The sequence below is a fragment of the Mytilus californianus genome, unplaced genomic scaffold (assembly GCF_021869535.1).
Source record: "Mytilus californianus isolate M0D057914Y unplaced genomic scaffold, xbMytCali1.0.p SCAF_10, whole genome shotgun sequence".
NCBI classification, from domain to species: Eukaryota; Metazoa; Mollusca; class Bivalvia; order Mytilida; family Mytilidae; genus Mytilus; species Mytilus californianus.
The window spans coordinates 60,088,874-60,160,962 of NW_026262582.1; the positions used below are offsets into that span (position 1 = coordinate 60,088,874).

General features: G+C 32.5%; 1 protein-coding gene and 1 long non-coding RNA gene across 3 annotated transcripts; both read right to left on the bottom strand.

Moving 5' to 3' along the window:
* Nucleotides 1–4,243: 4,243 nt before the first annotated feature.
* Nucleotides 4,244–59,584, bottom strand: LOC127718309 (uncharacterized). 2 transcript variants are annotated; one of them, XM_052224307.1, is made up of 6 exons: nt 59,555–59,584; nt 13,396–13,565; nt 11,474–11,625; nt 9,630–9,755; nt 8,435–8,528; nt 4,244–5,862 (listed from the first exon to the last, which is right to left on the bottom strand). In XM_052224307.1, the coding sequence occupies exons 1-6, from the start codon at nt 59,572–59,574 to the stop codon at nt 5,789–5,791; spliced, it is 636 nt and encodes a 211-aa protein (XP_052080267.1). In that variant the 5' UTR covers nt 59,575–59,584; the 3' UTR covers nt 4,244–5,788. The 2 variants fall into 2 exon arrangements, with proteins under 2 accessions (XP_052080267.1, XP_052080266.1); XM_052224306.1 differs by lacking the exon at nt 59,555–59,584 and adding an exon at nt 14,525–14,602.
* Nucleotides 33,729–47,687, bottom strand: LOC127718310 (uncharacterized). Its single transcript, XR_007989726.1, has 5 exons — nt 46,096–47,687; nt 42,862–42,970; nt 40,006–40,123; nt 37,019–37,158; nt 33,729–33,929 (listed from the first exon to the last, which is right to left on the bottom strand). It is a non-coding gene; the product is annotated as an uncharacterized LOC127718310 (long non-coding RNA).
* Nucleotides 59,585–72,089: the final 12,505 nt, after the last annotated feature.

Here is a 72,089-nt window from a genome sequence, read left to right on the forward strand (position 1 = left end):
CAGAAAGACTCAGGGCAAATTTGTGAATTAGTATAGATCTTATCAGGAACTCTTAACGTGTCTATTTATTAAAAGCAAATTGTTGGGTTTTCCTGCCATTAATATATGCATGTATGAGAATCTCTCTGAAATCTTTAATTTCCAAATATCTGGAATCCACATAATGTATGGATTCTTACAATATAAAAATAAGAAGATGTGGCATGATTGTCAACGAGACAACTCCCCACCAGAGACCAAATGACGAAGAAGTTAACATCTATAGGTCAACGTATGAGTAAAACCCATACCGCACAGCAAGCTACAAAAGGCCCCGAAATGACAAATGTAAAACAATTCAAACGAGAAAGCTAACGGACTCACTTAGTTTACCTTTTTCATGACATTGTATATCACGGTTTTGTGACGTCAAACTCATTGACATTTTGCTCTCCCACTCGAAGAAAATCTTCATATTGACTAACAGCTGACATTTTACAGTATCAATGAATAACACCTGTTAATTAATGCAATTTGGTACCTCTCATGCCGAGCTTTAACGTTTTTTCACTGCACTTAAGCAGACAGTAAAAGTGATATGACATTGAAATGCAACGTGTTGTATACATGAATAAGTTCATAAGGTATGATTATCAAAAAGAAAGCTATTATTATACATTAAAGACTAAAAGCAATTGCAGGTCAACGTACGGTATTCAACAATGAGCAACACCCTTAACGTATAGTAGATCATAAAAAAACATGAACGACCAACATGACCAAATGTGAAACAATTAAAAAAGAAAAACAAACGGTGTGACTTATACTATAACATTTAACTAAAATGTGTTGTGGCAGACAGCAACCATGCAACGAGAAGCAACACTGGATTACAAACTCCTGTGTTTAGGACATGAGCATACAGCAACTGACGGTGTTTGCAATGGTCAATGTTTGAAAGTTAAGACATTTTCAAAATGTAGTATGTCAAACTTGGAATACTAAATCAATAACTAAATATAAATCACACAACAGAATGGACTAGCAATAACTTAAGAAAAGAGATTATAAGCCTAACGCATTACGAAAACACAAATTTATACCTTCCAGTTCATACTATGATGGAAAACATCTGTAAGTCCATTCTGTACACAAATTAACAAGTTCAACTTACGTTAGCAGTTTTCATTGTAATAAACATCCCACATGTTGTATTATTTGAAGTAGATGTAAACAGTTTATATTAAGAATGACCAAAGTCTAGTCCCCAAAATTACCTTAATTGCATATAACTATGTAAGTTTAGAGAGAGGGCATTTCTTCAGTTCTGTCAACATTTTGTTAATTTAATCTATAAACAAGTCGGATTGGATATATTGTAAATGTAGTTTGTTCATTTTGAATTCTACAAATCCTTAAGGATTGTTAGAGTATGTAGCCTACAAACAAAGTTAGTCTTCTCATAAAATAGCATAACATAGAATATTTGAAACGAAGTCCTTCACATGTTTTCTTCATTCTAAGATTTAAGACAATTTCAAATGTTAGAAAATTAGTTCTAGACATAATTTCATAGAAATTGATCCACTATACACCCATTTTGGTGCGATCTCGGGTACTCTGGAAGGGTAATCAGATCATGCTCCACATGTGGCTTCCGTCGTAACTTTTTCCGAGTCCAGTCCTGCGATGGCTGAAATGTCTTAATGTAACGTTGCATGTTCCTGCTGTTAACAATACGTGTATCATCTGTTATGTAATGGTTCAAGTATGCACTAGCAAACAGTAGCCGGAATACTTTTTTTTTAAATCGCCGCATCACGAATTATCTTAAACAAGGAGGATTGGGACGGGAAGGATGCCCATACTAAAAGCGCCCATAAAAAAGGGACTAGATACAATACACAAATTTTAATTCATGATCCGCAAAATTCAGACGATTTTTGGTAAACAAAAACTGCAGGTTTGTGTAATGTCAATAAAAAACGTCCATAGATGGACATTTTTTGTTCACCTAATAAGAACCTTCCCTTTATTTTGTCAATTTGTCGTGGATCTGTTGTTAAACATGATGCTATAGGAACTCCTTATCTCAGAATCTTGGATCGTTTAGAAGTCGGTGTCATCCCATTTTTCTATAATTCAGTATGGATTCAAAACTACATTTGTGAACTATAAAATAAATACGGATACATTTACAAAATAAACACAGAATGAAAACTGTTGACTGTTTCTTAATTAACGTAGATGAAAAAACTGTCAATATAGGTGCAATTTGGGTACCCTCACGTTAAACAAATTTAGCAGTTTGTCAAGGTAACAAAATCCATCAATTTATCGGCGGTTAAAGGAGTAGGTACTATGGCGGTTTTATACGTAAACAGTTTATATAAAGGGGTATGTACTACGGCATTACTATACGCAAACAGCTTATATAAAAGCGTAGGTACTATGGCGGTTTTATACGTAAACAGTTTATATAAAGGAGTAGGTACTACGGCGGTTCTAAACGTAAACAATTTATATAAAGAAGTAGGTACTACGGCATTACTAGGGGGGGGGGGGGGGGGGGGGGGAGTGGGGGGGAAGATCTCGGGTACTCTGGAAGGGTAAGCAGATCATGCTCCACATGTGGCTTCCGTCGTAACTTTTTCCGAGTCCAGTCCTGCGATGGCTGAAATGTCTTAATGTAACGTTGCATGTTCCTGCTGTTTTAAAACATACATGAATGAAAAGTTCAAATTTCAGTAAAGAAAGATTTGACCAATTAAATAAAGTTCTTATCGGACCTTTGACTTTGTCAATGTAATGGACATGAAGGGATGTGCCATTAAAACGTTTAAACCCGCTGCATTTGTTAGCACCTGTCCTAAGTCAAAAATCTGATGTTCAGTAGTTGTCGTTTATTGATGTGGTTCATAAGTGTTTCTCGTTTCTCGTTTTTTATATAGATTAGACCGTTGGTTTTTCCGTTTGAATGGTTTTACACTAGTAATTTTTGGGGCCCTTTATAGCTTACTGTTCGATGTGAGCCAAGGCTCCGTGTTGAGGACCGTACTGTGACCTATAATGGTTTACTTGTAAAAAAAAAGACTTGGATGGAGAGTTGTCTCATTGGCACTCATACCACATCTTCTTATATCTATATATGGTGTATTTTTTTCATGACAAAACATTCCTTTCACAGAACTATACATATTTACTATAATCTAAATGAGGAGATGAAGTATGATGGCTTATCAGACAACTATTCACCATAGACCACAGGAACTGGTTTTAAGCATCTAAAACGTCACCGTGTGACCGTCAACAATGAGCAAACTCATTCCGTATAGTCTTGGCAGCTATAAAAGGCTCCAATATAAAAAAAAGGTGAACCAATTCAAACAAGATTGCTATAGCGTAGTAAAATTTTCAGCGCGCTGTATAAATAAGGAATAAAATGGTGTGTGTCAATTTTTCATTCTGGTACGATATTCAAAGTATTGTTAACGTCCCATACCCCCTGTACAAATGATTAAATCAGAATGGTGGTACAATATCAACTACACATGGGGACAAACAATAGTACTGAGTATCTGAGCTTCTGTCAAATGGTATAGGAGGTGTTGTTTTCACAAACTCTGGTGTTAGTGCCACAATATTCCAAAATAGAGTCAATATCTCACAACTCCCGTAAAAATGCTCAAATCAAAATGACGGTATAATATTTTCAAACCACATGATCCCAAACAATCCTACCAAGTGTAACAGCGTTCTGTTAAACGAACCCAGATGAATTGCGTTCACTAGGTGTCATTGTTACAGGACTAAAAAAAATTCAAAGTCCAAAAACTCCAGTAAACATTATAAAATCAAACTGACGACAGAGCACGCTCAAAAGATTTTTTTTGTGATGACAAATAATCCTATCAAGTACGAAAGCATTACTATTATTAAACGGTCGCAGGATATTGGTGTGTTTCTGACGGACGAACGGACTGACGGAATCCTTTACCATATACCCCGTGGCGCGATGTGCAGGGGACAAAAAAAAAAAACAACAAAAAAACCAACAAAACAACCTGATCTATTTCAAAACAATCATCGAAAAACATATATAACAGACAACAATAAACAACAACCAATGAGTAACAGGCTACTAACTTAGTACAACACATACAGAATTTACCAAATTCAAATCTCAAAGATAACCATGCTTTTCGTCCAAAAGCACCCGACTTATCGATCTGATTTTAGCTGTATGTTAAATGAATACCAAATATTAAAATACTTGTGATGTTTTAATATTTATTGCTTTACAATTCTAATTAAAACTGAACACATGACATCTCTTTAACAGAATATAATCTCCGACAATGGTCTTCATGCTATGTTCTGTTTTAAGAATATTAAAAAATATATACATACGTAATGTAAATGAACTACATAAAATTACTTAAAAAACAAAAATGCAAAAGAAAACTTACATAATATTTTTATTAAATAAAAACGTTTCGAAAAACATACCAGTAAACATGTTTAATCTTGCAAAACTACCAAAACTACGCACAAAGACAAATGACTCCGGGTATGATATGTACGGTATGGGAATAAAAAAGTCAAGTCCGGTAAAAATCGTTATTTCTATCGTTCGAAATGCCCTATTATATCGTTGACATGACCGTAAATGAACGGACAATACTGGCCAATAGGTAAAACATAAAATCAAAAGAAAAAAAGCACAGAAAAACGAAACAATATGTAAAAATGTCAGTTTCTAAATTCCTTTGTTTAACATACAGGTATTTTTTTTTTATAGGAAAAGCAATTTAGTATAATCATGTACAATTGAACAAAAGGTCAGAATCAGAGACAAGAAAAGCTTGAAAATAAAAAAAAATAAAAATTAATCTCGAATTGGTTTAGCCCTAGAAATAACGATTTTTATACAGAAAAAAGTATTTAGACAAGGATACTATTAAATTTTAGAACAATCGTATTTGGTGTAAGGCCTAGCCACTTGTTCAAAGCAGGAATACACATTTTAAGGAAAGAAGATTCTGAACCGTTTTAAAGAGTTCCTATGCGGGTTTTCATGACGCGTAATTTAGTTTCATTTGATATTTTTCTTTAAATAAGATAAAATAATAAAATGTTCTTGTTATATTAATCATTGTGCAATCTCTTTCAAGGAAAAAAATCGTCTTCACTCTACTGACAGTATATAAGTTCTTAATAAAATCAAATATTTCGCTGTCTTGGTGAACAAAATGAACTGAAACGTAAATCTTACATATGCATTAAATTAATATAATTTTGTTGCAGATAAACTGAATATAGTTCGCAACCATCAAATTTAAAAAAACAAAAAATTACCATTAAGATTGGAGACCTTCAAGCTTCGCTCATGCATATAAGTGTTGCAGTGCAATATCAAAATAACAAACCTATCTAATTCGGTTTAGGGTAAATTCGCTCATAAAATGTGGTAGGTAATGAAACAACTACACCGAGTTGAAAATAAACACTGATCATTCACTTGTTCCAAAAGTTAACATAGTCGAGTTTTTGTTGTCGCAATCTTTCGGTGGACTATGTAAAACATTTGATGATCAATCATAGATAATACATACTCGCTCAATCCAATCTTGAACACGAGTAGCCAAGCTGTACAAACAAGTTACATTTAATTTTGATAAGAAAACACACTTTCATTTGCATTTTTAAACCCACTGTAACAATGTTATGGCACAAAGTATGTTTTCGAGAAATAATCTCCTCTTTTAATATCTTCGTTGATGATGACATCATCCATGCAGAGAAAAGATTACGTTAATTTGATACTGTTGTCGTTGTCATGTGAATCTGGTACGTCTCCATCTGCATTTACTATCTTCCGCACTAAAAGTAGTAAAACAATGAACTTTATTTAACTTTATATATTACATATAGATTTCATCACTGCAACAAGTGTGTTACGATATTTCTCCACTTGAGACAGTTAAATTTTAATATTTAAAGCGCGAGGCTTGCCGAGCTTTTTAAATAATCAAAATTTAAATGTTGAGAGTGGAGAAATATCGTAATACACGAGTTATATTGGTGGAATCTGTTTCTCTAATTATTTTTATCCTTCCTTTTCAAAGATTTGCAGAAAGTTGTGATCTTTATATGTGACGTCATCAGGCATGGTCGCCTTTTTTCATGATGACACAATAGGAAATTCAGAAGAAACCAAGAAAATTTGACGTCATAATTAAATTTCGACCAATAATTTGCCGAGAACAGATATTTCACTAGTGAGGAGAACTATTTTTCTCACACCGATCAAGAAATGTGAAAAAAGCGCAAAAAATAGAGACATTTATATTCTATACTGTTGGACACATATTTCTTTGATTTATTTTTACTCAATGGGTAGCTTAGGGTATATACATTTACAAGTGTCCATGGATATACATTTACTTATTGTTTTAGAGAGAAAAATCGTATTCATAGCGTTAACTATGGAATAAGTTTAAACATGCCTCGCGCTTTGCATGTTGGGTGACCTGCGCAACATATAATCGGTCTGTGAAGGCCATTGTTGTTAGGCTTAATTTTTCACATCCTTGATTGTAATGAAAATGATAAAAATCGCTATTGAAATTCCCCTCTTTTACCGGGCAACCTTCATTCTGTTCCCCCAAAAAGATAACATTTATATCGTCTTGAAATCAATTGTTATACTTGCCACTGGACGTTTTCTTTTAAATACTATGAATATCTTATAAACTCTTGAGGAATGAGGATACTGACATATCATAGAATCCCTAAACATACCAGCGATTACACATAATCCTTGAAATTTTCAGGGATAGTACATAATCCCTTATTATACAAACTTACTGTAAAATATATATTAAAATGCGCATTTTTCTAATTTCCTTCTCAGCATTTTGTGTTAGATTAACAATAACTTTACTTATTTGAATATAGTTTCGCGACAGGGGTCACTAGTGGAGTAGGCTCAGTGATTGCTAACCCTCAAGAAATGTGAGATCATTGGTTAAATCAAAGTTTAGGAACTATGCGAGGAGATACATACATATGCAGTACATATACATGTTTCAAAAATTATCCATTGGATAAAATAGCATACAGAATGTTATTGTTATGTTTCTTACAGTATAATGTATCCTCAAAGTATAATTCAATAAATCTATTGGCTAATAAAAGATCACGCGGGTGAGAATTAATTCGAATATTTTTGTCCAAATCGGCCGGAAAGTAACCCCGAGAGAATTTGTACCGTTTTTTCCACAGGCAAAATATAAGTATTTCGGTATAATAAAACAGTTACGGCCCTATGAGTCGAGAGAAAGCTAAAGCCCCCGGAGAATAACCCTTAGCAGCATTGACAATTTTGGATATCCCCCTCCTCAGAGGGCTGTAATTGTATAATGTACAACGAGATAACAAACACAATAATATATTTAAATTCAATGAATCAATGAACATCGGAGACGCGAATACCGTTTTCAATTTGAGGCTATGTGTCGTCTTCATAGGAATGAGGTCTTTTCTATCATTGTTTCAAATACATATATATATATAAACAAGTCTAAATTGAAAACAACGTTCAAAAGTATATTTTAACAAAACGCATTTGACTAGCAGGTCGAACAACGGATGTTCTTAAACCCTGCTGACTGCCAGTGGCGATTGCCAAATAAACGGATCACCAGATGTAACAAAATGGATCTTAACTATTAATTTAATACCAAACAGAAAACAATAAACTTGCGGAAAAGATGGTATACCGAAAACAAAAGGTGCAAAAATTAGTACACCATATCCGGATTGACAATTAATGTCTCTTCAGTGATGTTAGGAATCGAAACGGTATTTGGAAGGCCATATATATATATAACTGTATTTCTTAATCAAGGTGCAAATTAAAGGGCAGACTAATTAAAATGCAACTATTCACAACGTAATACACAAACTAGAAAATAAAGTATTAAGACAAAAATGGTTCAATAGTTTACTATTGAGAGTATAAACATTCAAACATAATTATAAAAAATAGAAATGTCTGTAATAATTTAGTAAGTATAGATGATATTTATTTGGACAAAGATAGACAACTCCATCATACTCAGATTCTGGTTTGAATCACGGTTTTCTATTAGTTATGATATCATATCTGATATCAGACGAATTAGTAACTTCTAAGATGAGAAAACAACAATCAAATAAATTCCTTTCACGTATCGTTGTCCCTGTTGTATCCTAATTTGGAATATTCCCTCATTCTTATTCATGCACACATTATGTTGTATTACTGTGTCAATACACCAATCACTTCATTATAAATGTTTGTTAAGTATTTATTTCTTTTCTTATCCTTTTTTTTATATTTCAATTCTTTTTCAATATAATGTATGATGTTTATGTAATTATACATGTAGTTTATGAGTTAATAAATTACCCAATTGTTTGAACAAGCCATCTATGTTTTCTGCAGTCTTTGCTGAAGTCTCAACAAACAAGTATCCATTCTTCTCAGCAAAGGACTTACCCTCCTATAACAAATATTTAACGACTCAATTAGATTGCTTGCTTGCTTGTTGTTTACCCATCGACCAGTGGCAAATACATATGCAACCTTATGATATATAATAAGTTCATCCCCGGTTTTTTGTGGGGTTCTTGTTACTCGACCTTTAGTTTCTATGTTAGTTTAGTGTTTTGTGGGGTTCGTGTTACTCGACCTTTAGTTTTCTATGTTAGTGTAGTGTTTTGTGGGGTTCTTGTTACTCGACCTTTAGTTTTCTATGTTAGTGTAGTGTTTTGTGGGGTTCTTGTTACTCGACCTTTAGTTTTCTATGTTAGTGTAGTGTTTTGTGGGGTTCTTGTTACTCGACCTTTAGTTTTCTATGTTAGTGTAGTTTTATGTGGGGTTCTTGTTACTCGACCTTTAGTTTTCTATGTTAGTGTAGTTTTATGTGGGGTTCTTGTTACTCGACCTTTAGTTTTCTATGTTAGTGTAGTTTTTTGTGGGGTTCTTGTTACTCGACCTTTAGTTTTCTATGTTAGTGTAGTTTTATGTGGGGTTCTTGTTACTCGACCTTTAGTTTTCTATGTTAGTGTAGTTTTTTGTGGGGTTCTTGTTACTCGACCTTTAGTTTTCTATGTTAGTGTAGTGTTTTGTGGGGTTCTTGTTACTCGACCTTTAGTTTTCTATGTTAGTGTAGTGTTTTGTAGACTTGTTCGTCTTTTCTTCGTTCATTGTTTTTTGCAAATGCATTGTCAGAATGTCCCCTTGGTATTTTACGTCTTCTTTTTTTTTACAAATTAACTAATAAATCAATAAGTAAGTACCGCAACATTAGTGGACTGGGATGGAGGTTGTCTCTTGATAATGAGGTAACTCACTCGCTCCTATAATAGATCGTGCAAGGGTTTTTTTATATTAAGAGAGGGATTCTTTCTGAACAAAAGCTATCGGATTTAATTTCCTTATATCAACCGGAAATACTAACCAATGTTTGTGCAACTATAATGATTTGTAACTAGGTGGTTATAACGATAAAACTGTAACTCTGTGTATTTAGCTGAAATTATTTTATTCTACATAACTGAGTTATGGTACAAACTTATCGTGATATTAAAATCGTCCATACCTCTACGGAAACTGCTCTTCTCGAGTCTGCTAAATCTAACTTATTACCAACAAGGCATATCTCTACTGGATTGTTGGAATTCTGTAAAATTTGTTTAATCCAAGTTTGGGCCCCAAGGAAAGATTCCTGTAATCAAGTTGATAATTTAAATTAAAACAAGCCGTCGGGGCAAATGCCACTGAAACAGCTACCCAACCAACATTGAAAAGACACAATTTAACTTTTATGATCATGACGAAGCATATCATGCATGCAGATATTTCTAGCGTCATTGAATAACCGTTTTGGGTCCCATGCACTTACATACGCAATTTTGTGCTGGTAATATCTCGCTAAAAATAAAATGTTAAATAACTATTTGATTAACTATAGTACAAAGGCATGTTTCACTTAACTGACTGAAGAGTACGAGAGACGCGTTCTTATTTTATTTTCATGGCTTATTTGATGAGTTTGTATATTTGAAGTAATGAAAAATTTCAACTACTGTAAACCAACTAATTTTCGCGAGCGATTTATTTTCGCGACTTTCGCGAGTAGAAAAAGAACGCGAATATAAATCGTCGCGAATATGTAAAACTTGAATCTTTCTTAATTCAAATACATCAAGAAAATTTGAAAATCGCCAACTTTAATCGCCGCGAAGTAGGCTAGAAAGAGCGAAACGCGAAATAAAGTATCCGCGAAAATAAGTTGGTTTACGGTATTGCAAGATTGTCCTATTTGATTCGTTTGCAAAATACACCATCAGTTAATCAATTAACTTGCATGGTCACAAAATCGCCCGAAAAAAACAAGTATATCTCTAGCTCTGACAATATTACACGAAAGTATACACACATTCATTTCTTATGGGAAACTTTAATGGTTAAGAATTTTTTAATTTGATGTCTTAACTAGATTAAATTGTCGCAGGATTTTTGTTGTTACTAGAACACACCTGCGACATCGCGGGTTCGTGACTGAATTAAAAGTACCAACGCCTATTTTTTAGTCTGGATTTTTAGTGTGCGTATTGTCATCTGATAAAGTCATGTTGATTATAAGGTGCACAGTTTTCTCTACCTTCATTTTTTTTTCTTTTTATCCCGTCCTGGTTTTCTTACTACAACGTTATTCCTTATTTTGTTTATAATAGTTTCTATATTTTTCAATTTTTATATTTTGAGGATGAGCGAATAATAAGGCGAAAGTATGTTCATATGTTTTATTGCATTGTTTTTGGGGAAGGTTAACTTTCTGGTAGTTATACCCGTCAAGGCCAGGCTAGGAAACTGGGAAAATGCCCACATTAAATCTGTACCGAAACAGCGTGTTAAATGTCCTCCTTTGTCCATTGTCCTATATTAGTTATATAAAGTTGAATTCTTTGGTTCGTCGTTTTTACGTCATGCCGGCTAAGAAATTGGACTTCGTTATATTAGTATTATAGATTCTTGAATTGAAAAAAAAAACAACAAGTGTTTCTATAAAGACGGCGAGAACATATCGACGAGCATCTTGTATTTAGCGCATCTGACGGTGTCGCAGATCTAGATACACACTTATTTTACATAACTGCATTTATATCTTGTGTTACAAACGTACTTGCCTAACTGCCAATCTATAACAATGATAAAACTGTGTCTCCAGAAGTGGTAAACAATAAATTTGACATTACATGAAGTTAAAATGAAATACAGACAGGCATCGAAATAGAAAAAAAAGCATATTGTATACATTCTTGTATATCCTCATACTTATTAACATGTGTATACAGACCCTGCAACTGTTTTCTTCATAACATGTCCAGCAAGCGTTAACCCCCAAATACAATGTAGTCAATGCAATGTAAAATATCTTACTCTATCTGTGATGTCATACACTACGATTGCTCCTGCTGCGCCTCGGTAGAACATTGCTGCTACACACCGGAATCTATCCTGACCTGCTGTGTCCCATATATCTAGCTTGATGCTTTTACCATTTACCAATAACGTTTTGTAGAAATACGCCGCTTTAATGAAAGACGGACAAAACATTTATTTAAACTATTTCATTGTTTAAAAGGAAGATTTCAAAAAAGTACTACACGTTTTATCCATATGTAATGTTTTACAAATGATCTTATCATCAACGTCAACACTAAACCCGTAAAATTTGTTCGTTTTGCAAAAATGAATTTAAGTAAACAATGGTTTACCCTGCAATTCGGGATTCCTTCAAGTGAGTACACATTTGATGATAGTCAGCACTTGTATCTAATTGTCACTCTAGAAGGAGATAAGTGCCGATGATACTTTTTAATTTATGTCATCATAACAATGATATTACAATTGTCTATTTTGTATATATATATAGTAGTTCTTGGTATGAATGAGGCAATGCATGTAGTAGTTTGGAACATTCCCATGTAACTTCGCCATTCACTCGTCTCGCCATTGCTAAGCACATACGGTGACTTGAATTGAACAATGAATTCAACAACATATTTTAGCACGCCTTCGTCCCTGCATGCGAACGTGTCATATTGTTTGCATAATTTGTTCTTGTATTGTGCCGTTGCACCACTGTCCAAGGTTACAGGGGGAGGGTTGACGCCTTCAAACATGTTTAACCCCACCACATTCTGTATGTGCCTGTCCCAATTCAGAAGCCTGTATTCTAGTGGTTATTGGTGCACGTCTGTTATATTTCTTTTTCGTAACTTGTATTGTAAACATTAATTTAGGCCGTTAGTTTTCTCAATTGAATTGTTTCATATTTTTCATGTCGGGGCCTTTTCTAGCCGACAATAAGGTATTGGTTTTGATCATTGTTGAAGGCTGTATGATTGCCTATAATTGCTTACATTCACTTCATTTGAACTTTGGTGGACAGTTGTCTCATTGGCAATCATACCAGATCTCCTTATGTTTATACAAATGAAAACAACACTAAATTACTAAGTAAGTTCGTGCCTCTAAACCGTTTTTCTGGATTTACCTTCATCAGGAACGATCAGTCCAAAACATTTGTAAGACAGGGTCTACATGTATATCATATGACCATTTGGAAATGACAAGTATAACCGGCTTGATGTAAGATCAACTGTGTCTGAGAGAGTTGGAACCTTAGCAATTATTTAATAATTTCTATATTAATTATCAACGAGGAAATTTGGCATTCTAATTTGGACAGATACCGAGAAAACGTAACCGTCATCGATTTGGATGTTATCCTTCTTAAAGTTGATACAAATGTATATATGCGATTATAGAACAATGATAAATATCGTCGGATTATTGGGACACTTCACATTATTTTGAACATCTTTTTTTAAGGAAGAGGCCTTGCTTGAACAGTATATAGATATTATCTCTCATACAATGAAAATTTTCTGAAAAAGGTGTTTGATTTAAATCGTTCGTAATTTAGTCCTAAGTTTGTTTTAGAATATACAATATGTACAATGTAAAGTTCATTATATCAAAGAAACATTTTACATATGCATGTGTTAGCACATTGCAACTGAATTGTTTGCTTCATTTTTCGTAATCATTTTTTTTTGTTCTTCCATTTTTGTCAAACGGATAGTCTCTCCTGACTGAGAAAATAAAGGTCAAGATGCAATTACAAAACGGTGAACTTTCAATGGTATCATTAAGCACCGTGTAGCTATAGTATTATTTTCTTTAACATTATTTTCCAAAATACTTTCTTTGTGATTTTGCAAAGATGTATCCCCATTTGGGGTAGGGCAGTGTCAAAAAGAATTATGCATCTGAGAAATTGCAATTTTACGTGCCTCCAATTGTCATATCAATGTATTCATTGAATTGTCCTTTCACATATTGTAATGTTATACTAGACTTGCCAACACCTCCTTGTCCTACCAGAACTATTTTCAGCTGATTTGACGTCACATTATGTTTGCTTCTCGTGAGCGAATCGGTTGTATTGTAACACGGCTTGTCCCTGATCAAAATAAAAAAAGAGACTTATTATCACTAGGAGATTTTTTTCATTAAGGAAACAATTTTAACCCGTGAAGTGTTTCCCATACAAAAAAAAAAAAAAAAAAAACTGTTTTAACGAAGACATTGTTGACGTTTTGTTTTATGTTCGGGCAAAGAGATCAAAATGTTAGCGTAGGTCTAGAATCAAATATCGTGTTCATTATTAATTTGTCTTACATTTTTGTTTGATTTTTTTTTTTCGTTAAAGGTGCTCACAAATGATATTCCACTCGAACGATGAAAAATAAACAATATTAAGAAGAAACTAATAATATACAATTATAATCTGCATCAAAATGCTATATTCAAAATTATTAAACCAATAAAAGGTCTTTCATTCGAGGTCTCCAAGAAAGAAGGAAAATAACTCTTTTTGAGGTTTAATAATTTTGGTATTATCTTTTGACCAAGGCCATCATGTATTATTATTACAGAGAAATAAATGTAATGCATGTTTTAAGAGTCTTTACGTTGTTGAATATTTTCTATGTCTAAGTCAGAACTGCAACCACATCTCGTTGCTGCCGCCATTTTCATCCGATGACAGATCGTTGTTTTTTCGACGTGAAAAAGCAAGCAAAATTTAAAAGAGATATTAGTACTACGTGTTTTTTCCCAAACAGTAATGTATTTGCTGTTTCCGGCGGGAAAAAGGGAGTTAATTTGAAGTAAGTGCACATTCCACATACAATTAATTTACCTCCACACAGTTTTCCGCAGGGAAAGTGGTTAATTTTTGGTGTATAAATTTATTGTATAAGAAGTTACTATAATAATGATGAAAATAAAAAATAATGATGATTATAATGGTACGTATATATACTGCTAACGACAATAATTAAAAAAGAAAAGAAGACGATCGAAGAAACAATAATTAAAAAAACAATAAAATGATAATGAAAAAGAAAAAGAACAAACCTGCTACCACAGCATGCCATTATATTAATTAGTTTTTAAGTTACGTCAAAGTTTCATGAAATATTATGCCTTTTAAAAATCGATTGAATATTTTTTCTTTAAATAGATATTTACTAATGATCATCCGGTAGTGAATATATTTTTAGATTTTACGCATACCTAATGTTTAAATGAAAATACATGTATTTGTTGAACTGTCCAATGGACATTTTGACTTATTAGTAACTATTATAAAAAAAAAAGATACCCGTACACAATGGTACAGTGTCCGGTTTAATAACTGACAAACAGATAAATAAAATTGATATTTGCATGACGTATACTTCCCTATTACCGTTAAACAAATACTTATAAATATAATCTATCTTACCTTAATAACATCATTAACAAACAACACTTGTACCGCTTTCCATTTTATCTTTAATAAATGAATTCATTTACATTTTTTTTTATCTTTATTTGTTTTCATTTCTTTAGAAAAAATATGATTAAACTCCTTATAAGAGGATTTGAAAGTAATTAGATTAATCAATAATAAAAAAATACTTGTAACTCGTCCAAGGAAAAGTCATCATGTTTCATTATCAAACATTTTCGTGTGTAAATCGCGGGCATATAACAAAACAAAATATGATTAATTGACTGATTTCTGATTGCATAACGGCCAGGGGTAAATAGTTCATGGATATAGACGAAAATGAAAGATCAATCTAGAAATTTACTAACGTAGGTAACAAGGGGAATTGCAGTCAGATATTTTGCCTATTAACGACTGATTTCCTCTCGAAAATGTACTGCAGTTTTAACAAATTAATAAAAACCTTTATTTTATATTTTCCGGTGATTGGCATAGTTTTCCTTCAGTCACTTTTTTTCTCTCATAAAGATACCTTCACAATCCATTTTAATACACAAAAAAAGTAGATATGGGGTATACGTCATAAAAAAATACAAAATTAACAAAAATACAACTAGAGGGCACAGGGTTAATTGGCAAAATATTACTAAGGCGGAATAACAATGGACAGGAAATACTCCCAGAAATGGGTAATGCTTGGCAATACTGGGCAATATGATTTGTTCAGCTTATTTTTACACATATCTCGAATAGAAAAGAAATGACTGTATGACCGGATAAGACTAGTGGAAAAACTAGTGTGAAGCTAGACGGCGTTAATATTCATGAGGCTAGCCGTCAATAATATTCATGAGATGAGACCGCGTTCGATGAAGTAGTGTGGGTAATTAATAGATTGTGACAATAAAATAACTTTTTACTGTAAATATCCAATATGACTCTGCTATTTATAGCAATATAAAATCTTTTATCAATAGGTGTCTTCTGCAAGGTCGGCGTCTTTTAACACCATTTAAAATGAAAGTAAATAAAAAGGTCAATACCTCAATACACATAAAACCAAGAAACGATTCATTGAATTCTGTGATTAGTGAAATAATGTAAACTGAAACTACAATAAATAAAAAGATGTTTAAATAGAGAAATTTAGCGATTACTGTAAATAAAGAAATTGAACAAAAGCGATGACATATGCATATATGCTTCTTCAAAATGGGAAATACACTCAAACAATCCATATAAATACGAGTCTAATAAATAATGATCATCTTTGACTTCTCGAAGTGTTAAATATTTGACTTTAGTGATTTAACAAATATAATTTACACGTACACTGAAAGGAATTAAAGGGAATTAATTGTCATATGCAAATATTGTCCCATCTCAAAAGTACTACATGCCATAGATACGATCATATATCTTCCATTTTAAACAGATCAGACAAACAAGAAAATTTACAGTTAATGAAAAAAAAAACATCAAACAAATAAACAGAAAAATAAAAACTAGTTACTATTTCAATGACATATCATTTTTCAAAACTACGGATCTAGGGCATAAGTGCTATAGGCTAGAGTCTTTAATCTCAGCATTATCAAGCCATTCCATTCAGAGGTAGGCATGCATCTGAGAGGCCCTATACCCGTACGAGTTTGTCAGCATAAGGGGGGATACCCAGAATGTCACATAGTCATACTTGACTATTGCCGGCTGGCCAAACTAATAGATTCTTCACGTGGGCAATGATACAAGAGGTAGAGGTAGGCAAGGCCTCTAAATTGGCCTATAGCACTTATGCCCTAGACCCGTACGAGTTTGTCAGCATAGAATTGGGGGGGGGGGGGGGGGGGTACCTCAGTATATCACATAGTCTAAAATTAAGTATTGCCGGCTGGCCAAACTAGGAGATTCTCCACCTGGGCCATTATACAAGAGGTAGAGGTAGACATGACGTCTAAAATGGCCCATATCACTTATGCCCTAGACCTGTACGAGTTTGTCAGCAAAGGGTAGGGGGAATACCCTGGTATATCACACAGTCAAAATTAACTATTGCCGGCTGGTCAAACTAAGAGATTCTCCACGTGGGCAATGATACCAGAGGTAGAGGTAGGCATGACGTCTAAAATGACCCATAGCACTTATGCCCTAGACCTGTACGAGTTTGTCAGCAAAGGGTAGGGGGAGTACCCTGGTATATCACAAAGTCAAAATTAACTATTGCCGGCTGGTCAAACTAAGAGATTATCCACGTGGCAATGATACCAGAGGTAGAGGTACATATGTAGGCATTGCCTTTAAAATGGTCTGTAGCACTTATGCCCTAGACCCGTGCAATGCCTACTTCTTGTATAATTGCATGTCCTCATGGAGAATCTCTTAGTTTGGCCAGCCGGCAGAAGTAAATTTGGACTATATGCGACATACCGGGTACCCTCTCACCCTATTCTGACAAACTCATACGGGTTTAGGGCATAAGTGCTATGGCCCATTTTAGAGGCCATGACTACCCCTGAATGGCTATTGCCTGATAATGTTGAGTTTGAAGACTCTGATTGATCTCCGTAGTTTTGAAAACTGATATGTTATCGAAATAGTAACTGATAGTTTTTATTTTCTATCTTTTTATCTTTTTCATTTACTGTTAATCTTATTTGTCTGATCTGTATAAAATGGAAGATATATGATCGTATTTACGGAATGTTGTACTTTTGAGATGAGACTATATTTGTAAATTGCGGACACATAACAAAACAAAATATGAATAATTGATCGATTCGTGGTTGCATAACGTCCAGGAGCAAATAGTTCATGTACATGTATATATATAAAGATGATAAATCAATCTAGAAATTTACTAGCGTAGGTAACATGGGAAATTTTAGTCAGATATTTTGCCTTTTAACGACTTATTTACTCTCGAAAATGTACTGCAAGTTTAACAAAAAAATAATAAAATCCTTTATTTCATCTTTTCCGATGTATGGCATAGTTTTCCTACAGTAATATAAAAAATAGGAGATGTGGTATAATTGCCAATGAGACACATACATACCAAAGTTCAAATGAAATGTATGTAAGCAACTATAGGCAATGGTACGGCCTTCAACAATGAGAAAAAACCGGCATACCGTATAGTAGGCTATAAAAGGCCCCGATATGAAAAATATAAAACAATTCAATTGAGAAAACTAACGGCCTAATTTATAACAAAACAATTTACGAAAAAACAAATATGACAACGACAACCACTGAACTACAGGCTCCTGACTTGGGGCAGGCACATAAAGAATGTGGCGGGGTTAAACATGTTTGTGAGCACTCAAGCCTTCCCTAACCAGGGACAGTGGTGTAATAGTACAACAAAAGAACAAACTATAAATATCAGATGAATAAGGCTTAACTCATCAGATCGATAAAAAGAAAAATATCAAACAAAAACACAGACAGGACGTGGCAGGGTATATATATCCCTCATCCATAACAACAAAAAATAAACTAAGTGCAGATCTGAGAGTACTCGCAGTTACTGACGGCTAGTTCAAAGCCAATAACAACTAATGAAAAAATCATGTATCTAAGGCTAAAAGTAACTTTTTTCTATCATCAATATACCTTCAAAATCCATTTTAATACTAAAAAAGTAGATATGGGTGTACGTCACCAAAAAATCCAAAATTAACAAAAATACACCTAGAGGACACAGGGTTGGCAAAATATTACCAAGGCGGAAAAACAATGGCAGGCAATACTCCCAGAAATGGGTAATGATATACGACTACGTATATAAACAATTCAATGTTAATGTTACATGACGACACATTTTGATAACCTCATTTTTATGATAAGTCAAGACATATTGGGCGAAGCATAAAAGAAAAAAGAAAAAAGATGGAGAATTGCGATATTTTTACTTATTCAGGGTAAAAAATTTTCTCATATAAAAATTAAAACAATTTATACATTGTACATATACATTTGTACAACAAGATAATAATGAATAAAAAACGATAATACATTAATACAGAATACAACAGTATGGCCTAGGAAGGGGTCAACTAAGCCACCAGGAAAGATGTAATGAAATAAATCTTTCCTACCCCACAAAATTCAAACACTTGGCAAAAAATATAAAATATTTAGTTTAATGCATACTCATATGGTGAACGATAGTCATATAAAGAGATTTGGTATGATAGCAAACTTTTCCACCAAAGTTCAAATGTAGTGGATATAATTAATTACAGACCACCGTACAGCCTTCAAAAAAGAGAAAACCCCATACCGTATAATCGGCTATAGAAGACCTCGACAAGATAAACGGGAAACAATTCAAACGAGAAAATAAAACGGCCTAATTTTTAACAAATCAATTCACGAAAAACAAATATGGCAGACATGAACCAACGACAAACACTGAACTACAGGCTCCTGAATTTGGACAGGCACACTAAGACTGTAGCGGGTTTATAAAAACAAAATAAACGATCAACTCACCACTAACCTTTGACAGTGGTTTTTAAACATCTTATCTCACTTGGTGAACTGTTCCATACTTGACATTCAGTAAACATAAATGTTGTCTTAAAAATGTTTTCAGATATCAAAGATTAATGTTAATTTGAATGATTATGTTTATCTGAATTCGTGTCCCCCCGCCCCCAACCCCCCAAAATCAAATAATCGTCCCCTAAAGACACATATTTCTGGTAAACTTCACGTAAACACAACAATAAGTTGTTGAACGTTTTTGTGTTGACATAGGGTAATCAAGTATTATAATTTGGACATTTCAATTTTGAGATGTTTCTTTTTTTTTAATATTTGCAAGCCTTTTATACGCAAATATCATAGTAAGAAGATGTGTTACTATACGAAACTCGTGGCATTCTTCTTTGTGTATTATAATGCAGGAGACTGCAATTCTACGGATGTCGATTGCAGTCTACTATCATATACCGAGTCATTACACGCCACATGTTAGTGATTTTCTCATAGTTGTAGGCCGCATGGTGACTTGCGATTGTTTATTTCCTTGATTTTTTTTATTTATTGTATCATCAACAAGTATATTACATATTCTTATCGTAATATCATTTTGTCTTTCTTGCAACTTTAACTATAGTAATACAAGATATGTTAAAATGTTGTGTCATCTGTACTATTATTTGTCGGTTTGTCTTTTTATTTTTGGCCATGGCGTTGTCAGTTTGTTTTCGATCAATGAGTTTGACTGTTCCTCTGGTATCTTTCGTCCCTCTTTTTTAAAAGAGTTTATTGATATATAAACTCGATTGACTCACAGACCGACAGACATTGTATTTCCGAACTTCCGATAGCGTAAAACGTAGAACATGTTGTTCGTTAAAATTTGTTATCGTCATGTGAGGTACCACATTACCACCCGCGCAAAAGCACATTCATAAGAACATCAACACTGTAGATTCCTAGTGGTAAAGTTCAAATCATCCCTTCGAAGTTGCTACAGACACCAAAGTGAAATGGATAATTTGTGTCACTAGTGACCACAAACCCTCAAGTCCAATGGCTCATCAGTCCGACGACAACGGAACACAGTAAGATAGAGTGTCTGGATAGGGTTTGCAAAATAGAGGCTAATTAGCAAAAAGTGCTTAATAAAAGGCAAACAATAAATAATAGAGAAATATAAGCCAAAAAAAAAAAAAATAAATAAAGAAAAATGGGAAAAATAAATAAAGACAAATTGTAGTAAGAATTCATGAATGAAGAAATGAAGAAACCCTTAAACAGACCGCAAGATTGAAGACATGTTTGACATGTTTGATGTAGCATGAGATTAATTTGTTATACATGTCATCGAACATGAGTGAAATGAATAAAGATCAATTTGGTTTAGAAATTGTTTATCATTTCATTTAAACATGATTTTGTTCTGTTAACTAATCGGAATGCGTACACATTCTCTTGTATTTGTTAAGATCTATGTTCTAAATAGACAGCGCTGAATTGCATCCATTATTCATTTTTTCAAAATTCAAAATTCAATAATGAATAATGAAAGAGTTCATTATTCATTATTCAACGTTTAGAAATTTATCCACATCATTCATTAACTTCTATCCTAATGATCTTCAAAATTGAAAACAAAATTGTTGTTTTGTTGTTGTTGCTTTTGTAGTTGTTGTTATTGTTGTTCTTCTTCTTCTTTGAAAACCCGATTTCACAAGTTTTACTTATATACAAGAAGATGTATTCTTTGTTTTTTGGATATTAGTATTTCATAGTTTTCTTCTGTAAAGATTCATGTTGCATTTTACCTGCATTAAATCAGGTATTTGGAAAGCCATCATGAAAAGGGGTAATACAGTTTAGGGATCTAAAAGGTGTAATTGACATTTTATACCCTCTTTTGTTGACCTTTTGTATTCTCTTTTATTTAGGTAAGATAACAAAAATACCAAACTCCAAGGAAAATTCAAAACGCGAAGTCCCTTATCAAATTGCAAATAAAAGCTCAAACACATCAAAGGATTGGAAAACACCTGTCATAATCAAGACTTGGTACAGGCATTTCCTTGTGTAGAAAATGGTGGATGAAGTGGAACCGATTAATTTAAAAGCTCCTCAAAAAAGATACCTCATATTAACTGATATCGATCTGTGTGTATCTTCCATTAAAAAGAAAGTCATTGGAGAGCCTCCAATCACCAGATACGTGTTGACTCTCTCTGCATATGCAAGGCAGTTAATAAATACTGACATCTGATATTTAAATATCTTTAGAATGGATATTGTACACACATGCGCAAAAAAACGTCTAGTGACAAATATGTCATCAAATTGAGAATGGAAATGAGGAATGTGTCAAAGAGACAACAACCCTACCAAAGAGCAGAAAACAGCCCAAGGCCACCAATGGGTCTTCAACACAGCGAGAAAATCCCGCACCCGGAGGCGGGCTTCAGCTGGCCTCTAAACAAAAATGTGTACTAGTTCAGTGAAAATGGACGTCACACTAAACTCTGAAACATATACATGTAAAGGAACTAAAATTAAAAAAAAAAAAACGTACAAGACTAACAAAGTCCAGAGGCTCCTGACTTGGAACAGGCGCAAACATGAGGCGGGGTTAAACTTGTTTTGTGAGATCTCAACCGTGACAATGCTTATTTCAACAAATAAGAAATAAATCAAAATTCTAGAAACTATAAGTTCTTTCAATTTTTTAATATTTTTACCAAAAAAGTACATAGGATCAATGAGTCATTCAGACTTCAAATTTGTACAAAAGTCATGTGATGTTGTCGTTTTGGTGTTGTGTTTGACGTTGCCATAAAAATGGGAGGTTTGGCATGCCACAAAACCAGGTTCAACCCACCATTTTGTTCTTAAAATGTCCTGTACCAAGTCAGGAAAATGGCCATTGTTATAAACATTGTCCTCTAAGGAAGTAATAAATATGATTGTAGACTTCGAGCATAAAAAATTTGAAATCAGTGAGTCGGGTATAAATTCAGCATCTGAAAACCTTAGAATCATATTTGATAACATATCGAAAAATGTCTGCTTAAAAAAAAGTCCAATTCATTATAAGAAAAAAAAGAAAATTATAAAACCTTGGTCTGACAGTGAAATTAGAAACTTAAAATCAAAAATAAATTTTCTTGGGAAACAATTAAAATCTAAGCCATTTGATAAAACATTAAGAAAAAATTATTTTATAACAGCTAAAGATTTGAAGAAGTGTGCTAAAAGAAAAAAAAAACCAGTTCAGACAAAATTTTATAAAAAAATTATTAGATGCTAAAACTGAAAATCCACAAGAATTTTGGAAATTGTTGAAAGAAGCTAATAGTTATACCCATAAAACATCAATACACCTAGCAACGATAACTTTCAACCCAAAAATTTAATGAAACACTTCCAATCTCAGGGTGACTGGGTAGAACCTGAAAATAAAACTCATATAGAAGAGATCGAAAACTTTCTATCAGATTTAAATAATTACAAAGATAATAATATTACTGATAAACCTATAACAATAACAGAGGTTAAACGAGTAATTAAGTCTCTTAAAGTTGGTAAATCATGTGGTCCTGATCTCATATTAAATGAAATAATAAAAACAAGTTGTCCTGTTATTGGTAAGTCTGTAACTATACTTTTTAATTTAATATTTTCATCAGGATTTTATCCAGAAACTTGGCTTAACTCATATATAGTCCCTTTATTTAAGGGTGGTGATCCACTTGACCCAAATAATTATAGGGGTATTTCACTCTTAAATGGTGTAGCAAAAATATTTAGTGCGGTTTTAAATGAAAGGGTAATGATTTATATGGAAGACAAATTCAGTAAATTTCAATTTGGTTTTCGACCTAAAATGAGGACAACTGACAGCTTGTTTGTACTAAAAACTTTAATAAATAAATACATACATCTTGGTAAGAGAAAAATTTATGCATGCTTCATTGACATGCGGAAAGCTTTTGATTCTGTGTGGCGTAAAGCTTTATTTTTTAAACTTTTGTCTTTAGGAGTTGGCCATAAGATGATAAATATGATTAAATGTATGTATTCTAAGACAATGTCAGCACTGAAAATTAACAATTGTTTTACTGACTACTTTGATATAAACCGAGGAGTTAGGTAAGGGGATTCTTTAAGCCCTACCCTTTTTAACATATATATAAATGATGTTCCAAATTTATTCTCAGGAAATGAGTGTCAACCGCTAACTCTCGAAAATTCTGTTATTGGAAGTTTAATGTTTGCAGATGATTTATTAATAATGTCAGAATCAAAAGAAGGTCTTCAGGAAAGCTTAGATACATTTTCTTCTTACTGTGATAAATGGCAACTCACTGTTAATTGTAAAAAGACTAAAACTATGGTTATTGGTCATAGTCATAAAAAGACGCAAAACACAAAATTTAGTTACAAGCACACTGTTTTAGAATCAGTAAATGAATTTAGGTTCTTAGGCAACTTGCTCTCACAAAATGGAAACTTATTGTCATCTGCTGAAGCACTTTCAAAAAAGGCCCTAAAAGTTATGTACTCTATCAAAAGCTATACAAGCGGTCTGAACGAATTACCTTCAAATTTATCTGTTCATTTATTTGATTCTTTGGTTCGTCCTATTCTTACATATAATTGTGAAATTTGGTATATGGATGTGTACAAACCATACTATAATGCAATTGCTAAGGCCAGAAAAAATAATTCTCCTTTGGATAAACTCAGTTTTATAGATAAGAGTCCTCCAGGAAAAATTCACAATAAGTTTTGCAAATTTACACTTGGAGTTAAGAAATGTGCTAGTAATATTGCCTCTAGATCTGAATTAGGAAGATTTCCCCTTTTTTGTTTCATTGCCACACAGTCACTTTTATATGAAGACCGACTTTTGAGTGAAAACTCATCTGATTTACTTAAAGAGTGTTACTCTCTTTCTAAATCACTTCATGATCAAGGTGTATACTCATGGTACTCATATGTAAATCATATTAGGTCCGATAATAATATTAGTAAACCCAAAGATGTAACTAAAAACAAAAACGGAGACTGTACGAATTTCAGTAAAAAATTCTATAAAAATGAATTTCAGCAAAGATATAAAGAAATATATGACAATAAAATATCATCTCTCGACCAAAATAGCAAACTTCTTCTGTTTAAGCATATAAAAGCTGAATATAAACAAGAATTTTATTTGACATACCCTAATCTTGATACAAGAAAACTTATATGCAAATTTAGAATAAGTGATCATTCCCTCACTATTGAAACTGGAAGATATAAAAATATTCCACGCCCTCAAGGACTTTGTAATAAGTGCAAAGTTCTGGATGATGAATCACATTTCTTTTTAATATGTAAAATAAATGATGATTTAAGACATGTCTTTTTTAATGATTTAAAAACTCAATACAAAGATTTTTCTGATAATAAAATGAAATATATACTAAATCCAACCACTAGTCAGCAAGTGAAATCTTTAGGCTCCTTTATTAAACAGTCTATGGAACTGAGGACAGGGGGCACTTGAGGTCATTTGTTGTGTTTAATGTTTTGGTTTATTTTTATTTTTTATGTACATTTAATGTCATCATTTTATTGTTGTTATTACATGTAATTGTCATGCCTTTGGCCCTCTTGTGGGTGTAATTTGTGCTTTAATAAATAAATATAATATAGTTCGTTTCTGTGTGTGTTACATTTTAATGTTGTGTTTTTGTTGTGTCGTTGTTCTCCTCTTATATTTGATGCGTTTCCCTCAGTTTTAGTTTGTAACCCGGATTTGTTTTTTTCTCTATCGATTTATGAGTTTCGAACAGCGGTATACTACTGTTGCCTTTATTTAATAACAGATTTAAAATATTATAACCTTACAATGACGCATATTTGGAAGAAAGATGAACTGGTTTGTTTCATTTACAGAGTGTTTAGAACCACCATTACTAATTATTAACTGTAACATTACAGATTTGCTTTTGGCAACGCATTCAGTAATTTAGCCTGAAAAGTTTTTCAGTTATATTCCACTGATCAATGACGGCTAAAATTATTCGCGAGTAGATGAGTACTGTGTTGATCGTCCAGAATAAGGAAGAAATATTTACCAAAACATCAATCAATCTATTATTTATGTTTACAGCATAGTCTAGATTAGCAAAAATTCAAGTTTTGCATATTAAACTATTTAAACCGAACATCTGTTTTTGTATAAAAATAAGGAGATGTGGTATGATTTCCAATAAGACCACTATCCACCCAAGTTTAAATGAAGTAGATGTAAGCAATTATAGGCAACCATAGAGCCTTCAACTATTAAAAAACCCCATACCGTATAGTCGGCTATAAAAGGCCCCGGCATGAAAAATATGAAACAATTCAATTGAGAAAACTAACAGCCTAATTTATACCAAAACAAATTTATGAAAAACAAAGATGACAGACATGAACCAACGACGGATTTGTAATTATTTATACAACACATGGACCATTGTAAGACTTTAACTATAAGATAGCATTTAAGGAAAAGTACCAAACTGAGAGCAGTTAAGTAACACGCCTTCATCAAAAATATAAATGCTGACAACATTACAGTCATACAGTCAGACTCGGACTTCTCTTGAACTGAATTTTAATGTGCGTATTGTTATGCGTTTACTTTTCTACATTGGCTAGAGGTATAGGGGGAGGGTTGAGATCTCATAAACATGTTTAACCCCGCCGCATTTTTGTGCCTGTCCCAAGTCAGGAGCCTCTAGCCTTTGTTAGTCTTGTATTATTTTTAATTTTAGTTTCTTGTGTACAATTTGGAGTTTAGTATGGCGTTCATTATCACTGAACTAGTATATATATTTGTTTAGGGGCCAGCTGACGACGCCTCCGGGTGCGGGAATTTCTCGCTACATTGAAGACCTGTTGGTGACCTTCTGCTGTTGTCTGTTCTATGGTCGGGTTGTTATCTCTTTGACACATTCCCCATTTCCATTCTCAATTTTATACAAACTGATATCTACCCACTGCTTTTTGCAGTTTGTTCTGATGTTTTACTGTTACACAACTGACCAGTTTAAGGTAAAGTATTGAGTTCTAATCACAATCATAACAATTTTACAAAGAAATATATGTGTAAATGTACTATTTAAAATTGCGGTTACATTTGTATCTCGTAAAGGTGGATTTCTGATATACACTTCAATTGTCTACACCAATAATTAGAACCGTTAAGGTTCAATAAAATACATGCAAATGAAGAGCTCGTGCAAGAACCAATTATTAAACAATTTACCACAATGTTTGTTTATGTGCATGTCTCCTGTTATGTTAATAATATTGAACAGAACTTTTTATTTGCGGGTCCAAAAACTTTCTGAAAATTGACCGATAACTTTTTTTTCACAAAAACGTGTAGAAAGGTAATTTTCGTGACATCAGAACTGTCTTTATTGTGACGCCATTGCCCACAAGTAATTGTTGTTCATTTTGTAGTTGCATCAATTTTAAAACATACATAAACGGAAAGTTCAGATGTCAGAATGGAAAGATAAGACCAAATAAAGGCCTTTGTCAAAGAAATGGGCATGAAGGATATGCTATATTTTTTCATGAAAAAAAATTCCAATATCGCATAAACTATCCACCAAAGACCACAGGAACTGGATAAAAGCATCTAAAAGCATCTAAAAGCTCACCGTTTGGTCGTCAAAAATGAGCAAACCTATTCCGTACAGTCAACTATAAAATGCCTCAATATGAAAAAAAAAGTGAAACTATTGAAACCAAATTGCTGCGCCGTAGCAAAATGTCCGTCCCTGCGCTGTATAAATGGTGAACTAAATTGTGTGTGTCAATGTGTCATTGTGGTACTACATGAATAATCAAAATATGGTAAACGTCCAATAACTCCTGTAAAAGTGATAAAATCAAATTGGTGGTACAATATAAACTACACACGGTGACAAACAATAGCATTGAGTAAATGAGCTTTCTGTCAAATGGTTTATGAGGTGTTGCATTCACAAGCTCTTGTGTTTTCTGCATTTATTTCAATCGTTCATCATCAATTTCTTCGTCTGTTGAAACCTTTCAGATTTTTCTCCAACACCGTGTTGTTTTTACAAAGGGACGTAACACCACTACCAACCGTGTATTGAAATAAACCACGCCTACTTACTCCATATGAAATATACACTGTCACCACGCGGTTGCTTTTAACCAATCATATTCCTAGAAATGTATAGGAGGTAAGATAAAAGAGCATTCTGTTAAACGAACTCAGAGGAGTTTCATTCACAAGGTGTTACTGTTGCAGGACTGAAACATTGTCAAAGTCCAATATTCCTGTAACATTGTCAAATAAAACTGACGATATAACACGCACAACAGAATATGATGACACATAATCCTACCCTACCAACTACAAATGCTTTGATTCAAACTTTCTCTGATAATTGATGGGTTTCTAACGGACGGACGAACGGACAAAATCCATTACCATCACCGTGGAGCGACGCGTAGAGGATAACGAAAATCCAACAGCCTGTTTTATTACAAAACAATCACCGAACAATATATATTATAGAAAACAAAGAACGACAACCACTAAGTAATAGGCTCCTTACATAATTTACCAAATTCGAATATCAAAGGGAACCATGCTTTTCTTCCAAAGCAGCCGACTTACTACCACTTCATTTAAACTTTAGTGGATAGTTGTCTCATTGGAAATCATACCACATCTCCTTATTTTTGTATTACTAAATTTAATTTAAGCTGCATGTCAGTAAATGAATGATAGATATCAAAATACTTGTAATGTTTTGACATGTGTTGCTTTACAGTTCTAATAAATACTTTACATGTGACATCTCTGTAACATAATATAATCTCCGACAATAGCCTTCATGCTATATTCTGTTTAATAAAATTAAATTAAACAATATATAAACAGGCAATGTTAATGAAGTACACAACATCATATAGAAAAATGCAAAACAAAATTTACGTAATAAATAAACATGTGTAAAAAAAAATACCAGAAAACATGTTAAAACTTGCAAAACTAGTATTATTATACAACTGAGCACAAACACTACAAAAGTCTAAAAGTCTGAAAAGACCAGTTTTTGTCTTAATTTGCATGAACTTTTACTCGACATTCTCCAAAAGTATGACTTGTGTCTTAATTTTTCTTGACAAATTCTCATTTATATGTAATTTGTATGAAATTTACTCGACATATTCTCGACATTCTGAATATGGTCTTAAAATTTCTTGACAAATTCTTGACATTTGAATACTGTCTTGAAATTTCTCGACATATTCTCGACATTCTTATTTTTTCTCAGTATGGCTTGACATATTCTGAACATTTTGAATCGTGTCTTAAATTTACTTGACAGTTCTGAGTTTTACAAATCATGACCAATATTCATGATATAACTTTAATCTTTATTTCTCTTTATATGACATACTGTTGTTTCAAGTTACACTTCTTTACAACAAAAATAAAAGTTGGGCATGTAAAATAATTGAAAATTTGGGTATATAAATATTTTTAAAAATGCAAATATGGCTATGAAATCTAAAGTATAAAATAATTCAAATGTGGGTGTGTTGATATAAAACAATTTCAATGTGGGTTTTTAAATAATTACAAATTTTGATTCCTAAATCTTATAAATTAAATGATTCAAACCAATCATACTGTAGACATATTTCATTCTACATTCATAATATTCAATGTTGATATGGTAAATAATTATTATACCAAAATGTGGTTTATATAAATAGCAAATTATGATGATATACAAATCATTCATTTAACAGAAGAAAAATTTGTGTAATGTCATCTGTTGGAATATATTAAGTATTACACATGGACAGGATGTTCCCCATAAAATTAAGGTATTCCACACCCCAGAGTACACGAAACTGTCAAATAGAAGTTATTGCTTTATCTGTAATCAGCCATACAACTTATCAGTTGACCGACCATGCCACTACAATTTAAAAAGTTTGTTGATAGATGAAAATGAAAATCATCATTTTGATAAGAAAAAAATGAATTGAAATGGATTTTCTTCATCAAAATTATGAAGTTAATTATTTTAACATAAAAACAAATTGAATAATTCCCAAAGATTAAAAGAAAATTATTATCTACTCCAGGAATAATAAAAAAAAATGTATTTATAATGGGTCCCATCAATGATTTCTATAGAAATCATCGGTCTTATGAAATGGTTCTCAAACAGACATGCATTATATAGATCTAAACATTTTTTCTTTTCAGGAAGAAGTTATCACAAATATTTATTTTTGATAAAAAATTATAAAATTCAACACTCAAATTTGAATAAAAAATGTTTTTGGGTTGTTCTAAAAAATTAATAAGGTTTTTGAATCAAGATGGGAACAAATTCTTTGACCTAAACGAAAGCCCCCCCCCCCCTCTTTTTTTAGCCACACAAACCCAAAAGATGAATTGTGGGGTCCAAAAGAGATACAAGACACCTATTTTAGTAAAGCAAATTTGACTGGCAGTTTTGCGAACGGCAAAAATCTAAATGCTCAATGTCAATACCTTCGACTTATATTCCAAGTGAAAACAATTACTTAAATGTTTAATAAAAATAAATCAAAATTAAACTACATGGGGGATTATTCAGGGCATTCCAACTTAGTTGCACCAAAAGGGTATCTTACTATACCAAATTAATCCTTGATTCTTCAAAGTTTAGTTTAGCCATAATAAAAAGGAGTATATAACAGCAATAGAATGTCATAAACAGTGCAGAATAAGTCTGTTCACATTTCAGGCGACATTTATACTGTTGAGATAGTGTCAAGACATATTTAAGACTGTCAAGAATGTGTCGAGACATATTCAGACATTATTTAGAATGTCAAGAATATGTCGAGACATATTCAGACATTATTAAGAATGTCAAGAATATGTCAAGACAGATCGAGACAAAAATAAGACAGTCAAGAATTGGTCGAGACTAATCCAGACTCTTATCAGATGATACAGGAAGTGTCGAGAAATTTTAAGACAATGTTCATACTGTCAAGACACTTGTCAAGAAAAATCAAGAACCTTATTAGACAAATTCATACTATGTCAAGAATTTTTAAAAATTATTCAGACAAATTAAGAATGTCGAGTAAAAATTCATGCAAATTCAGACAAAAACTGGTCTTTTCAGACTTTTTGACTTTTGTAGTGAAAGAAATATACCTCATAATATGAATTGTACGGAATGGGAGTAAAAAGTCAAAACTTGCAAAACTAGTTTTATAATACAACTGAGCACAAAGAAATATACCTCCTGATATGAATTGTACGGAATGGGAATAAAAAGTCAAGTCCGGTAAAAAGCGTTATTTCGTTCGTTTTCAAATCGTTGACATAACCGTAAATGAACGGACTTCTAGGAAAAACGACAGTATTGGCCAATAGGTACTACATAAAATTAAAAGAAAATGACTGAAAAAGATATAATATGTAAACATGTCCGTTTCTTAATTACTTTGTTTAACACACAGAAAATATACTACAATATTGGTATTTTATAGAAGAAGCAATTTAAAGTATAATCATGTACAATTGAAAAAAAACGTCAGAATCAGAGACCAGAAAAGCTGGAAAAATGAATAACAAATCTCGAATTGGTTTGGTTCTAGATGTACTGTTTTTTTTTTATTTAGATAAAGAAATGGTATTTAGACAGTGATACTTATTTCATAAAACAAAAACACCTTAGGAAAAATCGTACTTGATGTAAATCCAAGCATCATTTATGTGTAGTTCTGCTTGCTGGATTTTCTAAATAAAAAAAAATATGAGCACGTGTTCCTGTTACATTAGTCATAGCGAAATCGTTTCGCTGCCTTGTTGAACAAAGTGAATTGAAACATAAAATATGAATATGCATTTAATACATATATTGTGGTAATTTGAATAAATGAAGATTAATGCAGATAAATTGAACAGAGTTAACTTTGCAAATTATTACGGCCGAAAAATAATAATAAAAAAGAAAGAGAAAAAAGATAACCATTAAAATTAGAGACCTGGAAGCTTCATTAAAGGAATTTTAGTGATGCGCATTGATACACGTACTGAAATTAAATATTAAACAAGCATACCTATTTCGGCTGGTTCAGGGTAAATGCGCTCAATGTTATGATAGGTAATGACAATTTGTACAACTACACCGCGTTGAAATTAACACTGAAAACTCAGTAGTTCCCAAAGTTAACCTAGACCAGTTTTTATTGTCGGCAATCGCTCGACTGGCTGTGTAAACATTTGATTATCAATCACAGATATTAAACTGCCCCTCAATTGGAACTTGAGAATGAAAAGCCAAGCTGTACAAACACGTTATGTTAAACAAACGTAAAAACGTTATACTAAGCAAACTGTCAGTTGTACATGTGTTTTTACATAGTAACAATATCATTGCACAAAGTATGTTTTCGAGAAATAATCTCCTGTTTTATAACTTGGTTTTTGATTCATCGACGTAGAGAAATATTTTACGTTAATTTGATACTGTTATCGTTGTCATGCAAAGCTGGTACTTCTCCATCTGTATTTACTATTTTCCTGACTAAAAGAAGTAAACAATGAACTTTAGATGTTACATTTATATGATATACTGTTGGATTCATATTTGTGTGTTTTGTTTATACTGAATAGCTTGGGGTATATAAATTTACAACTGTCCGTGGATATACATTTACTTATTTCTTCAGGTAGAAATACCTAATCCTTAGCGTCTTTCTTAGAAAATCTATGAATATCATGTTAATGTAAATTCTTGAGGTGAATCCCAAATTTAAATAGTCAACGAAGTACACATTTCTATAGGCGTGTATTCAGACTTTTGAATAACACGAAATCAAATATCTACGACAATACAATTTTTCCTTAATCCACAGAAATGTGTACCTACGAAAATAAAAGAATTCACAGTATTTGGGTTATGGGAAAGGGATAACTAGTGGAGTAGTCTCAGTGACTGCTAATTATTCAGGAATGCCAACAACAACATGTATATTCAAAGTTTTAAAATGTGTGTGATGAGGTCAGTCCCAGTTCATATACATCTTTCAATTTGCATCCATCGGATTCAATCTCATATTAAAAAGACTGTTGTAGTTGTTTTATACAGGATAAATTATAATTTTTAAACGAGATACCAAATACAATTGTATATGTTTATTTAAATGCAATGCATCAGTGAACATCGGAGATGCAAACACCGTTTTCAATTTGAGACTATGAGATGTCTTGATAGGTATGAGGTCTTTTCTATCACTGTGTAGGATACAGATATAGATAGTTTTATTTACCAATCAAGGTGTCCATTGAAAGGCAGATCATTTACATTACAGTTATTCATAACGTAATACACAATTTAGCCAATAAAGCAGCCAACATTGTTGTCACAATTCGACATAATTTCTGTATTGATATGATTATATAATAAAAGATATCACTTTCATTCCTCCTACTTCAACCGAACAGAAAAAACAAAATACAAATATCAATTAAATATTAACGACAAATATTCTGTTCTAATAACGTCTGCTCATATACAACCATTTAAGTACCGATTATCAGGTTGTCTGCATATTGATATAGTAGAATATCAGCTGCGAGTCACAATATGAAGCTTTTTGTCGAGTGCGCGCAACGAATGAGATAAAAAAAATCCTTCATATTGTTAACCTGATAATCGATTTATCGGGCTGTATTTGCGTCTTTGAAAGTGTTTTCTTTGTTTCACCAGGAACCAGAAGATGACTTGATAAGTTCGGGTCAAACTTATCAACGTCGGTTCAAACATTATGACGTCGCTGATATGTACGGGTCAAAGTTATTAAGGCCGGGTCAATGCATTTGACATCACAAAGCCGTGATATGCAATTTTCTTTAGAGCTGAGCAGAGTGATATAGGCAGTAGGACGACCGATAAATTATATAATTACTAAGCTAAATATGTTAATTGTGCTCACAGACAAGTACTACCAGTACTTCAAGACGACTCTTTTATTCGACATTGAAGCAAACTCTTATCTTACAATTCATAATGTGGTATATCTATAAAAGTTGAGAGGTTGATATTCCAATAGAAACTGACTGTGCCTTCGTTGATTCTTTCATTTATTATTATATAATTGGCAGTTTGTTTTTGGTTTTATTGATATAATGTTGCTGTACATCTCATTTAACAACCACCACCACCACCACCACCACCACCACCACCGCCACCACCACCGCCACCGCCACCACCGCCACCACCGCCACATCCTCCTCCTCCGCCTCCTCCTCCTATACCCAATCCTCCCCATACCCATCTTCCGCCACTCGTTCTTGCATATGCTCCTGTACACACATCTGGACAATATATTTTAAAACAGAAACACACAATCAAAGTACTAAGTAAAATCACGAAACAAATTACAACAGCAAGCAAAATCCAGAAAGACGGGTGTGTATCACCATAAGAACATATCCCATCTTGTAAAGCCCTCCTGAAAATAAAATGAAATTAAATTTAATTAAATTTATTGATGTACTAAAAAATTACATATTTTCAACAAAGTAACGTCGTAGAAAAAGTTTCAATAAAAGTTTCGTTTGAAAATCATTTATATTTTACAGTATCTACTATAGTAAAACAATAACAAAATAGAAGACGGGAGTTCAGATTGCCTGCATTTCCAAATTTTTGTTCATTAATGTCTGAAAATAATAATTACAATTTACATTGATTATATTTTGACGCCTTGTTAAGCATAACCAATGGGTCTGTAATAGTATCCCTTGAAATTTAAAACCTGATTTCCAGTTGAACCAGACTATTATTTCTGCTTTTCATCTACCAAATCACCGTGATGAAATTAAACTCATATGTGACTATGCTACTACACAAACTATTCTGACTTTTGACGTTTTAAGAATTATTTGAGGTAAAAAATTATTAAGGAAATAATAAATGGTTAATATGCTGTATTGGAGATTCTGCAAAATAGCTGCGTTTAAAGTAGTTTTTAAATATTTCGTACCTGTTAGTTTTTAGTATAAGATAAATTCGAAATAGGTGCTGGAATAAATCATAGATGCTTGTTATTTGTACAAGACCAATTTGAAAGAAGTGCTAAAATCTTTCAAAACTGCTAGTTACTTATATAAGAAAATATTTATTATCATCCATCTTATATAAAAAAAAAGATGTGGTATAATTGCCAAATGAGACAATTTTTCACCAAAGTTTCAATAAAGTGAGTGTGAGCAACCGTAATTATAGTTCACATGTATCTCTAATTGTACTAATACAAGAATGTAAACAACACGATATAAATATTTTGCGTCCGAAACTTTCTTCTGGATTTACCTTCTACAGGAAATCACAGCCGAATATTTGAAAGCCAAGGATGTACTAGTATAACAGATGGAGAGCTATATAACCAAAAATTACATACAGTAATGAAGTAATTAATACAGAACATTAAAATAATGTGAAGCTACTTGAGACGAATCCAACTAGTACGCCGGACAGTGTAATATACGCTGTCATGTATCGGTAGCTACTTATTTTGAGTCCCAATTATTCTTGCTTTATTGTGCATAGGTATATTTATTCGATCAAAAAAAAATAATTCACTCATTCATTTGGTTTAACAAATATGCATTTTTCTAAAAAAAAATGTCTAATTAAATATTTACCTGGTTACTCGGATAATATTTCGACCGATTAACCTATTAGCGCATACGGGTAATTAAGTTTGTGTTTCAAGTCCTTATCTGCAGTACTCTCTACACATTTACGTTTTATATACTATAAACTGAAGGTATAATACGTAGGTTTAAGCATTGCTGGTGAAGTTTTACTTTAAATAATCCAATACTACCATATCTACTATTTAGATTAAGAAGATGAAAATCGTCTTCAAATCGCCGAATTGACAATGTCTAAAATTTTCTCTAGTGTCTATGACAATTCTGCGGCGTGTTTTAGTTTGAGATTATTAAGGGTGTACTTTCACAACCCAGAATACATGATTCCATTCACATGATTTACATTTTACCAATTTTGAGTCGGCAAAGACTTGGACGATTGAGGTAGCATATTAACGTGTAGCTCTATGCAATATTAAATCAAAAATGAAATAATGACAGAGGTTAATCGTAAAATGTTATCAGCTTACAACTGTTCAAAATACGTGTATTTAATTATGCTATTAGATAATACACCGAGCGAATAAACAAGTTGTTTTCGCGTTACTAATGATCATTTATTTTCGCGGGTACCAATTTTCGTGGAGTCAGGAAGAAATGTGTTTTCGTTGATATTTGATTTCGTTATTTTGCTAAAGTTTGCATACAAGCCTATAGAAAATGAGCAAGTACATGAAGTACAAGAACAAATAATCTCTACAGAAATGAGTTGTCTTAATGCTAACACCACTGCATACCAAATATCATTGGTTTAATTTTAGTTGGTCAAGTGACGCAATCACAAGTAGCAACAAATTGTTGACACCGCCGCCGACACCACCGTTCCCTGTAGCGTTCGCCTTCGCCGTTGGAAAAATCAATCATAAGTCGCCCGTTTAATCTACACACAGTATACTACTATTTTCATTCTTTAATTTGTTTAATCTATCTATCATTTTAGTTAAATCATAAGTTGATTGTATAAGATCATATCATTTATATAAGTCAAACAAGGAAATTTAATCATAAATTTAGCCATTGATAAACCTTACTGGAAGTTTGAAGAATTGATACTATTTGGCGAAAATATTTTCTAAGAAGTATTCCTAGCTCTCCATCAAATCTAAAACAACATAAATTTGATCTCAAACTAAATTTTATTTAACAATATATTGCCATTATTTTCAATTAGTTTACAAAATTCTTTGTTTTGAAGGTACTTTTAGGAAAAAATGATAAGGTAGAAATATTAGTCATTTGCGTTTGCTATACTTATTTAGCATATACTACATGTACTAAGTAGTTTAACCTTTCACAAGTGAAAAAAAAAGTGATATATAATAACGATATTTCGCACAAAACATGTTTTGCATTTGTTTACAAAAAATATCAAAAAATTGTGTTCGCTACTACAGTACGTAATAACAATCTTCTTGTGTACAGAAAAAAAACATCTCAACTGATTAATTTTAAATCACTTCTAAGTCTTGCTGTTAAAAGATGTAACGAATTTTCCGACTTTGATTATATCTCTTTTTTTCTATGTTATATGTAGGACCGAATATGAAATATGAATAAATATTAGCACTTTTTTTTCAATAGTGTATTTTTTTTAATTTATGTTGACATGTGTAATACAGTTAATGTCCATGTTTGGTTTGAGAGCACCTTACATTGCTATGACGCCACGACTATAGCAACCTGGCATCGTCACAAGCAGAGGTGGATTTAGGGGGGACATGAAGCCCGCTCGTTTATCGGACTACATATAGGGTTAATGCATTGACGTTTTACAGTTTATATCCTAACGTTTTCTTTCCTATCCGCTTTTCTAAATCTTACCCGCACCAAGAAATGAAAACATTGGTTGAATATATGAAATAAATAGATTCATAGTACGTACTTGTATTCCTGTATCATGAATTTTAATCCTCCTTCAAAATCGTCAGCTGAAAAATAATCTTGTTTTGCTTTTTTGAATATGCTGTCAATGCAATTTTCATTCAAAACTTTGAAAGCTGCTTTGCCTGCTGATGTGTATACCTATATTTAAAAAATATTATACTATTTGTAAATAACCGAATGCAAAATTTCGAATATAAAACTAACTGAACAAACTCAACATAGATACAAGGCTTATAATTTCAACAAAAGACTAAAAAAAATTAAAAGGCGAAATAAATTAGCTCACGAAGTTGAAGAGCATTGAGGACCTAAAAAGGAGTAAGTAAATTATCAGTATTGACGTTTTTGTAAACATTTACACCGTTTATTGCCTTGTTAATACGTAAATGACAATGCGTTTCCGTAGAGTTTTATTGATGACGTCAATAAAATATACAGGTTCGCGGAATTGTTTTGTCGTCCGCTTCAAATTAAAAAAATGATTGTTCTTATTTCAAATATTTCGTACTCTTATGTAACAGTTGGGTATATAAAGAGTAACCATGTTTTGTCTCGACAAATACATTTTATTTTTACTCGGCTCAAACACGGTAGAAATATTTGCCTTCTACCTATTTATGAGTCTTGAACAAATAACATTTATATTTCGAGACAATGTATGGTTATTCTATAGATACTTGAAAGACCTTTATATTTGCTAATAGCCCTACCCAATGACAGAAATGTTATATTAAAAGAACTCAATTCTGATATATGAAGTTATATATTTCCGTTGAGATTCCAGACATAAACTGAAAACAAATTTCGTCTGACAAAATTTCGAATGCAACAAGTACGTTTTCCATTAGCGTTTACCTTATTATAAATTAGTATTTGATTTAGAATACCAAATCGGCATTCGAATTCAAAACAACTAACATGACTATAAATAATCACTGCTGTTGTTCGGTTGGGAATTTAAACATGTGTTGAATGCATTCTTGGATTAATTATTTTTAGTTTTACTGAACTGAGCTTTAATGTTGATCAAATAAACTGTTAAAACAGAGATATATCTCGCCTATTTGTTATTTTGATAATGCAAATGTTGAAATTAAAATAGCAATACTTTAACATGTAAGTTATGCAAATATTCAAAGTCAATGAACCATGACTGAAGGTACAGGGCTACCAATCTCCATGGAAATGAGATGTGCCAATGTTAATACGACTGCAAACCAAATACCATTGTCTTTTCGTAAGTCGTTCCCTTTAAACAAACCTAAACACAAACATTAACTTGTAAACAATGTAAAAGTTTCAAAGTCAATGAACCATAATTAGGGGGTGGAGTTATATAATCTCCAAATGCCAATATCATTGACTGTACATTAGTGGTTCATCTTAAACTGACCTAATCACAAACTAATACATAAAAACTAAGCAAAAGTTTCAAAGTCAATAGACCATGAATGAGGGGGCGGGGCCAAATAACCTCCATGGAAATGAGATATGCCAATGCTTATACAACTGCATACCAAATATCATTGACCTATCACTAGTGGTTCCCCATAAACTGACCTAATCACAAACTAATACATGTAAACTAAGCAAAGTTTCAAAGTCAATATACCTTGACTGAGTGGGCGGGGCCAAATAATCTCCATGGTAATGAGATGTGCAAATGCAAATACAACTGCATACCAAATATCACTGACCTACTACTAGTGGTTCCCCATAAACTGACCTATTCACAAACTGATACATGTAAACTAAGCAAAGTTTCAAAGTCAATAGACCTTGACTGAGGGGGAGGAGCCAAATAATCTCCATGGTAATGGGATGTACCAATGCTAATACAATTGAATACCAAATATCATTGACCTACCACTAGTGGTTCACCATGAACTAGACCTAATCACAACCTAATACATTGTTGACGCCGCCGTCGCCGCCGCCGCCGACGCCGGAAACAGCATACCTATGTCTCGCTTTTTGAGTCCGTCAAGGCGAGACAAAAAAAAATGATAGATTTATACATTTTAAATTTCACTTCATTTGTAAATTTCCTTGACAATGTCTTTACAACACCTATTATTGTAAAGCATCAGAAAAATAAAAATACAAGTACTAGGTTTTATTTCACTCGAAAATAGAGGAATTTAGTTGCAACTTACGTAATGTTATTTTTGGTTATGTTCTTAATGTTACATTTGATATCAAGTAAATATCTTTTAATTTAACCATCTTGTAATAAGTTCAAATCATTACGGTAGCGTTTTTTGTTATACATGTTATATGTCGAATTGGAAACATTTTGTCAACTTATTTCTTCAGTTTATTTGAAAACGCAATATCGTCAAAATTGTGATTCGTTGTTCCCGAGGCGATTTCATTAATCAAGTATTTTTAAAGTATTGCATGGCTATATATAGTCCCCTACCGGTACACAATGTATTGTACTGGGAAAAAATGCTTACTAAACTCTGCAAAAAATCAACAGACCGCAACAAAATTCGAACTTGATCTGTAACTAGTCATCATGAAACTATAAACCAAATATCAAATTAATTTCTTCAAGCACAAAGAAAAAACCGAGTAGAACAGTTATTTGCCGGAATGTGACTGGACTGACGGATGGACAGACTTCAAGCACGAGCAGAAAAAGTTTGAAAACTGATTTTTTGGTGAAATTTCTATATCCAAGGTCCATAGCTCTGCAAATATCATAAAAAGTTGTTTTTGTAACTTAACACTTGTCGAATATGTACAACTCCATTGGTGCCAAAATGTAATCAGTAGGTGCTTGACAAGACAATTCCATCGGTTTTGGTAAGTTCGTATCATTCGATATTAAGTTTTCAGTAAAGACTAACTGTTGGTGTCCCTTATAAAACGCTATATTATCGATCCAAATTTTTGAAATGTTTATGACATAATGCTTTTAGGAGAAATATTATGATAAGATAGAGAAAAGAATGAAATGAGAAAATAAACATTACTTACTTGCCTATCATAACGTGAAAGGAATATCACCACATTATTTCCACATAAACCAGTCCCAAACTGCCATTCAGTTTTCCTAAGATAATCTGCAAAATTCTTTGCATCGCTTGTTTGGCCCCTGAATTAATTTGAAATCATGGTTAGTAAAGAATTTTTGGATAATTTTGCCTAAACTATGTGTTTAGTACATATCCGTTGACTTCGGTTTTTTAACAGTGTTCGAAAATTGTTGTACTGGTTATCGCAGAGACTTCCATTGACTATAGAACGCCATCTAAGTTATTTAACTAATTGGTAAAGTGAGACAATGGCCTATTTTGATCGGTCAGGTAAATACATAACAGTAATTATGTAAGAAACACTTTTTTCCATTTGCTTAACGCTTAAATGTAGGAATGTTTATGTCCGGACACATAGCAATCAAATTACACTAGTATGAGCAATGAACACCCGTTTATGAGTATTTGTGAAAATACGTACGACAAATTAATTTTGATTGTTTCAGAAATTTTTCGAGTATACTTTAGTTGTGAAATTTTAAAAGTCAATTGTCACCTACAAATGAATTTTCTCAGAATTTAAAAAAAAATATTCCAATACTTAAAGAAGAGGCAAACAATAAGTAGTTATGATACTTATCACTGTTTCACTTACGTGAGAAACATGACGGGTGCAACATATGGAGCAGATTAGGCTTGCCCTTTTAGACTGAGTTCGCATTGCTCATTATTTAGTTTATTTTTGTTGTGTTTTGTATACTGTTATTTGTCTTTTGGTCTTTTTAATTTGTCATGGCGTTTTCAGTTTATTTTCGACTTAAACGTTTTAATTTCCCTTTGATAGCTTTCGACTCTCTTTTAGTAAATGATTATTCTTTATTTATTTTACCATTTATATAACCTAGAATCTGTTCTGCCAGGGATCGTGAAATGATAAAAATATGTTGAATTTAGTTCAGCAACTTGATTTGGTGTAAAAAGAACATTAATTTATAAGATATAACGTTAGCGATGTTACCATTCTACAAATGTAATTGTGGTAAGAGCTTCAGTATAATAATTATAATAAAATATACATTATATTGAAAACCTAAAAAATTTACCTGCCAGTAAAAATGATAAAATATATTTTTGAACTGAATTGAATAGGATTATGCGATTGAGACATATTTACTTATTCACTTAAAAAGATAGAAGCACAACAAATGTGATAAACCTGGCTTAAAGGAAAAGTAGTTTTCCAATGCTGAAATCTCGTAAATCAATAAGAAATATACAAATAAAAACAAACAAACAAAAACTGACGAAATCGGATGAAATCAAATGCGAATCCACACTCAGTCAAAAACGGAAATAAGACATTAGTGGTACAAATACAAATCAGACAACTATAAGGGCACGGTAGTATTTCCTGGCCCATAAAGGATAATGATAGCCTTTTTAGAATTTTCACCACTTTCTAACACTGCTCAAAATTCTATTTACACAGTTAACTGAATTACTTTCATTATAATATTCAGAAATGAATTTGAATATGTATCATGATCGTTTACTTTTTTTGCTATCTTTAAAAACTCGAGGCCACTAGTGCTTTTAGATCTTTTATCATGCAGTAAATACAAAATTAAAAAAAAATCAAAAAAAATAATTTTCACTTGTATGTAAAATTATGTCATATTTTTCTTCACCTGATTCATCTTTCAGTATAGGAAGGTATGTTGAGTTTGTACTGTATTTTTTGTCCAAGCACACTGTTCAGATACATTGACTTAAGTAGGGTACACAAAAGAGCAACCTAAATTCTGGAATGCAAATACTACCGTGCTACCTTAACCAAGACATTACAAACTTGAAATCAGTCAAGACACCTATGATGCACAGACTTCTTACTGGGAAACATATTACAATATAGCATACTAGTCTGCACTTATTTCTTATAAAAAAAAAATAAAGTATACCCGTACCCCAGCTAGCAGATTTTCACTTTTTTTTTTCATCTGAACATTTTTACTTAAAGAATGAACAAAACCCAAATAGGTATTGTTTCAAATCAACACAGAAGTCAACCATGGTGATTCAGGAGGAATTATTTGATTACCAACTTTATTTATAGTTAATCTGATTGAAAAAAAACAGGGTCAGAAAATCAAATAAATTAATGACATTTGCATGGAAAATGAATAAACTATTTAATATTGCTGATGTACAATCATAATCACATTCTTTGTCAAAAAAAAAATGTCTTGCCAATGTAAAGAAACCCCTATTGCTATCTCTATTTCAGCTCAGTATGAGGACTAAACGAATAAGTAAGGACCCCCTAACCACTAACTGGTTCCAAAAATGCTCATACTGGTGTCATGTTACCACAGAACTACAAATCAAACCTGAAGAAAACTAGTATAGCTGTACTTGTGTGGAAAAAAAAAAAGAAATTATGCACTTTATTCATTTCGGTCAAAATAATAGGACGTACAGGCAACTAAAATATGTCGCGTCTGAAGTTCCAGTTGTTGCAAATGTGTCAGACACTGCGAAAAGTTAAAGCGAACATTTATAATTAAAAATGTATTGCAAGTTACATTTAAATAATGAAGTTCTACTTTCTAGGTAAAATTTTACATTATTAACCACAGATCAGGCACAATTTGCTGAATCAGCAATTTTCACTGCCAGAGGTCGAATATGGTGTAAATTTAATTGAAAAAACGACGCTTTGAGAAAAAATTTTTTTTTCAATAAATCTTATTAGCTTTATTTCGTATCAAATTATGAATTTATACATGTTATACGAATATATGATCAATATAATGGAATTCAACTAAGTATTCAAGAACGAGCAAATGTAGAATATTACCCAGTATCCATTCTGTTAACTACAGCTAACGAAATACTGTATGTTCTGACGTTACGACAGATATCAGAATCTGCTGGAACATCAACAAGCAATCTATCAATTTCATTGGCTGAAAAGAACAAAACAAAATCGACAGTACATTTTATTATTAAAATATGTATCTGTATATTAAAGGCTTTCTTTTCAAGCTTTCAGAATTCTAAAGATAATCTAATTTTACTATAAGTATTTGAAAAATTGATGATAGTCTATCTTTTTTTTTGGCGGGGGGAATCTATTTATTGTATCAAATACTACATTGTTTCTAACTGACCGTATCAAATGTTAAAAGTTAAAACAATGTTAAAACTGTGACATGACACATATCATTTCATAAGTTCATATTGGGTGGTTTGAGTATACATGTCCAGGGTTATAATCATAAAGTCATTTGATACCAATATTCAACAATGATTGTAAGTCAAAAGGTCCAGCATATTCAAATCAATACTGGCTAATATTACTTGAAAAATGCATACTTTATTAATTACACGATCATTATATCCAAATCTTAACCTAGAAGTATAGCGTCAAGATATATATATATACAAGTCCAAATTGAAAACAACGTTCAAACCTATGATTGCGTTGGATAAAACCCTCAATTTTTATACGTGTGCATGTAAAACAAATTTCGTTGTAGAGGAGTCTGAATACAGCACAAACAACATTTCCAAAAGATAAAAAAAGTGAAAAAGTATATTTTAACAAAACGCATTTGACTAACAGGTCGAACAGCTGATGTTCTTATACCCTGCTGACTGCCATTGACAATTGCCAAATAAATTAATCACAAGATGTAAAAACATGGATCTTTATATTAATAATAATACTAAACAGAAAACAGTAAACTTGCGGCAAAGATGGTATACCACAAACATGAGGTGCAAAAATTTGTACACCATATCCGGATTTCGACAATTAATGTCTCTTCAGTGATGTTAGGGATCGAAACGGTATTTGGAAGGCCATATAATTTACCTCAATTTACACACAAACAACATTTTCCAAAAGACCAAAAAAGTGAATAAGTATATTTTAACAAAACGCATTTGACTAACAGGTCGAACATATATATATATATATGGAATTAAGCTGATGAAGATTTAGATACATGCATCGCTCATACTAAAAACATACATCAAAGTATCAAATTTACTCATGAGGGATATAAATTAAAAAATCACCTTCCGCTATTCTTCTAGCACCGTAACAGATGTAATCATATCCACAAATCCAATATTTTAGGACTACTGATACTCCCAAATACCTGTACCCTAAAAGTTAACATCCTGCTCGCTTTCTAAGAGCATCCCGTACAGTCAGGCACACAGAGTCAAGCGACTATGTTTCAACACAAAAACAACTGAAAAACGAGTCAATTAGAAACTCGCTTGAATGGGGAGGATATATAAACACAAGACTATTCAAAAAAGTTTTCCGAAAGAGAAAAACATCCCAAGGAGCAAATTGCTGGAATACAAATCTAAAAATAAAAACAAAAGGACTCCAACCGAAAATAATAATAGTATATTTGTAATGTGACTTGCGAAATGTATCCATGTTATTTACATTCTCGAATTTTTGGTTTGTCGCCTCTAATATGCTAGTGAGTCTAAGCAGCCTTTTCAAAAACGCTTCAATAGTAATAGAAGTTATATCTCTAAGATGCCACTTCTCCCATTTAGGAAGCATTTCAGGCAGTCGGATCACAAACTTGATGACTTTAACCGCATGAATATCCTAATGATTAAACAGAACATTCACCGGAGTGATGCCTAGCGACAGGTTTGGAAAAGCTTCGGGACTAAATGTACTTCATTCAAACAGCATCAACATGAAATACTAACAGTTTTATAGAGGGATTCTTCTCCTTTTATCTAACATACATCTAAGCATACTACTGCATTTTTACAATTTGGGATGTATATAAACGCAGCCAAGTTTATAGAGTATTGAGTTTTGTTTATTTGCTGCAGTTCAAGATTTGGGATTAAATCAATAGTCCAAAACTTACCAACATTACTGAACTATTTTACACCAACAACTTGTATTGTTGAAATAAATGACATTCACGAATGTTATTTACTTACTCAGCCTAAAGTACATGCCTCATATATCATGTACTGTGTTACAACTCTAGATTCTACTGACGAGGAAAGGTAACACTAGGCCACCGAACGCTGAATTTTTAGTTCAGTCTAGGTGCCCGAGTGGTCTAGAGCGATGGACACAGTGCAGGCTATGTTGTCTCGATATTTCAATACTTATAAGAGTTCGAATCCCGGCGAGGGAAGAACTAATATTTTCGGAACGCAAATTTTCATATTTAACATTGTTTAGCCTAAATTTAGAGTAATTATGCATATAATATGTGTTTTCAGCCGTGTATAACCTTCAATGGTGATCCAGTGGTTGTATCTGTCATAGAGTTTTCACTTGTAATTATATATATTAGATTAATTCTATTAATTGGGAATGTATTTATATGCATTCTCTGTTGTAATATCTTAACTTACGTATCCTGTAACATTTTAATATTGTACCAGTTTATATCGCACTTTACTATTCTTTTACGAAGAATATCGATGAAGTTTCTGCTGACTAACTTACCTAAAGTTATCTTTGAAATTATTGAGTTATAAAGATTTTGTGCCGTTTTTAAAGTACAACTGTAAAGATTGTTTTGGTTAAATCAGAATAGATTGATATGATTCATTTACATTATTATAATCATACTGATGAAGGATATCTTTAATACGAATTATTAATAGATTCTTATATTTAATATCACCTTTTTTAATATAGGTGTTGTTTTGTACAATTTTTAGGCGTATGTGTGAAGACCATAGTTTTCAGGTTTTTTGTAGTATACATCGCTTTCTGATGTAAGTGACATTCTCTTAAGTTTAGTATGTTCGGCAATAACAATTTGATCCATATAGAAATGTCTTTTCTATAAATTGATAATAATCTCAACATTGTTTTTGTTAGAAGTATTGGCTTACCTAGAGCATGCAGATTGTGATGTTAATTGAGAATTATCTTTTTTGACGATTTGTTTTAAAATCACGTGAAATCAACAAAAACTAACTTGACACCCTAAGCTACCCTTTTTAATGTCTAGATAGGTGCCAGACACATTACATAATTTCCTCGGACGTATAGATCTGTCATTACCATTATCATATTTACCTGCGGTACGGTTTAATATTTGACAAGGATCACAAATCCAAGTAAATTTACAGAATCTTCCACACGGTCCGCTTTCAGTCGATGGATTAGGCATATACCACGGATAATATCCAGGAGAATTACATGATGGAGGACTACAAGGTATCTGTTCCTGAGATCGACAGAATGGAGGACGACAAAGTAAACAGTTACCGTGTTGTATAAGTAGAACACATATTAAAACAGGGAAAATGTTAATCAATCCATACCCTGATTGTTTCTTCCTATAAGTACACTGAGTAAGTATGTCCTCCCATATAATCAAAATCATTTCGAAACTTTTGAAAATAATTTCACAATTCTTGTGTCAGATACAAATGATGTATGAATGAAAATATACGAAACAGGATATGCCTATGGTACTTCTTATGTGTTATGATTATTCATGCAAAAAGTGATAAAATTTATTAGTGTATGTACTTTTAATTTAAATATTTTATAAATATCTGAAATAAATGTACAGGTATCTGAATTATGAATTCATATAGTTATATTTGTTCCGGTTGGAGATTGCAATATTGAATAGTAATTACAAATAAAAAAATCCAGGGGATTCACCCTAAAATTACATATGACTCCAGGCTTACTAAACGATTTTAATCTTTAATGATTCACAGTTAGGAAGCTGCATGATCCTACAATTTTATGATGTATTGATGAACATGCAGCCAAATTGTGAAATCTTATGGACATGACGAATTGATCTAAACTCGTGGAGTTTTGTAAATTTTGAGATCTTGTCACGAAAATGTGAAGGAGATTACCAAAGATCTATTCCAAGTAAATCAAAATTTGATTATTTCAGATTAAAACAAAACCCATGTTATTTCTGGTTTCATTCGAAGCACAATTTCATAATTACTGTACAAACTCGATATTGAAACATATTGTAGTAACTATAATGATAGCGCTGCATAAGAATTTGATTTATTGGAGATAATTTGAAAAAAAAATATTGTTTTGACTCTTAAATGTTAAAATGCTAGAAAGTTTCGTGTATAGGGTTTTTGACCCTGTTCAACGTCTGCCAATATTTGCAATCATCCAGTAATTGTTAAATGTCTTCTAATATATCAATCTTTTAACCTTTTTATCTTTATTATTATTGTTTTGAAAAATCTTATTTAACCCACAGAACACAAAACAACTTCAAACGCTCAAATATACATGTTACCTTACTACCACCAAAACATCTTCTATATGGATTGAAGACCAGTAAGCTGTAATTAGCGTGAAAAACATCGATAACTAGAGTTTTCAATGGGCAATACTTTCAGTCGTGCATTATGTGGAGGTAAACCAACAACATGCAGATAGGTTGACTCAGTACTGCATGTGGACAGATGAACTAAACCTTAAAGGATTGGATTTCCCGTTAAATCTTAAGGATATTTGCAAATTTGAAAAAATACCATCTCTACCTTGGCAGTCAATGTCATCAAAAGATATACCCCACTACAAATTTCAGATTTTGCTGAAGAGCGGGATACAGAAATCTACTTGTGGCTGGTAGAAGGTGACGAACGAAAAAACTAATGCTGGATTAAGAACATATTTCGACTGGTTTCGAGCCAGATATCGGAACACGGGTCGTGAAATATATTTGTGCTACAGGTGCTTGTACCATTTTCGCAGCAAGTGTAACTGAAGACTAGTAAAAAGTATTGTGTTAACCACAAAAGAGTTCCTTGTGGTTAATGTAGACTTTGAGTGCAAACATATCACACCAAATTTTATAAAAAAACATATACCGTCTGGTTTTTGTTGTTACATGAAATGCTTTGATGAAAGTGTCTTAGCTAATGAGCAAGTACTTAACACTAAAACAAAGGAAGGAAAAGATGAGGCGCAGATTTTTGTTGAAAGACTTGAGAAAAAATTTACTCTGAATGTGACTTAAAAAAACAGATGGTAATGACGACGATGGATAACATTGTCACACAGTGCTGGCTATGTGACAACGCTTTAGGAGAGGATAAAGACAGAGATCACTGTCACTTTACCGGAAATACAAAGACATTGCACACAAGGAGTATACTTGAAGAACAAAGAACTAAATTTATACATGTGTATGTTCATAATCTAGCCGGGTATAAAATTCACCTTTTTATAAAAAAAATTAGGATCAACAAGAGGGTCACAAGACCAATTTCATGTTATACAAACACCGAGGAGAAATACATTTCTTCACAAAAAGAATTGAAATTAGTGAATACAAATCAAAGGATGATAATATGAAACCACTTTATCGGCATTTGAGATTTGTGGACAACTTTAAGTTCCTGAGTACGAGTCTAGTGAAATTCATATCTCCATCCAGACGTGTATCCCTTTTCAAAAATTTCTTTTTAGTGATTCAAACTTTAACCCCTACTTTGGATTTAGCCTGTTTTAATGGAAGAAGGTTACCGTACAAATTCCAATAGATTTTTTATTCAGGTTCTTTTTTACTTGCTGCAATAGGTGTCATTTTGCTAGATCTATGTTAAGACGTGTTGTACTGAATAACAAGATCATCAAACGCATCGATAAAATTGCATGTCGAATTGGCAGATGAGTAGTTAAATATTTTTTTCTTTCGTTGTGCGTCGTTCAATATAGAAATGTTTGTACTAATTTGAAAAGTATTGAATATATAAATTTGGACAAAGAGAGACAACTCTATCATTCTCATACTTCAGAGTTTGGTTTGAATTACGGTTTTTATTAGTTTCGATATTATATTTGATATCAGACGGTCAGTAACTTCTAAGATGATAAAACAACAATCAAATTTATGTCTTTCAGGTATCGGTGTTATATTGCATCCTAATTTTGAATATTGTCGCATTCGTATATTCATGCACACACTTATCTTTGCTATTACTACTGTGAAAATACACTAATCACTTTATTATAACTGTTTGTTTAGTTTTATATATCTTTTCTAACCCTTTTTTTAAATTTCAATTCTTCTTCACCTTTATTTATGATGTGTGTGTTTAGTTAATGAGTGAATGAGTTACCTAACTGTTTGAATAAGCCATCAATGTTTTCTGCAGTTTTTGCTGACGTCTCAGCAAACAAGTATCCATTCTTCTAAGCAAAAGACTTACCCTCCTATAAAAAAATATTTAACGACCTAATTAAATTGATTGCTTGATTGTTTGTGTGCGTAACGACCAATGGCAAATATGCATGCATCTTTATAATATGTAATGAGTTCATGACCGTTTTTGTAGGGTTTGCGTTGCTCGATCTTCATTGTTCTTTGTTAGTGTAGTATTTTGTGGATTTGCACGTCTTTTTGTTTTTTTGCCATGGCATTGTCAGTTTTTAATTTCCCCTTGGTATCTTCCGACTCTTTTCTTTTTTGCAAATTAACCATGCAAAATATCAATAAGTAGGTCGCAAAATTGTAAGACTGGGATGGAGGTTGTCTCTGGATAAAAAGGCAATAGTGATTAAGGGCAGAACGTTGTTCTTGCAACAGGTAACATATTCGCTCTTGTAATAGATCGTGCAAGGGTTCTTTTACAGTCAAAGAGCGATTTTTCACTGAACAAACGTTATCATATTTAATAATTACTTATATCAACCGGAAATAATAACCAGTGTTTGCGCAACTATAATGATTTCCAATTAGGTGGTTATAACGAGAAAACTGTAACTCTGTGTATTTAGCTGAACCAATTTTATTTTATATAACTGGGTTATGGTACAAACTAATCGTGAAATTAAAAACGTCCATACCTCTACGGAAACTGCTCTTCTTGAGTCTGCTAGATCTAACTTATTACCAACAAGGCATATCTGTACTGGATTGGTGGAATTCTGTAAAATTTGTTTTGTCTAAGTTTTAGCCCCAAGGAAAGATTCCTGTAATCAAATAGATAAATCAAAACAAGCTGCCGGGGAAAATGCCACTGAAACAACTACCCAACCAACATTGAAAAAACACAATTTAACTGTAATGATCATGACGAAGAAAATCATGCATGCAGTTATTTCTAGTGTCATTGAATAACCGTCTGGGGTTCCATGCACTTACATACGCAATTTTGTGTTGGTAATATCTCGCTTAAAATAAAATGTTTAATAACTATTTGATTAAATATAGTAACTCACTGAAGAGTACGAGAGACGCGTTCCTACTTCATTTTCATGGCCTATTTGAAGAGTTTATATATTTGGAGTAATGAACAATTTCAACTACTGTAAACCAACTAATGTTCGCGAGCGATATATTTTCGCGACTTTTGCGAGTAGAAATAGAACGCCAATATAAATTGTCGCAAATATGTAAAACTTGGATCTTTCCTAATTCAAATACATCAAGAAAATTTGAAAATCGCCAACTTTAATCGCCGCAAAGTGGGCTAGAAAAAGCGCTAAACGCGAAATAAAGTATCCGCGAAAATAAGCTGGTTTACGGTATTGCAAGATTGTCCTATTTGATTCGTTTGCAAAATACACCATCAATAAATCAATTAACTTGCATGGTCACAAACCGCCCGAAAAAAACAACTATGTCTCTAGCTCTGACAATATTACACGAAAGTATACGCACATTCACTTCTAATGGGAAACTTTAATAGTTAAGAATTTTTTAATTTGATGTCTTAACTAGATTTAATTGTCACTGGATTTTTGTTGTTATTCTTGAATAGAAAAAAAAAGTGTTTCTATAAAGACGGCGAGAACATATCGATGAACATCTTGTATTTCGCGCATCTGACGGTGTCGCAGATCTAGATACACTCGTATTTTACATAACTACATTTACATCTTGTGTTACAAACGTACTTGCATAACTGCCAATCTATACCACTAAAATAATGATGTCCAATTTGTTAGCCGGAATTACGTAAAAACGGCAAATCAAAGAATCCAACTTTATATATAACTAATATGGGACAATGGTGTTGATTAAAAAATTACACCATTCCAGGACCTTTTGTTTTCCACATAATTACTATCACCAATAATTAACAAGTTCTGGGTCGAATCCGATACCGAAACCAATAGTACCTGTTACCTGTTACCTAATCTTTAAGTTCTGCCTCAATCCGGCGCAACACCAAACGGTGTATTTGTGATTTGCTATGTACACGGGTTATAATCACACCTGAAGGTCGTTATTATACAGGGATTGGCAATACTTAATTCACTTATTGACCAAAAAAATATATCTACAAGTAGTTTCCGGTTGTAGAAAAAAAACCAGGACGGATTCAAACAGAAAAAAAAATGCAAGCAGAGAAAACTGTGCACCTTATAATCAGCATGACTTTATCAAATGACAATACGAATACTAGAAGTTCAGGCTAAAAATAAGGTGTAGGTACTTTAATTCAGTCACGGACCCGCAGTGTTGCGGGTGTGTTCTAGTATCCATTTATACCCTTAAAGCACATTAGACAAGTTGCTAACGTAAGTCTAAAGATAACAAAAGCGCTGTCAAATATCAAAAATTACTATCTTCGTGTATTTGTCCAAATAAACATTACCTCCAGAAGTGGTATACAAGAAATTTGACATTACATGAAGTTAAAATGAAATACAGACAGGCACCGAAATAGAAATATTTTACATGTTGTAATGTACTATTATATTTTATGTTTTTCTCTCCTGAGTGTTCTTGTGTTTATTTGTACTGTATTCTTGTCATGTAATGTTGTCATTTTAGCGGTATTTGTAACATTGTCATATAAGCGGGAGGTTTGACTAGCCATAAAAGCAGGTTCAGCCCACCATTTTTTCTTAAAATGTCCTGTACCGGGTCAGGAATATTGCAGTTATTATCAAATAGTCCGTTCCTATGTAAGTTGGCGTTTGATTTTGTAGCAGTTCAGTTTTTCTGTTGTTCCGTTGTTTTCCTCTTATAGTTGATGTATTTCCCTCGGTTTTGGTTAGTGACCCGGATTTGTTTTCGCTTAATCGATTTATGACTATTGAACAGCGGTATAATTATGTTGCCTTTATTTATACAATCTTGTATATCCTCACACTTATTTACACGTGTATACGGATCCTGCAACTGTTTTCTTCATAATATGTCCAACACGCGTTAACCCCCAGGTAGTCAATGTAATGTTAAATAACTTACTCTATCGGTGATGTCATACACTACGATTGCTCCTACTGCTCCTCGATAGAACATTGCTGCTTCACACCGGAATCTATCCTGACCTGCTGTATCCCATATATCTAGCTTGATGTTTTTACCATTTACCAATAACGTTTTGTAGAAATATGCCGCTTTAATGAAAGACGGACAAAACATTTATTTAATTTATTTCATAATATCTATTTAGTATTTTTTAAAAGGAAGATTACAAAGGAGTACTAAATGTTTTATCCGTATGTAATGTTTCGCAAATGATCTTACTATCAACGTCAACACACAAATCCGTAAAATTTGATCGTTTTGCAAAAATAAATTTATTTCAATGCAATACGGGATTCCTTAAAGTGTGTACACTATTGTTGTTAGTCACCACTTGTATCTAATTGTCATTCAAGTATAGGAGATAACTGCCACTGTTTCTATGTAATTTATGCCATCATTACAATAATATCACAATTGTGTATTTTGTAAAGTAGTTCTTGATATAAATGAGGCAATGCATATAGTAGTTCGGAACGTTCCCATACATATAACTTCGCTACTTACTCGTCCATTGCTAAGGACATACAGTGGTAAGTAGATCGATTTTACCAACAACATTGAGCGTCCAGATCAAAATGCATGATAAACCTGAATTGAACAACGAATTTAACAACATATGTCAGCACGCCTTCGTTACTCCATGCGAACATATCATATTGTTTTGTATAGTTTGTTCTTGTGTTGTGCCGTTTTACCACTGTCCAAGGTTACAGGTAGAGGTTTGGCGCCTTCAAACATGTTTAACCCCACCACATTCTTTATGTCCCTGTTCCAATTCAGGAGCCTGTATTTTGGTGGTTGTCGTTGGTTCATGTCTGTGATACTAGTATTCGTTTTTCGTAACTTTTTTTGTTATATATACGGCCGTTTGTTTTCTCAATTGAATTGTTTCATATTTTTCATGTCCGGGCTTTTTATAGCCGACTATACGGTATGGGTTTTTGCCATTGTTGAAAGCTGTATGATTGCCGACACATTTTTCATGTAATTGCTTACATCCACTTCATTTGAACTTTGGTGGATAGTTGTATCATTGGCAATCATACCAAATCTCCTTATGTTTATACAAATGAAAACAAAACTAAATTACTAAGTAATCTCGTGCCTTTAAACGGCTTTTCTGGATTTATCTTCATCAGGAACGATCAACCCAAAACATTTGAAAGATAGGGATGCAAATCAGCTGGGAACTGACAAGTATAGCCGACTTGATGTAAGGTCAACTGTGTCTGAGGGAGTTGGAACGTTAATAATTTCTTAATAATTTTTAAATTTTTAACGAGAATATTTGGCATTCTAATTAGGACAGCTACTGAGAAAACGTAACCATCATAGATTTAGATGTTATCCTTCTTAAAGTTGATACAATATATGTTATTCAGGTCTCAGACACATTATATACCCTGTCTGAAACCTGAATAACATATATTACGGATTACTCCTACCTTAATGTTTTTTCCAGTAACAGACATTTGTTAAACATTCACCATGCAGTATATATATATATATATATTCCGCATGTGAAGTATTTTGTAATTTGCTGTAAAAATAATGCTATCTTGTATGCAATAATTTGTAATAACACTTTAAGACATAATCACTTAAGTATTTGATGGGTAAATTGCGTGATTTTAAATTTAATACGTATTATTGACGGATACACGTCATTAAGTTCCCTATATGAACCTCTGACGTTCTTTAAGTGTTCTATATGGCTTAAAACTACGTTACATAATATGTGTAACTATAGAACAGTGGTTAATATCGTCAGATTAGTGGGACACTTCACATTCTTTTGAAAATCTTTTTTAAGGAAGCGGTCATGCTTGAACAGTTTATAGATATTATCTACTATAAAACGAAAACTTTATGAAAAAAATATCTGATTTAAGTCGTCCGTAATGTAATCCTAAACATATTTCAGAATATACAACATGTACAATTTAAATTTCATTATATAAAAGATTCATTTTACATGTACATGTACATGTGTTAGCACATTGCAACTGAATCGTTCACCTCTTGTTTTTAAATTATTTTTGGTTAATCCATTTTTGTCAGACGGATAGTCTGTTTAGACTGATTTCAATGGTGAATGGTATTAACACGACTAAACGTACCCTGAGAAAATAATGGTCTAGAATGCAATTACAAAATGGCGAACTTTCAATGGTATCATTAAGCACCGTGTAGTTAAAATATTATTTTCTTGAACATTATTTTTCAAAACACTTTGTCCTATTATCACGTGGGGATTGTTTCATTAAAGGGGCATTAGCTACGAGATATTAATTTTTTATATTTGTTTGGCTCAATCAATAATGAAAGTGGAAAGTGAAATAGTGAAATAATAATTCGGGTTTAGCAGCCAGTTTGGTTCAATTTTGTCAAATTAAGCAAAGAAACATCGATGATGAATAATTATTATTCACTTGCAATTCCTTCAATTTAACCCCTTGGCTGGAGATGGGTTACGAATGTATTCAGCTATTAAAAGATAAAGAATGTCAACATTGAAAGTGAAACAAGGATGAAACATTTAGTTTACTGATTCGATCCACAAAAAAAATCATTCTTATATAGTTAAAAACGATGATAACATACTTTTTAACCTAAAATGTGAAATCAAAAAGACATAGAAAATCCAATTGCATGTGGTCGCTTTCTATTCCTATTTATGTTTATATCGGATTATAAGACCGTCGGCAGTCCTCGGATGTCATGTCGGTAGTTAATTAGATGATGTCTAGACAAAAATACACACGAAATACTGATGCATATTATTGAGTCCATGCATTGTTAATTGTTTATTTTAGACATTTTGTAATTTGGATATACGTTTTAGTATGTTTTAAAGCAAACATGAGAATATGAGTCAAATCGGTGAACATGAATTTGCCAGCTAATAAACCTTTAAGGAAACAATTTTAATCCGTGAAGTGTTTCCCATACAAAAAAAAATGTTTTAGTGAAGACATTGTTGATGTTTTGTTTTATGTGCGAGGAGAGACCAAGATGTTAGCATAGGTCAATTCATGCATATCATATCGTGATTATTATTAAATTTGTTTTAAATTTCTATTTGGTTTTTTTCGTTAAAGGTGCTCACAAATGATATTCCACTTGAACGATGAAAAATAAACAATATTAAGAAGAAACTAATAATATACAATTATAATCTGCATCACAATGTTATATTCAAAATTATTAAACCAAGAAAAGGTCTTTCATTCGAGGTCTTCCAGAAAGAAGGAAAATAACTCTTTTTGAGGACTAATGATTTTGTAATTATCTTTTGACCAAGGCCATCATGTTTTATTAGTATACAGTAATAAATGTAATCTTTCTATGTTGTGAAGTTATACTATTGTTTCAGAAAAAGGGTGAAGGTTTGGTACCATTAAAACGTTTAAACCCGCTGCATTTGTTTGCACCTGTCCTAAGTCAGGAATCTGATGTTCAGTAGTTGTCGTTTATTGATGTGGTTCATAAGTGTTTCTCGTTTCTCGTTTTTTATATAGATTAGACCGTTGGTTTTTCCCGTTTGAATGGTTTTGCACTTGTAATTTTTGGGGCCCTTTATAGCTTACTGTTCGGTGTGAGCCAAGGCTCCGTGTTGAAGACCGTACTGTGACCTATAATGGTTTACTTTTATAAAATTTGACTTGGATGGAGAGTTGTCTCAAATGCAGCGGGTTCAAACGTTTTAATGGTACCAAACCTTCACCCTTTTTCCTGAACAATAGTGTAACATCACAACATAGAAAGACACACTATAAAATATCAACTGAAATAGCTTAACTCAATCAAAGGACATATTAACATAATTGAACATACACTGAACAAATAAATTTGACCTGACACAATGTAAATACAAAATAAATAAACTAAGGGAAGAATAATAAAAGTAACATGCATATTTTTAAATAAAAGAGGGGAGACAACTCTAATTTGATGTAAGTGTACCCTTTAAACCGATATGTAAGTGTTACGACATGTCGCAACTAACAATTAAGTAAAAATATGTTGTTGATATCTTATATCGTGTTTGAAAAACGGTGAAAATAAGCCAAAAACCAATTTTAAAAATGACCTTGACCTTTGACCTTGACCCTATTTTCTTTTTTTTTTTGGACAAAAGACCTCAAATCAAAAGACCCTAGGTCCCTATCACTTATGGTTTACCAATTACAATTTATTTTACTTATTTTAAATACAGAAGGGGAAATAACTCTCATATGGAGTTTATGGACCGCTTCGGTCAAAATTATTCTTAAGATCCTGAGGATATAACGAACAAATTGGAGACATAAATTTGTCATATTCTTTTATGGTTGCGAAGGAGATGCGTACACAAAAAAAAACAGTGTTTGGGGAGATAACTCTTACAATAAAAAGTATTCGGCTAAACAGGGTCAGTTTCAAAAACGCAATACTTGTTCGATATCATACACAAAAAATCTAAGCGACATCTTGCAAAACAAAAAAGCACCGTCAGAAAAAAGTGGCGGAAGAAGAAAAAAATAATAATTAAAAACCAATTGTTCAGAGAACAATTGAAGGTCTTTCCACATCAATTTTCAAAGTTCTTGAAAAGAAGCTAATTTCTGTTTACTCAAAGTTAAAATTGGCATCCCATCATAAGTTTCTTCATACTGATGCGATAAATAAGAGGAAGAAAAAAAAAATAAGAAGGTCTTTCCACATCAATTTTCTAAATTTCCAAATATATCATATCTTAATCACAATTAAGCAAACATTTTGCACTAGTTCTTTAATTTGTAATTTTAAAAGTGACAGAGGAGATCAAAAACAAGGAAAAGTCAAAATTTAGAATATGACCTTGACCTTTGACCTTGGCCTCAATTTCATTTAAATGAACCAAGGAACTCAAATCAATATACCTTGGGTCTCTATCACTTACCATTCATGCTATACATTTATATATCCCTTATGTCAAATACAGAAGGGGAAATAACTCTCATATGGAGTTTACGTATCGCTTCGGTCAAAATTGGACAAAACATCCTGAGGATATAACGAGCAATTTGGTAAAATAAATTTGTCGCTTTCTTTTACGGTTACGGAGGAGATGCACACACAAGGAAAACAGTGTTCGGGGAGATAACTCCTACAAAGAAAAGTATTCGGTTAAGCAGGGTCAATTTCAAAGGCGCATAAACTGTTCGATATCATATACGAAACATCTAAGCGACATCTTGCGGAACAAAAATTTATGGCAAGAACAAAATTTGGCGGAAGAATAAAAAAAAACAAAAAAAAACCAATTGTTCAAAGAACAATTGAAGGTCTTATCACATCAATTTTCTAAATAATTGATGAGAAGCTAATTCTGGTTTACTCAAAGCTACTATTGGCGTCCAATCATAGGTTTCTTCATACTGATTCAATAAACATATGGTTTCTATAGACTTTTGCCTGAAATAAGGGAGATGATTGTTCGGGGAGATAACTCCTACAAAGAAAATTATTTGGTTTCGCAGGGTAAATTTCAAAGGCGCATAAACTGTTCGATATCATATACCAAATATCTAAGCGACATATTGCGAAACAAATATTTATTGCAAGAACAAAATTAGGCGGAAGAAAAAAAAAAAAAATAATCAGAAGAAAACCAATAGGTCTTTCCACAGAAAAGTGGAAAGACCTAATAATCAGAACAAATACAATAGGTCTTTCCACAGAAAAGTGGAAAGACCTAATAATAATTAAAGACCAATTGTTCAGAGAACAATTGAAGGTCTTTCCACATAAATTTTCAAAGTTATTGAAAAGAAGCTAGTTCCGGTTTACTCAAAGTTAAAATTGGAAGCCAATCATAAGTTTCTTCAAACTGATGCGATAAATGAATGGTTTCTATATACTTTTGAGTGAAATAAGGGAGATAATGTGCTACTTCCGGTGAATTAAACGTCACTTCCGGTCTCATTTGATAGCTTCTTTTACACTTCTGGTTTACTCAAAGTTATTAATAGCGTCAAAGTATAGATTTCTTCATACTGATTCAATAAATAAATGGTTTCTATATACTTTTGCCTGAAATAAAGGAGATATCTGCCAACTTCCGGTTTAGAAAATGTCACTTCCGGTCTCATATGATAGCTTTATTCGCACTGATTCCAAAAATATATAGTTTGTATATACTTATGCCTGTAATAAGGAAGATAATATGCTACTTTCGGTATATAAAATGTCACTTCCGGTCTCAAATGATAGGTTAACCTATGATCATTCAAAAAATATATGGTTTCTAGGTACTTTTCCATGAAATAAGTGCAAAAAATACTACTTTCGGTTTACTGAATTCGAAGGTCACTTCCGGCTTACTTTTTTCAAGGTCATATGTCAACCAACAGTTTGCAAAAGACCCTATGGCTTTATCATGTACCAAGTTGGAGTAATAATCAATTAACCTTAAATTGAATCATTTCAGGGACAATAACTCCTATAAGATATCATTGGATTGTTTCAGACCAAATGTATCATATCTTAAATACAATTAAGCAAACATTTTGCAATAGTTCTTTAATTTGTAATTTTAAAAGTGACAGAGGAGATCAAATAACAAGGAAAAGTCAAAATTTAGAATATGACCTTGACGTTTGACCTTGGCCTCAATTTCATTTAAATGAACCAAGGAACTCAAATCAATATATCTTAGGTCTCTATCACTTACCATTCATGCTATACATTTATATATCCCTTATGTCAAATACAGAAGGGGAAATAACTCTCATATGGAGTTTACGTATCGCTTCGGTCAAAATTGGACAAAACATCCTGAGGATATAACGAGCAATTTGATAAAATAAATTTGTCGCTTTCTTTTACGGTTACGGAGGAGAACAGTGTTCGGGGAGATAACTCATACAAAGAAAAGTATTCGGTTAAGCAGGGTCAATTCCAAAGGCGCATAAACTGTTCGATATCATATACAAAACATCTAAGCGACATCTTGCGAAACAAAAATTTATCGCAAGAACAAAATTTGGCGGAAGAAAAAAAAAAAATAAATAATAATCAGAAGAAAACCTATAGGTCTTTCAACAGAAAAGTGAAAAGACCTAATAATCAGAACACATACAATAGGTCTTTCCACAGAAAAGTGGAAAGACCTAATAATAATAATCAGAACAAATACAATAGGTCTTTCCACAGAAAAGTGGAAAGACCTAATAATAATCAGAACAAATACAATAGGTCTTTCCACAGAAAAGTGGAAAGACCTAAAAAAAAAAAAGAACAAACCTGCTACCACAGCATGCCATTATATTAATTAGTTTTCTTATGCCTTTTAAAAAATCGATTGAAGATGTATTCTATAAATAGATATTTACTAATGATCATACGGTAGTGAGATGTATTTTTAAATTTTACGCATACCTAATGTTTAGATTTGTTCAATGGACATTTGACTAATTAGTTACTTTTATAGAAGGAGACACCCGTGCCGTGTCGTTTGGTAACTGACAAACAAATAAATAAATTGATATCTATATAACGTATCCTATCATGATACCGCTAAACAAATATTTATCAATATAACATTTAAGTTATTAAAAGAAAATACTAGTAACATATAAACTCATTGACTTTTTGTTTATATTTATTTTTTCGTCTTTTTTTTTTTTTTTTTTTAGAAAAAAAAAAAATTAGATATCTATATTAGTCAGGGGCATTACTTATACAGTTTATCTTATTTACCTTATAGGTAATTTTTATTTAGAAATAACTCAATAGAATTATTTTATTTTTCAATAGAAGAATGGGCTATATGAAGTTTTTACCTTATTTTATTACATAGAATTATGAAGTAATAAAATTTGAGAGGAGTATCCAGATCAAAGGTTACTTTAAAAATGATGATATACGTTATCTTAGTAATAACAATGACATGTACATGAACATGATGATGATGATGATGGCTGCTTAACGTCAAGCGGCAAATTAATATGCATATTCAGGACGAGAACATGTTAATGTAATATGAATATTTATCCTGCTTTGTACTAAACCGACACGCTGAGCCGGATTTTTAACGTGCTAGTTCACAAGGTAATCAGTCCACAGGAAGACATGTCACCATACCCGGACACATTATTCTGACTCCGAGCCGACCAGTCTTTGCTCTTACTCCTTAATGCCGCGTGCTTAGCGGAGAAGCAGCAAATACCAATTTTAAAGACTTTGGTTTGACCCAGCTGGGGTTCGATCCCACGACTTTTCGCACTCGAGGCGAACACGCTACCAAGAGACCACCGAGGCGATGAAGAACACCTGTTAATTGTTTTGGGATACAAAATATAAATAACTTCTCAATTAAATCACAGGTTTCCATTTGTCTATATTTGTCTACCTTTAAGATTTTCAAAGAAACTGATATTTTAATAGCACAAGTTACATAGAAGTTAACAACTACAGGTCACCGTTAGGCCTTCGACAATGAGCAAAGCCCATGCCCCATAGAAAGCTATAAAATGCCCCGAAATGACAAATGTAAAACATTCCAAACGAAAAAACTAACGGCCTGATTTATGTACAAAACAATAAACGAAAGACAAATATGATATACAGCAACAAACGACAACCACCTAATTACAGACTCCATACTTGGGACAGGCACATACAGAATGTGTCGGGATTAAACATGTTTGCTGGCGTCAACCCTTCCCCCTCTAACCTGAGACAGCACTACAAAAGTCTAAAAGTCTGAAAAGACCAGTTTTTGTTTTAATTTGCATGAATATTTACTCGACATTCTCCAAAAGTATGACTTGTGTCTTAATTTTTCTTGACAAATTCTCATTTATATTAAATTTGTATGAAATTTACTCGACATATTCTCGACATTCTGAATATGGTCTTAAAATTTCTTGACAAATTCTTGACATTTGAATACTGTCTTGAAATTTCTCGACATATTTTCGACATTCTTATTTTTTCTCAGTATGGCTTGACATATTCTGAACATTTTGAATCGTGTCTTAAATTTACTTGACAGTTCTGAGTTTTACAAATCATGACCAATATTCATGATATAACTTTAATCTTTATTTCTCTTTATATGATATACTGTTGTTTCAAGTTACACTTCTTTACAACAAAAATAAAAGTTGGGCATGTAAAATAATTGAAAATTTGGGTATATAAATATTTTTACAAATGCAAATATGGCTATGAAATCTAAAGTATAAAATAATTCAAATGTGGGTGTGTTGATATAAAACAATTTCAATGTGGGTTTTTAAATAATTACAAATTTTGATTCCTAAATCTTATAAATTAAATGATTCAAACCAATCATACTGTAGACATATTTCATTCTACATTCATAATATTCAATGTTGATATGGTAAATAATTATTATACCAAAATGTGGTTTATATAAATAGCAAATTATGATGATATACAAATCATTCATTTAACAGAAGAAAAATTTGTGTAATGTCATCTGTTGGAATATATTAAGTATTACACATGGACAGGATGTTCCCCATAAAATTAAGGTATTCCACACCCCAGAGTACACGCAACTGTCAAATAGAAGTTATTGCTTTACCTGTAATATAGCCATACAACTTATCAGTTGACCGACCATGCCACTACAATTAAAAAGTTTGTTGATAGATGAAAATGAAAATCATCATTTTGATAAAAAAAAATTGAATTGAAATGGATGTTCTTCATCAAAATTATGAAGTTAATTATTTTAACATAAAAACAAATTGAATAATTCCCAAAGATTAAAAGAAAATTATTATCTACTCCAGGAATAATAAAAAAAAATGTATTTATAATCGGTCCCATCAATGATTTCTATAGAAATCATCGGTCTTATGAAATGGTTCTCAAACAGACATGCATAATATAGATCTAAACATTTTTTTTCTTTTCAGGAAGGAGTTATCACAAATATTTATTTTTGATAAAAAATTATAAAATTCAACACTCAAATTTGAATAAAAAATGTTTTTGGGTTGTTCTAAAAAATGAATAAGGTTTTTGAATCAAGATGGGAACACATTCTTTGACCTAAACGAAAGCCCCCCCCCCCCCTCTTTTTTTAGCCACACAAACCCAAAAGATGAATTGTGGGGTCCAAAAGAGATACAAGACACCTATTTTAGTAAAGCAAATTTGACTGGCAGTTTTGCGAACGGCAAAAATCTAAATGCTGTTTGTCAATACCTTCGACTTATATTCCAAGTGAAAACAATTACTTAAATGTTTAATAAAAACAAATCAAAATTAAACTACATGGGGGATTATTCAGGGCATTCCAACTTAGTTGCACCAAAAGGGTATCTTACTATACCAAATTAATCCTTTATTCTTCAAAGTTTAGTTTAGCCATAATAAAAAGGAGTATATAACAGCAATAGAATGTCATAAACAGTGCAGAATAAGTCTGTTCACATTTCAGGCAAAATTTATACTGTTGAAATAGTGTCAAGACATATTTAAGACTGTCAAGAATGTGTCGAGACATATTCAGACATTATTTAGAATGTCAAGAATATGTCGAGACATATTCAGACATTATTAAGAATGTCAAGAATATGTCAAGACAGATCGAGACAAATTTAAGACAGTCAAGAATTGGTCGAGACTAATCCAGACTCTTATCAGATGATACAGGAAGTGTCGAGAAATTTTAAGACAATGTTCATACTGCCAAGACACTTGTCAAGAAAAATCAAGAACCTTATAAGACAAATTCATACTATGCCAAGAATTTTTTAAATTATTCAGACAAATTAAGAATGTCGAGTAAAAATTCATGCAAATTCAGACAAAAACTGGTCTTTTCAGACTTTTTGACTTTTGTAGTGCAGTGTCGTTTTAAATGAAACTTGTATAGGTAATTTTAAAAGTTATTTGTGTAAGTAATGAAAATGAATGAATATTATGTAAAACTATCTGACAGAGCATTTATAAGTAATTAGAGAGGAATTTTAAGAATTACATGTACATGTACTAACTTGCCCGAATAAAACGCACCAAGTTTCAATAGAAAAGAAGTTCTTGTGTTAAGGGCGAAGTATTTGGATAACACAACGAATGCTAAATTAATTAATTGTCTAATGGCAAATATTAGTAAAACGTATTTCTATTACAATATATCAATTTAGAAGTCATCTAAAGTAGGTATCGAAATGAGGGACATTAAATTTCTGCTCCCACATGAACACTTATTTTGTTTAATTTTGGTCGGATATTTTGCCTTTTATCAATAACTTAACGATGTTTTTTCCTCTCTCGAAAATGCAGTTCTAGCTTTAAACGTATTATTATATATATGGGTGCATTCCTATTTTTCCGGAAAAATTTATTTTTCATTGAGATTCCTTCGAAATTCTATCTAAACACGAATAAGAGATGTGGGATATACATCAATGAAAAATCAACCCAAACACAAAAACAACCAAAATCATGTCTACTTGTGTCTATACAATATAACAATATATCTAAATCGCTACAAGTCTTCAACATTTGTGAATGAATTAAGCAAAAACCATCAAAGATCTGCCGTTAATACCAAGTTTTCCAAATAATAAAAAAAGCACACACAAAGATATGACAAAAGACAACCACTGACGTGGTTCCTGACGTAGGCATATTATTTTGTTGCGGGATTTAGCTACTAGCATTTCTTTAATGTCAACCCTAGCGTGTCGATCTAGTACAAAGCAGGGTTTATTCTCATAACACATTACCATGCTCGCGTCTTGAATTTTCAAAATTAGCCATTCGACGTAAAAAATTATGGAATTAATACTTACAGGAATTCAAAGTTGCTGGACGAGTAGTTTTACTTACACGTGTAAAGGTGGGTATGTCTGACCGATTGGTATGAGCTGACCTCTGTTATTTAAGTTTTTAACGCGGCGGTCAATTTTTCAGTTATAGTCCCACTATACCTTTTTTTTTTTTTTTTAAATCTGAATTGATTTCAATGTTAAACAATTATTTGTTTTTTTAAAAAAGCAAACGAGGCACGTGTTTCCCCCTCTTGGTGCTTGTAAATTTCTCTTTTATGTCACATTTTAGGGAGCTACCATTTGATTTTTAGGGGGGGGTGGGGGGGGGGGGCCTGGATGATGAATTTGAAAAAATTTGAAAAGGTAGGACGGTAGGACTGGAGTTTTGAGTACAAAAAAAGGCAGGATATATATGTTTTCTATTTTTGAGGTTACAAGGACAACTTATTACAGTTTCTGGTGGCCTCGGAGGCCGGGGGTCCCAGTAACTAAACTACAGTATCATTAGTCTGTCAACACATAGGTTGTTATTTCTAATTCCTCACGGGGCAGGTGCAATATCCTTAAATAATAATTGACTAGGATTGTCAGTTTTCCTGCCGAAGGTTGGTTGTCCGACTTCCCAACCAATAAAGACTGACCACCACCAAATAGAGTGTAGTACTGAAAGACACCAATCAATCAATCAATTAATTATAGGGGTTTCAACTCGCATGGCAGGTGATAAAAAAATGTGGGTATGTGTTTTAACTTAGATATTCTTATAGTACCTGCTGATTTAGGTATGACCATTTATGCACTGAAAAGAAAGAGAAATTTGTCCACCGATAGGGGGTACAAACGAAAAACAATATGCAAACGTTTATTCTGCGTAATATTAATATAAGTCCCGTGTTGTAAAAAATATGTATGTAAAATCCTCCCTCCCCTCCCTCCTCCAAAAAACAGATCAGAACAGTGACAAATCTACGTTGAAGCAGCTGGGGACAAGAGTGAAGTAGAAGTTGTGGATGAAAAAGGATAAACCATCAAAACGTTAATTTTTTTTAAAGCTAAATTTTTAATTTTAAAAAGAGATATCCTATCAGCCTTCTTTTTGTGTGAAAAACGTGTATCCTCTTTCCGTAAACCCCAAATATTTTCATTCAAACAATACATTCCGTTGTTACTGGAAGTTCAAAATTATAACACTTCCTCTAGTACAAAAACCAAAAAAAAAAAAACAAAAAAAACAAACAACAGACAATCTGGCAATAAACTGATTTACAGCCAACAATCACCTGTCACGTGTTTTTTTTAAAATCAAGTGCTCTATTTAAATTGTATGCACCTGTTTAATGTATTCTGGGGGTAGTTAATTTTTTGAAAATACGCTTTGGCAACCCTCCTGCATCGAGTTCGCATGTCCTGATATATCGCAGGTTATACGTAACAAATAATTGTATGAATTTTATAAAGCGCAGTTTCTTAACCGATCTTCATACGCTCCTGTTAGCTTTTTATTAACAGGTTAGTCAATAATTTCTCTCTTGCTTACTTGCTTTATACTTTGTACAATAAGTATTCATAAATACAACCAAATAGCTGCAGTTATATAATTATTGCTTAATTTTTTATTGCAAACTTCTAATTCTAAATATTCACATTGCTAGGTTTTGTTTTTTATACATTTTGAGAGACAATCTTCCTGTCGAAGTATACACATTTTAAGAATTGGTATTGTTTACTAGTTATTAGCATTATTTACCCACCTTGCAGTCATAATCTGTGTAATCTTTTATTTACCATTAAAGTGTTAACGCAGGCTGACAGTATGAAGATGCGTGCACTAATGGAGTCGATTTATACTTCGTACTTTTTTTTAATTTTGTGCAAAGCTGTTGAATGTGTGTATGCATTTCTTCAGTCTTTATAAGCCATCATATATTGAGCATTATGGAGACTGATAGTTAACAAATAAGTAAATTAAAACAAAAATGAATTGCATTGTATTTCCGAATTTTCAATTTTGTTTTTGAGCCACAGGTTAGGAATTTCCATCAAAAAGATTTATATCAAATGAATAAATAACCTTTAATTTTCAAATTATGAGCGTATTTGATGAAGATTATCCAGAATATGCATTTGACATAAAAGATGACATCAAAATGAGGTCAGTTTTTCTTGAAGAATTTAGTAGCACATGTCGATTTGTCACAAACATGTTATGACAGTTGTCTGTCACTTGTTCTGTTGATTGATAGCGTTTGATTTTATCAGTTTTTATGGACTTCCTCTTTTTGAATTTGCATAAGAGTTCAGTTTTTTTTTTTATAATTTTTTATGAATATATAGTAAGACAAAATTGATAACCGGTGATGTAAACGTTATTATCAGAAATAAAATGTGTGCTTCTCCTGTGTTATCGAACATAGACCCAAGACTGAAAGAGGAATACGGTGGTTTGCAAGATATTCATATGCCAGTCCGAATCAGGAACGTCGACAGTGGTGACATTTTGTAATATCTTAATATTTTTCTGGATTGAAATCTTAAGTGTTGTTGATTGATTTTTTTCGTTTTTTTTTACAATGACATTATCAGTCTGTTTTCAACTTAATGTGAGGGTACCCAAAATGCACCTATTTTGACAGTTTTTTTTAACATACGTTTATTTTTTATTTTTATCCTTATTTCCTTTATAGTTCCACCAATTCAATACTGAATTCATATTAAATCATGGAAAAATAGGTTTAAACTGACCTCCAAACGACCCATGATTCTGTAACGAGGAGTACCCAAATTGAATCCATGCTTCAAATTAATATCAGTAAAAACTGAATTTATTGATTTTTGTTTTATTTTTGTAAATATTTCAAACAATTTCATATTAGTTCATGCTTATTCTATATGTTTTAAGAAACGGATGTCTGTGACATATTTTAAATGCTCCTTTTTTTTAAAGTTGACTTTTTGTGGATGTCGCATGCGGGATATGGCGACGTTCCGTAGATCTACCTTTTTTTACTGTATAGAGACTTCCAATTGTGATTGATAATGTGTATATCTAAAAATTAGCTTTGTTGAAAGACTGGCATAGCATTATAAAAAAATCAAATTGTTTAGTCTTTACAAAAACTTCTTTAAGAAAACTTAACTACTGAACTAGCTGTCAGTAACTGCGAGTACTCTCAGATCTGTACTTAGTGTCTTTTTGTCGTTGGGATGTACAAGTACCCGGCCACGTCCACTCTGTGGTTTTGTTAGACGTATTTCTATTTGTATCCATTTGATGAGTTAAGCCTTTCCCAACTGATTGTTATAGTTTGTTCTTATGTTGTACTTTTACACCACTGTCCCAAGTAAGGGGGAGGGTTGGGCGCCCGCTAACATGTTAAACCCCGCCACATTCTATATGTGCCTGTTCCAAGTCAGGAGCCTGTTATTGAGTGGTTGTTGTTTGTTGGTGTTGATTATATGCGTTGTTTTTTTTTTTTACAGTTATTGTATTGTTCTGATGCACCACTGTCCCAGGATAAGGGGAGGGTTAGGCGCCCACCAACATGTTTAACCCCACCACATTCTGTATATGCCTGTCCCAAGTTTTTTGTTGTACTTTTACACCACTGTCCCTGTCTCCTTTTAAAGACAAACCAGGTAGAGAAGATACTGTTCTTCCCTGCTAATAATCTCTTATTGTTCCAATTGTTTACAGGACAGAAAAGTAACTTAATATTAGCCTTTTTAATCTTTTCATCTCGAACAAAACATTTTTGGCTTATGAAAACATTTCAATCTGTTATTAAATAATTTTCCAGCAGCACATTTTATGCTCTTTCTACCTCACCGAATCTCTCTCTCTAAACACAAACAACGTTAACAATATGTTCCACCTCTATTGGAAATAAGTCAGGTCTAATGTACGTTTACCTATTCAAAAACTATTTGCTAACATAATGAACGTTTATTGGTGAACAGCCAACGATCAGATATCAATTGTTTTAATAAAATAATGTTTTTGTAAAACTCAGTCTGATGTTCATGGGCTTCATCTGATATTAAATTGTTGGCTGACCTCGTATACACATATCATCGGCAAAGGTATTTGTCTTACTAATCAGACGTAGCTTTTCTAACCGACTTTTATATGCATGTATTTTAGAAGCAGCTAAACGAAACTACACCCAATGTGTTATAAATGAATTCCTATATATTTTGTTGTTTGTTTTAAAGTGTTATATGCATTTTTGAAAAAATAAAAACTGAACTTTGCTGTAAAGATATAAAAGTTCATATTGAACATGTGAATTGATATGATATAGTGTGTGTAATAAATTTAAAGTGGAAGCATCAAATTGAAATTCCTTTCTAACAAAATTAACACTAGATGATACATACATTGACACTAGACTGATACTGTTACTAGTGCTCTTATAAGCCCCGCATGTATCATCAGTGGCGTAGTCAATGCTTCGCCATCTACATGATTAAAAACCATTTAGTTTAAGAATCGTTTTACTGTAATAGCTATTTTTTTTTAAATGCCAGACTTTAGAATATTCTATCAAACTCATTTCGCAAAAAACTAACTTATTGCTTTTAGGTCTAAAAAGTACAAATGTATTCAAAATGAAAATGAAATACTAGCAATAAGAAGTTTTCGCTTTTTTTAATGATATGTGTGTGGTGGAGTCAGTCATTTCATCCGCTTACAACAATAATTGGTTTCAATTTAGCACTTTCGATATACATGTTTTTATTTACGGTAAATGTTATGTTAAACGAGATAGAAAAAAAAACAAACTATTCTTACTGCAAAAAATAGAATCAGTTTATTTTGAATATGTTACAATTTTATGTTTAATGACGATGGTCAGGGGCGGATCCAGGATTTTAGGTTAGGGGGGCGCAAACTTAAAATTTTATCGAAATACTCCTCATTACGCTGAGGACAACCCATGCTATGCAAATTTGTTTGAGGTAAACAACCCATGCTTTGCAAATTTTAGGGGGGGGGGGCACGCCTGAATCCGCCCCTGATGGTGTTGTTATATTATCAAGTTTGCTAACACCACTTATTGGTATCAGTAAACCTACTTGACATAACATTCTAACTATTTGCAAGATGTCCAAAAATGCCTGCATGTTGTTCTTCAATTCAAGTGTTGATCGACTATCTGTATCATCGTGTTACTTCTATAAGGAATACAGCTAGCCGTCTCATAAAGAAGGTGTATATCGAATAACACAATCTTGAACTATATCCAATATGTTTATGAATACAAATAAATGTTGAAAAGAAGATATAGTCTGGTGATAATTTAATATAGAGACTAAATGATTTATCAACATTTCGTCATGCACAATGAATTTTTGTCAGCACTTTAAAATGTTTAAGGACAAGTTAATGTTAAATCAGCAATTTATACGATAAAGTTTCAATAATGTTTTAAACCATACAATGTTTTATTTATTTCAGAAAATGACACAACTGTGGCGTGATTTGGAGATTGTAAATTTCCTTTTAGTAGGTAAATGAAATCTGGATGCGGACATATAATATGTAAAAACAACGTGAGAATGGGTCAGTTTGTTTTTAAAAAAAAGGTTAACTTTATGCACTCTTATATTTGAGAGAGAACATGTAAGATTGTGTAATGATGACAGCACACCAGGAAAATGGATTGACGATCGGACGAAAAATTGCAGCATTTCATTACGTCTTACTCATAAAGCAGTACACAAAAGAACTCATTACAGGTAGCACTTCTGTTAATATAGACAATGCAATTTCCCAAAGGAACTCCCTTTGCGACTGAAACTGTGCTTGTTTTACTATGAAGTTTCGAAAAAAATTATATCCCAGAACGGAAAGTTTATATGCACAACTTTTTTTATTCAAAGGTCAAAACATAGGGCTATGCGGCATATTTTCAACATTTATATGACCAGAACTTCTAAGAGTTTAAACTTATAATAAAATTCTCTATTACCCATACCTTCACTGTGCGTCTTCCTTAAATTTCAATTTTCACCGTTACCATGTGTTTTTATACTCGTAACATTCCCAAGTTATGTCTCTATGAGATGAAACATGGAGATCACAGTACGTAAACAAAACAAAATATCTATGAATATTATATATCCTCCCCAAAGAAGGCGTGGCTTGAGAAACATCTGCATATGTATTTACAAAGTGCAACCTACATGTAATAAGAAATTGAAGATTTGAAAAGATTAAAATTGAATAATTTGTAATTAAGCAAATGCATGCGTTCCTTAATTTTAAAGACCCACAGTTATGGTTTGACTTGTGTGTGTTTGTGAATGTGGAACTCGGTGTCAATGTGTATGTGTAATGTTTTTTTCTATCTTTTACCGGAATAAATGTAAGATGCATAATCAGAAAAAGCTAATAATAACTGTTTTCCCCATTTTATTTTTAACAAACAGTTTGTCAAATTATTTTGACGAAAATTTTTGTCAGTTTTATTAATTGACATTTTAGAAGTTAACTGAACCTTAGTAACTTACCTTTTATGTCTTTGTGTTGGTTGAGAAGATCTCAAAGAAAATACTATACAATTTGTGCGTTTTTATTTTATTTCAAAATCCAAAATGGAGGAAGACACCCCAGTTACCTTGATGATGGGTAGTCAAGGTCGTTAAAAACCACCCTCGTCATAGCTACCTTAACTAAACTAATATTCTGATACATATATGTATAAAATTGAAACGGCTTGTGACACTTTTGATAATAAAATTGAGAATGGAAATATGGAATATGTCAAAGAGACAACCAGATCAAAGAGCAGACAACAGCCGAAGGCCACCAATGGGTCTTTAACGCATTGAGAAAATCCCGCACCCAGAAGTGGTCCTCAGCTGGCCCCTAAATAAAATTGTGTACTAGTTCAATGTAAATGGACGTCACACTAAACTCCAAAACATATAAATGAACTAAAATTAAAAACATACAAGACTAACAAAGGCCAGAGGCTCCTGACTTGGGACAGGCGCAAAAATGCGGCGGGGTTAAACATGTTTTGTGAGATGTCAACCCTCCCTCTATACCTCTAGCCAATGTAGAATAAGGAAACACATAGCAATAGGCACAGTAAAACTCAGTTTAAAAGAAGTCCGAGTCCGATGTCAGAATAGGTAACAAAAGAAACTAAGCAAAATGACAATGATACATAAATGAACAAAGGACTACTAGCAGTTACTGACATGCCAGCTCCAGACCTCAATTAAACTGATTGAAAGATTATGTCTTCATCATATGAAAATCAAGTAGGTTGTTATATGTTTGTGAGCGCTCAACACAAAATTTTGATGTTACAAAATAACTCCAGAAACAAGCTGTAAACACTATGCAGTCGAATGATTGCAGTGGCATTTTCATGCATGTTCAGGCCGAGAACAAATTTACAATATATACAATAAGCTGGTCCTATAATAAAAGACGTCTGGGATGAAGATCGGGAAATTTGTACTGCAATCTGGCAAAATGCGAGTATATTGGATAGGGACAAACATTTTGTCTCGCACACAGGTAACTTACGGACCCCTCAATGAGTTGTTGCAAGAGTTCTTAACGTGCAGAGAACTAGGCACTCATTAACACGAGGTATCGGATTTAACGTCCCTATTCTTTCCAGACGTGGCTGCGTACTTGTACATTCCGCACAACAAAACGGGCGCCCCACTTTAGCGAGAGTTTTACTGCCAGTTGGAGGAAGATCAAATGTGACCATATTTCTATTCCCAAGTCACCCTTAGGGATTATTGAATTAAAAAATGCTTGCCCAACATATTAATGTTTACCTAAAAAAAAAAAAAAAAAAAAAACATATTACAAAAAATATTGATCTAAAAGTTCTTAATGTATAATTACTGGCAGCTAGTTCAAGCCCGAATTTAACTTGCTATATATAGTCAATAAACAATGGTCTCCAACAACAAAATGTCCATCGGTACACATCCAACATATTGTATATCTTTCAAACTTATAACCCCAACTGTAAATCTTGCTAGCAGAA

Coding starts and splice junctions, on each gene's coding strand:
- LOC127718309 (XM_052224307.1), bottom strand. CDS start 59,574: ATGGCATGCTGTGGTAGCAG. Junction 13,566..59,554: donor ATGGCATGCTGTGGTAGCAG/GTTTGTTCTTTT, acceptor TATTTTGATCAG/GGACAAGCCGTGTTACAATA. Junction 8,529..9,629: donor GAAGAGCAGTTTCCGTAGAG/GTATGGACGATT, acceptor TATTTGTTATAG/GAGGGTAAGTCCTTTGCTGA.